The 72,089-nt window shown below is 35.2% G+C and overlaps 3 protein-coding genes across 3 annotated transcripts; all 3 read right to left on the bottom strand.

Moving 5' to 3' along the window:
* Positions 1 to 39,645: 39,645 nt before the first annotated feature.
* Positions 39,646 to 43,316, bottom strand: LOC114178611 (protein SIEVE ELEMENT OCCLUSION B-like). The gene is made up of 7 exons (XM_028064996.1): positions 43,104 to 43,316; positions 42,799 to 42,903; positions 41,822 to 42,270; positions 41,559 to 41,665; positions 41,223 to 41,365; positions 40,631 to 41,122; positions 39,646 to 40,553 (listed from the first exon to the last, which is right to left on the bottom strand). Exons 1-7 carry the CDS (start codon positions 43,314 to 43,316, stop codon positions 39,879 to 39,881), a joined length of 2,184 nt encoding a protein of 727 aa, XP_027920797.1. The 3' UTR covers positions 39,646 to 39,878.
* Positions 43,317 to 50,196: 6,880 nt separating this feature from the next.
* LOC114176822 lies at positions 50,197 to 52,870 on the bottom strand. The gene is made up of 3 exons (XM_028062002.1): positions 52,015 to 52,870; positions 50,850 to 51,074; positions 50,197 to 50,713 (listed from the first exon to the last, which is right to left on the bottom strand). Exons 1-3 carry the CDS (start codon positions 52,753 to 52,755, stop codon positions 50,690 to 50,692), a joined length of 990 nt encoding a protein of 329 aa, XP_027917803.1. The 5' UTR covers positions 52,756 to 52,870; the 3' UTR covers positions 50,197 to 50,689.
* Positions 52,871 to 69,886: 17,016 nt separating this feature from the next.
* Positions 69,887 to 70,935, bottom strand: LOC114178913 (BAG family molecular chaperone regulator 2-like). Its single transcript, XM_028065064.1, has 2 exons — positions 70,499 to 70,935; positions 69,887 to 70,366 (listed from the first exon to the last, which is right to left on the bottom strand). The coding sequence occupies exons 1-2, from the start codon at positions 70,746 to 70,748 to the stop codon at positions 70,149 to 70,151; spliced, it is 468 nt and encodes a 155-aa protein (XP_027920865.1). The 5' UTR covers positions 70,749 to 70,935; the 3' UTR covers positions 69,887 to 70,148.
* Positions 70,936 to 72,089: the final 1,154 nt, after the last annotated feature.

The following is a 72,089-nucleotide window of genomic DNA, read 5'->3' as shown; positions in this document are numbered from 1 at the left end:
GGAAACTTGGCAACACAATCTTCTTTCAAATGAGTTTCAATTTTCAAAGTCAAAAGTCATGTGTAAAGAGCACACCTTTTCAACTACTAAAGTTGTGAGCAATGAAAACAACTTTCATTTTTTTTAATTAGAATTTGTGTTCTTGATGCATGACTTTTGTTTATTAAACTAAAATCGTGAGTGAGGAGAATAAATTTCAATTTATTTGTGGAAATTATAAGTCATGTTCTGTTTGCACGACTCCCGTGTAAATGATTCAACACTAAAGTCGTGCTCTTTGGTCACAATTTTCATTTTAGAAATTTTCCACTAAAGTCATTTTATAAGAACATGAATTCTATTATGATTATATGGGATTGAGATGATGATTACATAGTCTCTAACCACTAGTATACCATTTTGTTTATCACTCCAAGAGATAATAGGGCATTGGAAAAATCTAGATCCCATTGATGAATGCGTACAAGTATGGATGCTGGAATGTGGTGTTTTAAATGAAGGTTACATTTAGCAACCGTCTTTGAGGTTGACACAATACTCATTGAACAAGATGTCAGATTTGGCAAGGTTGTCAACAACGTCAAGGAAGCATTGAAATATTGAGAGAGGGTGTATGTGTTTGCTTTGACTAAGAAGCACGCTTTGGAGTGTTCAAATTTTGCATAAGCATTTGAGTAGAAGAAAATGCGAAGGAATAACTTAGGGCTCAGTGTTATAGGGAATGAGTAGGTGAATTGGGTGCGAGAGAGATGAGCATATGTGTAAGGATCTTATTTGGAAGATACTACGGTTAGAGGTTTTTTCTATTTAAGTACTAGTCGTTAACTAAAGGAACAACTTCAATTTAAAAAAATTTAAGGAGAAGTAGTGCATCTAGAGCACAACTTTTAATTTTAAAATAATAATAATAAATGAAAGTTGCTTTCGTGGCTTACGACTTTTGTAGTAGAAGGCATGCTCTTTCCACACGACTTTTGACTTTGAAAATTTAAATTTAAAGTCATCTTTGAAGCTTATAACTTGTATACAATGAATGTTGAAGTTGTGTTAGTTGAACATAACTTACCCTAGACTTGCTAATTATTTTTAAACCTTCCCATTTTTGTAATTTGTGTACAAGACAACCCATTTAGGTAAGAAAAAACCCAATATCTTAGAATTTCTTTCAAGTATCTTGGAACGAGAAGATAATAGGTTGAATAAATAAAATCCATGATATAATATATAACATGAAACTGATATTTTGACAATATTTTGGAGTTACAACTTTTGACAACCTGAGGTGGCACATTACATGGCATTAATTTGTTTTTTTTTTAAACTGAATTTTTTATTCCATAGTGGAAGCTAAAGGGTAAGGGTTCAAACATTTTTTTTCACATATTGCAATTAGGAAGAAACTCGTCTCCCATGTCCCTTCTTTGAAACCTCTATAAGTTTTGCCCTCCTCCCACCTCTGTGTTATTTCCATCTTTAACATATTGCATTTAGGACAAACTCCTCTCTTGTGTGCCTTCAAACTATCTTGTGCCACCCACTTTGAAGTATTCTAGGTTTAGGGAAACTCTACCATTGTTTCTTCTCGTTCCATCTTGGCGTGCCTTTCAATTGAAGGTGGTATGTTGTTTACAATTCTGTCTCTTGTTCGTTGTGATCATGTTTTTATGGTGTGTTGGTTCCAATTGAAGGTGGTACGTTTTCGTTCTTTTATTGGGTTAAAGGTTTGGTGATTGATTTAGTTTTTATTGTGTGGATATGTGATATTTGGGTTTAGGGTTTTTGGGTTACCATATTTCTTCCATTTAGGATGTGTGATAGTTTTGGATAAATGATTTGGTCCATATGAGGTGAGTATGGATTTTCCCTTTGTGGTTGTAGGGTTCATTGCAATTTAGGTTTAATGAGGTTCATTATTTTGTCTATTTTTGATTTGGAAATATGGTTCATGCATTTTTTTATTCCAAATGATTTATGTGGTTTCAATTTTACAATCACAATTTGTTATTATTCCATGTTCAAAATCATGAGTAAGCATCATAGGACAACCACAAAGGTATTAGGTGGCAACTTGCATCACACATTTTGAACGAGTTCCTTGCTGGTGCACATATTTCATTACTTTGTGCTTGACTTATGTAATTAGGTTTCCTCCACACAAAAATATGAAAATTAAAATAAGGAAAAAATGTTCATATGAATGAGAACTTAAATTAAACAGATTAAGATGAAATATGGATGCAAAGATGATCTAAAGTACTCTAAAATGAAGATGAATGAGTGGAAACCATGAATGCTGCTAAAATTAGATGAAAGTATGCATAAAACCATATGGCAGTAGAAATCTAGAACATGACAACACCAATTTTATCTAGTGGAATTAGAATCTCTGCAATTTCATGTTTTGACTACAGTACGAACATACTATATGTTTTGGCATACCCCCTAGATATGGCCAAGCACACTCAATAGGAGTTGGAATCATTTGTGGAAGATGGGCCCAAGCTCCTATCATTTTAGGTCATCAATGAGTTCTTTTTAAATTAACTTTATTTTGGGCGTTCTATTATGGTTCTAGTAGTGTAAGATTTTCCTTTTGGGTCTTGGGCCAAGTAGTCTAGGTTTCTTTTGGCATTGCATTTTTGCCTAAGGTTGTAGCGTATGATTTTGAACTAGAGCAGATGGGTCTTGTCAACACCCAATTTTGTCTGGGTTATAATGTATATTTTTTATTATTATTATTTACTTTTGTTTTTTTTTATTTTTTTTCTTCTTATCTTATTTTACTTTTATTTTTTTTGTCATTTCATCTTATTTTACTTTTATTTTATTTATTTCATTTTTATTCTTATTTTATTTATTTTTATTTTATTTACATTTTTCTTCATATTTATTTTTACTCTTTATTATTTAAGAAAAAGAAAAAAAAACGGAAAACAGATTAAAAAATAATAAGAGAAAGAAGATGCAAAGATCCATTGTCTAAAATTTAACTAGGCTTAGGCCTTTTCCCATGGTGCTTGACTCCATGCATTAGCTTGATTTGCTATTAATTAGTATACAAAAATGAAAAATTGGTGTCTGTGGTGGATAGGAAATAGGGTGGCTAAGTTGCAGGAAACAATCGCCCTTTCCTCTGGCTTCTCCTCACACGACTCAAGAAATACAAGAAGGATAAGGGATTTTAAGTTGGATTTTCTTTGCATCTTCCTGGGGAGTTCATGATACACGACAGAGAGAACAAAATCAAAGGGAAAAAGAGGAGCGAGGAGGGGAGCAGAGTTCATGAAAAACTGGAATTAGATAAAAAAATTGGAGATAGCCAACTATACATCAAGGAGAAAAAAAATAGAGAAAGAAAAAAAAACAGAGAAAGGAAGTGAGTCGAGGGGAGGAAGGAATTGTCTAAGACGTGAAACCATCAACACAACTGATAGGGACTGCAAAAGGTAAGTACTCCATCTGAATGGTTGAATGTTTGTGGTGAATGTGATGCAGTTCCGTTGTGCTTGAAAACAAACACAATGTAGTTGTATATCGAGCTTTGCGTGTCATTTATTTGACTCATATTGAATCTGTTGTGTGCATTACTGCATTGAATCACAATATTGTTTTAATTGAAACCACTATCACCCTTGACAGAATCTTCACGCCTCCATCGTACCTCCAACCTTTAACAAAGTTATATCACCATCATCCTTTCCATTCCTTCATTCATTCACCTTCACCCAAACCAATCATCCTCATATTCCTACTCCTGCAGCCTGCACTTGGAACAGAACCCTTCATCATCATTCATGACCATATAACTAGCCAGAATCAACCACCAATCCTCACCCTTCTTTGCTCGTTCACTCTAATACAGTTGGTGTAAGACTTGAAAATTTTAAATAATTAAATAAATAAATTATTTAATAAATGCAGGTAGTAGGAACCTTTATGGCATTTAATGTTGGGGTTTATGATGTGGAATAATATTAGCTTTAGTGGTTAAGATTACTTAGTTATGTGAGAGAATTTGGGTTCAAGTCCTATGTATGTTAGTTGTATATTATTTTAATAGTTTATTATTTTTAATGATATGTTTGATCATGATGAGTGATTATAAAATCCTAGATTTATAAGAATTATCACGAAACATGAATTGGTTGAATTGATTGTACAATTGTTCTGTAATTGAATGATTGTGTGTTCAAACCTTGTTAAACATGAATTAGGCTTTCTTTTTGCTAAAATTAATTTTGGCATGAATGGGAAAGGTCATAAACCCTAGCCGTCAAAAGGGGAAGTCAAGAGGGCTGGAAAACCATCACAAAATAGTAATTCAATGATCATTAAGCTCTTTGTTAATGATAATTTCGTTTTAATCATTAAAGCCATTAAAATTAAGGTTGTGAGGGGAGAATAACAGTGAGTTATGATCATTAAGCTCTTTGTTAATGATAATTTCGTTTTAATCATTAAAGCCATTAAAATTAAGGTTGTGAGGGGAGAATAACAGTGAGTTAAGGGTGAGGTAGAGACCTTTGGATACATTCAATCAAATTGCACTGAAAAGAGAGAGCTAAGAGGGAATTGGGAGATATTGAACGTGGAAAAGTAAAAGGGTCAGGAAATGGGAGTTGTGTTAATCATCAAGGATCATAACTTGCAATTGGAAGCAAGGAATCTAGGTTAGGGGAGTTGTCATTTCTTGTTTTAATGATATTATATGCATTTGCGTTATATATTGATGCATGAAAGTCTTCTCATGAACCAAATTCTTTTATCGTTTAACCTCTTGATGTTTGTTGTATGTGGTTTTAGAGAGAATATATATGTGCTTGTGGTTTCCGTTGTATTGAGTTCTCTATATGACTCCATCACTACTGTGATTATTATGATTATTATTTTTTTACTTGTCGTGATGTTTATAGTTTTTCTTCTAAATGTGGAACACTTATTATTATTATTATTATTATTTTTATTATAATTATTACTATTAGTATTATTATTATTACTATTGTTATTATTATTCTTATTATTTTATTTTACTATTATTATTATTATTACTATTACTATTACTAGAGTAACACAGGCGCTATCGCGCCTGTGTGTATGCAGTTTTTAAATATACATGATATTATATTAGTAGGTGATAATATTATAATGTTATTAAGTTAAAAAAAAATATAAAGTGAAATATATCAGAACAGATAAAAAAATAACCATTGATAAACAAAGAAGAAGAGAAGAAACAGAGACGTATGATTTTATAAAAAGTTTGTAAAAGTAACGATCAATTTTTAAAAATTTAATAAATTATTATATTTAAAGGTTAAAATCGGTATTTTGAAAAGTGGACACAAAAAGGGGAATCCCCTTTATATATTGTTATAGATTATTCTTATTATTATTTTTATTTTTATTTTTATATTATTTTTTTATTTTACTATTATTTTATTATTATTGTTATTATTATTATCATTTTTTATTTTATTTGTGATTTTATTATCATTATTGTTTTACTTTATTATTTTTTTTTATTCTTTTATCTTATTAGTGTTATTATTTTATTATTATTGTTTCATTTTATTTTATTTTATTATTATTTTCACTATTATTATTTTTATTATTATTATTATCATTATTGTTGTTGTTCTTATTTTTATTATTATCATTATTACTATTTTATTGTTCGTGAGATATTTTGGGGCAATGGTTATGTGTTCTTCCTAGGTTGTATATTGTTTGGTTGTCCAGGATTGTGTTGGGTATAACACTTTATTTTGATGGTTTTATATGAATTTATAAAGGGATAGATGTGTGCTTATACTTGAATGATGCATATGAGTTATGATGTAAAATTGAGTATATGAAGTATATGAATGCGTATTTTGGTTTCTGGATAATTGAGAATTGAATTGTTAGATGCTAGGAATTGAATTAGAGTACCTAAAACTAGTAGTGCACATTATTGATGTAGCGCCTAGTGGTGCAGAGTGAACCGCCAAGTGATAGCAAGAAATAGGGAAGCCCTGTGTTGTGGCGCCTGATGGTGTTGTGGAATTGCCAAGCAGTCTACACTACTATTTCGCCTGGTGGCGCGTAAGTTGCACCAGGCGATAATGCAAGTGGCAAGGTGCGTTTATGATGTGTTGCATGGCTTGTTATGTTGGGTCTGGTCTAGGATATGCTTGACTGTATCACGAACGGGTAGGTTCGTGATTGGTGTTGGAATGCGTGATTAATATGAATGAGGAGGTTCATATTAACGATATTCTCGTGTGAGGATACAAGTCGGGAGGGTCATATGTTCCGTGCTCACACTTGAGAGTTGTTGCGAACGGGGAGGTTCGTAGCTGGATGGACCACGCGTGTTGGACTACAGGCGGGGAGGTCCGTAGAGTTGAACTACGAGCGAGGAGGTTCGAAGAGTTGGACCACGAGCGGGCAGGTTCGTGGAAGCATTGGAATCCCTAAGACCAGCTTGAGTGTGTATCTTGTATAGGGTTATGTGTTTTTCTTAACTTCGTTTTAGTGTATTGTTATGTGGACTTCGGCCGAGATGTTACATTTGGTATCAGAGCAATGATTTTCAAATGGTTTTTGGGCCTTCGGGAGTGATGAGTGCGTATTTTTGCCCTCATTTAATGTTTAATTCTGGGTATTTAATTGAATTTTTGTGCTTAAAGATTGATTTAATTGGGATTTCCTATAATTGGGTTTATTGAACATGAGATACAAAAACATGTTAAAAATAGCTTTTTAGTTGCATAAATGTTCTTTGGATATTTTGAGGTGTGTTTGTGCAGCTGCAGCTATGTTGAGCTCATGGAGGTGTGGAAATAAATTGATTAAAGCTTCATGACACCTTAAAGATAAATCCAAGAATAAGAAATTATCAAAAGCACAAAAATCCAAGCCAAGCATTGCATGAAGACGGCAAGAAAAGCTTGAAAAGTGAATAAGTTTGGCTAAACCAAGAAGAGAGGAACAAAAAAATTGGACCTTGCGGTTTTCTTTATCTTTATGATAGAAGATAATTTGGAAAAAATATATCTTTAGATATTTTATTTGATATTTTTAAATAATTATCTTATTTAATTATATCATAAAATATTGAAAGATAATAACTACCAAATCTTTTTAAATATGACAAGATCTTCTTGAATCTTTTTAGTTCCACAACAAACAAATATATCTTGAAGATATTGGATTATTTAGAAGATAATTTAAGGAGATTGCAAAGGGTTGATTTGGAAAATTTATACAAATACTAATTGGTGATAATTTATCATATATCTTTAATTAATTAATTAATTTAATTATATTAGATATTGATATTATCAACCAATTATATTTGTCAAATAGTCTATATCTCTCCAAATATTTTTTAAATATTTATCTTTATCTTTATTTTAAAAGATATTTGAGAGATTTTAGCAACAGAAAAGCCTAGTCCAATTCCTATATAAAGAGACCAAGGGAGAAGCAGAAGGACATGCTCGGGACTTCGGAGTTTTGGAACCCTTAGGGGGGCCTAATTTCGTTTCCTTTCTCTCTCTCCATTCTTTTATTTTTATTTTGTATTCCATGGATTGCTAAACTTCTTGGGTTGATTCCATTGTAATTTCTTAATTGGATTATGAGGTTAGATCAATTAATTTCTTTGTTCTTTTTATTATTGTTTAGGTTTAATTTCATCTATGTCTTTTATCTTTGAATCACGTAAAAAGTAATGATTTTAAATCTACACGCATGCTAATCATATGAGTTAAAGAGTTTTTAAATTCAATTGAAACTTTACTTTGATTTTATTTAGAAACTTTCATGTGATTGAATGAGTTTTTACCAATAATTGAAACTTTACTTTGGTTAAAGGTATTTACTCTAACTACAATTAATTGAGACTTTACTTTGATTAATTAAGTTTTTTATTTGGTGAGGAGATAAAAGAATAGACATGATTAGGCATAGTAAATTTGATTGAGACTGTACTTTAGTTGAATTTACTATGGATAATCTAAAAGTTCTCACTTTTAATTGAGACTGTACTTTGGTTAAAAGTGAGAACGCCAACAAATTAATTGAGACTTTACATTGATTAATTTGTAAATCTACAACAATAATTAATTGAGCAATAATCTTTAGATAGCCGATGATGAATCTATTTTGAAAAAGCAGTGGAATCAATCTATTTTCTTTACTATTGTTTCTATCTTATTTATCTTTTTATCTTAATCCTCCCATATTTTTATTGTTTTATTTGATTAACTCTTTTGTATAGTTTTATAAGAACTAATTTGTTAGAAATTAATTCCGTGTTCGTTGGGAGACGACTTAAGGTTGACTTAACCCTTACTATTTTGTTGACTACTTTCTTAACAATACTGAAGTTGTTATAGATAAGTAGTATTAATTTGATCGCGTCAACGACAACGTTATCAGGGAGTGAGCTTGTCGTGTTTTCGTTGCAAAACCTTGTAGGAATGGATTGATGGTCTATCAATCATATTATTGATTGTGGACTGTGTAGAGTGTTGAAACTGGAAGCATTAAGAACAAAAAATATCTTGGTAGAGTGATGAGGGTGCACACTCATGACTATATCAGAGATAGTTTCCTTTCTTAATTCTAAAGTTTTTGGTAAAAGAGAGGGAAGTTATAGGTTGAGTTTTTCTCCTATACCTTTTCCTGTTATGTTTGCACTTCTGTGGTATATGTTTGTTGTTTGTGGTGGCAAAGAAATGCAGATTCAAGGTCACACTTGACTTGCTTGCCTTGCAAGGGTTGGGTAGGACCTTTGAGGTAGCCTCTTGATTGAAGATACGAATATGCAGAAGGTTGTGTATCGGTGGACGAGTGAAGTTAAGTTTTGGATTTTGGCGAAAAGCGCCGGAGGAGTTTAGAAACATCGCGTTAAACTGAGGGATCTTCAAGAATAGGTTCTTGGGAATATCATAAGTTGTGCAAGAGGAGTTGAGTTCAAAGGTTAGATAAAGGGAAGGTATCAGTGTATGCTTATGCAACAAAGTTGAGAAGTCAAACTGGTACTACATCCTAGAATAGGTTTGAGGTCAGAGGTAGAAAGTGGTAGAACGTTGGAGGCTAAGGCTTAAAAGGTAGAGACTAGGAAGGGAGAATCTCAAGTGGGAGGTTAAGTTGAGGCAGATCTAGGGAGAGTAGCCTGACAAGGCGGTGTTCTAAGGCAAAGGGGAAGTATGTGAAACTGGGGTGTCTTTGATAGTTGGTGCTGGATCGATTGAAGCAAATAAGTAAATTCAAGGATACAAGGTGTAAATGTGGTGCTTGGGGTATGGGTTTCAGTTTTAATTGAGATTGTATACTCCTAGGTAACGCCGGTATGGGAATTGGGTTCTGGTTATCTTCAAGAGAGAGTGTAGTGAGAGGTTGGTTTGGCTAGAGTTGTGGCTAAATGTGGAGTACTCGAGTATGAGTGGTGTTTCGTGGTAATAAGAAGATCCAAACTCAGGAAGCAAACTCATAAATTCATTGGACCATATCAGATAACACGGAGGATAGGTCCAACAACCTATGAGATCGCTTTACCACCGCACTGGACGTTGGTGATGCCTTTGGTGACAATCGATGTCGTTAGAGCTAACCTTGGTTGTGCGAGTAGCATTCGCACAAGAAGAAAAGGTCTAGCGCATTGGAGAATAAGGAAGAAAGAGATGTGTTGTCGCCGGTGAAACTTTCAGTGGTGGTCGCCGGTGTCCCTGGCCTGCCGGAATAGCTGCGACGCTGATGTTGGTTGGTGCTGGTTTTGATTTCATGCGTAAGAGAGGGAATATGAGACCCTCGTGATTTCTATTTTGAGAAGAAATTGGGTTAGGGTTGCCTCCTTTTCTTTGTGCTGCCACCTTGTTTATTTGATGGGTTGTCTCCATTTCATTCGTGCACCCCCTACATGCTATTCCCACTCCCCTTGCTTTGTCATTTTTGTTTTGGGTTTTATTGCTGGCAAACACCATTGCTCTCCGCTGATTGCACCCCTGCCACACTTATTTCCCTTTTTTACTTTGCGCACTCTCACATGATAATCTCACACCCCCTTATGTCTTTGTTTATTATTTTTGGGCTTGTTTTTTTGTTTACTTCATGCACCCTCATATTTTTGTTTTCCCACTATTATCCTTTCTTTTAATTTCACAGTTTTATTTTTCTTTCTAAAAAGAGAAAAAAAAAACGAAGGATGCGCACTAATGGCGATGGCCCTGGGTGCTCCCGTAGAGATAGTTCGAGTCGCGCCTGAGAGGAGAGTGAAGGTCGCATGTCTTAAGGCTCTCGTCGTCAACATCGATTGACGTTGACGGCAAGCTTGCTGCGTGATGGCGTGGTGAAGCAAAGATGAAGGTGGTGTTTTCGTGGAGAATGACGAGAGAGAAGGTCCATGGGTAAGAGGGCCACCGACGATGATGATGCTCGTCAGAAGAGGTGTGTAGCGGTGCACCTACATGCTTCTAGTTCTCGCTCGAAGAAGTGGCTTGTTTGGCGACATTGATGAGGATTCTGGTGGCAAATGGCTTCGCCGGTGACATCTCTCGGTGGCTGAGGTTAGTGTGGTGGTGACACCTGCTATTGGAGCTCCATGGAAGCTGTCCGTGTGACATTGGAGAAGAAGGAGGTAGCTGGAATGAGGAACCCTTGTTTTGGATGCACTGAAGAAGAAAGAAGAAAAAAGAAAGAAGAAAGGAGAAAGGGTTTGGGCATGAAAGGAAAATCTCGTGTGGCACCCCTGAATTTACCCATGCACCCTTGTGTTTGTTTTCTACACACCACTACTTGTGTTTTTTATTGTTATTTTATGTCTATTTTATTGTTCTTCTTACACTCCCCATGTTACTAACCCCACACCCCTGTGTCATTTTGTGTTATTTTTTAGCTTGTTTTATTTTCTTCGCATACCTCCATATTTTGTTAACTCTACACCCCTATATTTGTTGTTTGTTTTGGGCCTGATTTATTATTATGTGTGTATCTAGATGTTTACTAGCCATGCACCTCTTATGTTATTTTGTATCTGATTGTGTTTACTCATTACACTCTTGTTGTTTACGCCTTGCACCCCTTATGTCATTGGTCCCCATTTGTTGACTACACCCCACTTTTCATAATTCACACCTCTCCTTCTATGTTCACTTTACTTTCAGGTTTTACTCATTGCAACCCACCGTTTACAGCTTACACCTTCCCATGCATCTTATTTCTTTTTTAACCAAGCTTTTATTTATTTATTTATTTAATCTCACTTTCTCTTTATACACATTTTTTTAAAAAAACCCAAAATATTTGAAAATCATAAAAATTCACAAAAATACAAAAAATAATTTTCTTTCTCTTCTAGTGTTTGTCCGACCGTTTGCGTCACGTGACACTAATTTTCAAATAATTCAAAAATAACAAAAAATATATAAAATTTTCAAAATATAAAAATATCAGCATTTCTAGCCAAAAAGTCTTTTTAAGAACTTTGTGATCCTTGATTGTCCATTGTGAATGGAGATACATAAGAGCAAGGTCATTCATTCTTAGGTTCACCACCAAAACATTTTCCAAATTGTTTCGCCATAAGAACTACGTGATCCTTGATTCTCCATTCTGCAATATGTAGGAGCAAGGTCAACCCTTGTCAGGTTCATCTCCCAAAAATCCAAAATCATTTCCAAAATAGTTTTCCATAGAGATGTCAATGTGAGCCAGAACCCGTGAGCCAACCCGGCTCACCACGGGTTCGAGCCGGGTCGGGTTGGGATTTTTTTTTTTTTTGCGATAATGGGTCAAAACGGGTTGAGCTCACTTAACCCACGGGCTATGCGGGTTCGAGCCGGGTTATGGTGAGCTGACCCACCAACCCACCTATATTTTAAAAAACCTAATTTAGTAAAATTAATTATTTAAAATTAATATTTTTCAGAATCTGAAAAAATTTACGCAATCCCTAACTCAGTTTTCACGCAGTGACGCAGCGCGTAGTTCCCTTTCTCTTTTCCTTTCCCTTTCCCTGTCGCGACGATGGTGCCATAGGTGGTGGTCGTCAGTGGTTCTTTGGCGGCGGTGGTCGACGTTGGGTGGCGGCCGTTCGGTGGTGGTCGAGCTGAGGAAAAACGGTGGTGTCCGTTTTTCAATTTCGACCCACACAGCGCAGTTCCCTTCCCTCTCAGTCGTGTCCGTCGCGGTGGTGCCCACAGGTGGTGGTCGTCGGTCGTTCTTTGGCAGCGGTGGTCGACGTTGGTGGCGGCCGTTCGGTGGTGGTCGCGTTGAGAGAAAACCCAATCCCTAACCTAATTCTGTTCTCATTTTCATTTTCGACCCACTCGCACTTCCCTTCCCTCTCACTCGTGTTTGTGGCGGTGGTGCCCAGAGGTAGTGGTCGTCGGTCGTTCTTTGGCGGCGGTGGTCGACGTTGGTACCGGCCGTTCGGTGGTGGTCGAGCCGACGCTTCTTTTGCTCGTGCTGCTCCTGTGCCTAGCCACTTTCCCTTTCGTTCCCGATGATTTTTTTTAAAAAAAAAAATCTTTTTTTTTAATTTTTATACGGGTTAGTGAGCCAACCCACTCAACCCACCAACCCGTGGTGGGTTGAGCCGGGTTGAAAAATTTCTGGCTCACCAGAAAGTGAGCCGGGTTGAGCTCAACAATTTCTAACCCGACCCGTGGTGAGCCAACCCGTGTGAGCCGGGTTGGCTCACTTTGACATGAATAGTTTTCCAAATATCTTTTAAAGAACTACATAATCCTGATTTCTTATTTTGAAGGAGAATACGTAGGACCAAGTTCAATCCTTGTCGGGCAAAAAAAAAACAAAAATATTTTTGTTTCTTTTTAATATTATTTGTCTTATTATTTTTGGGGAAAATTAACATTTTTTAAAACCACATCAACTTGCATGTTTAATTAAAGGTACCACCCTCGGGCAAGCGTTAACACTTTTCCTACGCGTAACCGACTTCCAGATCTGAAAATTTGGTTTTTCGCAGACTTCCTTCATCTTTATAGTTTTCCATAGTTTCCATAAATAACTACGGTGGTGACTCAAAATCTCTTTTTTAACTCATTTCTTTTTTGGTTCGCCGTTCCCGTCGCAATTTAAGTTGCGACAATTGTAAACAAGAACTTAAACCAAATACTTATAGTATACAAAGGACTAAAAAGAACTCTCTTGATTTCTTGATTTGGCCAATGTTTTTCTTTTTTCTCTGTACATAAACATGTTTGTTGCAAAAACCAAAGACTATAAACAAAACACATCGTAAAAACCATTTTCAATTCCAAAGAGAATGATGTAAATGTAATAATACGTAATACATTAAAATACATAATTCATAGCAATCAAATTCTACATCAAGCCCTACTACAGTTAAACCTAAACAAACACACAAGTCTAAGATACATAGTGATACCAGGTACTGCTTGATACGAATAAAATGATCGTTTAGAACTCGACGATGTAGAATCTCCTTTATCAATGGACCAAATATGTTCAAGGGTTCTTCAAGCTTCAAACACCATCGAAAAAGGTTCCTTTGATATGGGAACAATGTCTCTTTCTCTATAGACTGTTCATTTCAACAATATATTTAGTCTCACAACGATTTTGAAGTTTAACCTATAATTTCATACAAATAAACCATGAATCATACTACATTCAACAACAATATATGGAAAAAAATAGTTGAAATTAATTCAGTCAACTAATAAATCCTGACCTCAAATGACCTGTACAAAAACTATCTTTGAAAAATCAGTCACTTAAACAAAAAAGTATTGTTCAAAACAACATTCAAGTAACCAAATAAAAAATATTTATTTTCCAAAGTGAATGAGCACATCATGTACAACTAAATATATGTTTTCCTTTTATGAAAAAAGCTTATAGGCTAAAAGAATGAATACGTCACTTGATAACTGTTTCTGTTTTCATCAGGACACAAAAAGCAATGAAGTATTTAACTTAAAAAAAATGAAAGACCATTCACATCAATAAATCTAAAAGATGTGTATTTTGGGTATCAACTTCACTCAAATAATTATGACAATCTGTAAACAAAATTGTATGCAACAAAATTGTACATTTAAGATATAAAGATGACTTTTTCAAATTTCCATAGAGGGATGTTACAAACATGTATGCATTCATTCAATGTAAATAAAAAACTATGTTCTTGCACAAAAATGTTCTCTCGGGTTACCACATAACTAGAACCTAGTTGTCACTTAGGCGTGAAAACAAAGGGGGTAACTTCAGCCAAAAAACTTACAAATGCGACAAAGATGGGGTTCTTCGAAAAGTACCGACCATCGCCTGGAACACCAGCGCAAAGCACAATATCCACGAAAAGGTTTGAAACTCAATCCCAAGATAAGGTACGAGAAGTTTGAAAGAAAACAAAGAAGGGTAGACTAACCCTAATGCAACTCAACACAAGACTTCCTCCCAAGATGCAGTATGTGAACAACATTTTCAAAATAGAGAATGGTAGAGCAAGGCGCAGCACAGGATTTCCACCTTGGATTAGGATTAAGAGCAACCCTAAAGCTACAGAACTACAAAACGAGGCGCGCATGAAAGGAGTTTGTCCAAAATGTAATATGTGAAAGATGGAAATAACGTAGAGGAGAGTAGAGGAAGACAAAACCTATAAAGGTTTCAAAGAAGGGCCACAAGACAAGAGTTTCTTCCCAAATACAATATGTGAAAAGAATGTTTGAACCCACCCCTATTTAGCTTCCATCGTGGAATAAAAATTCAGTTTTAAAAAAAAAACTAAAGTTAATGCCATGTAATGTGTGTGACCTTATCTTATCAAAAGTTGCAACTCCAAAAATGTTGTCAAAATATCATTTATGTATATAATAAAAGAAACTAACTCGTTTATATAGATCCAAAAGAAACAATGGTCGTTTGATGTTGTAGGGCTATGATATGTTAACAAAGTATTTTTGACAAAGTTTTGACAAACTTTCCTATTTAGGCAAAAACATATTATTTTATTATTTTATTTTAATTAAAAAATAAAAAATTAATCAACTTTAATTCTATTTTTAGAAACTTTGTTAACTTTGTCAAAATTTTGTTTGTCAAATGATAATTTTCCTAAAGATTAAGGTCGTGTGTTCTTTTAAATAGACTTACTATTTGAAAGGAATAATAGACCATTTAAAGGATTTTTTCTGTTCCTTTAAATTGATTTGCGAGTTAGGAAGGAAGTGGAAACGCATGATTCATCCTTCATGGCATCTTCCTTTGTGCAAAGAGATTTGCGGGGTAAATTTTTTTTTTACAAAAACATCCTCATTTAAAATCACTTGTATATCATGGACACCACCACTCTTTATTATTCTATTGTTTATATTTTTCTTTCAACGAGTTCAAATCTATTCATTATACAAATGTATACTAGTTTTTTTTTCTTCTAATTTTTGTAATCAATATTTAGAAACATACTTTATTTGTAAAATGTATTTCTCGCAATCCTAATTTTAAAAGATAAAAAATATTTTCAAATTAAATATTTATTATGTCACCTTTTTTTCTTCCCGATAATCATTAATATTTAAATATTTTTTTTTTCAAAAAATAAAGAGATTATTTAAAAATAAATATTTTTTTTAAAATTAATGAATAATAATGTTAAAAAAATTAACTCATCCAATGTTCATTTCATATTTTAACATTAAAAATAATTTAATAATTTTTATTTTTTATCTATTATATCTTTTTTATGTATCATTTCAATTAAATTATTTACAAATTTTCACAAATTTCATTTTCTAATCTATTCAAAAATCATTTCTTAAGAAAAACGATAACCATTTTACTTTCTAATTCTTCTTATCTCTCATCTCTTCCCATTCTTCAAATCAATCTATTAAAAAAACACAATTGCGACCAAAAGGGTTAAGTGTGTGGCAGGTGAAAACCCACTGACTCAAAATACCACGTTAGCATATGATTGTCATAATAACCAAACAAAACACTCGTTAATTTATATATGCGATTTTCTTTCTTCACACTAATTGTGAGATCGGGTTTTGAGTGACACTGAGCAATTTGGTTATCACATTTTCGAGAAAAAAAATCATGGGAAGCGATAGAAAATCGAAACGAACTTCACCCTCCCAACGCGAAGAAGGTACTTGACTTGCCCTCGCTATGCATCATTCCACCTTCTGCAAAAACCCAAACTAATAAGTTTTGGAATTGGAACTAACTTCGATTCATGGGTTCTTTAAAATAGTGAGCAAGAAGAAAAAAATTGGATTTCGTACTTATTTATCAATGTTTTTGTGTTGACCCGTTTATCGTTATTGTTGTTTGTTAATTTTGGGGTTAATTGACAGATGAGAAGAGAAGCAAGAGGCAGAGAACAGTAGAGGACGAGGAGAAGAAGGAAAGGAAGAGGGAAAAGAAAGAGAAAAGGGAGGACAAGAAATCTCGCAAGCATTCCAAAGAAAAAGCTGATAAGAAGGGTCAGTGGGCTTTATATCTTTTATTTTTAACCTTTGCTTAACTTTGGTGGATAGAACTGTGAATGTTATAAGAGGAAAAAAAAAAACGTAGAAATGAGATTGTTAAGATGAATGTATGGTCACACAAGGAAAGACAAGATACCAAATGAAAGTATCTTATTGCTAAATGGTGGCACCTTGACATATGATGGAATGGTGAGACAGATTTTTTGCCAACTGCCATAGGCAATTTGTGAATGGAGGTATGCTAAGGCCGTTTTCTGGCCATAGTGACATGTTTTATGGCTGAATTTCAGCTTTCCGCACGTTGATAACACTGTATTTCTTGTAAAAGGAATTGGTGTTGCACCAATTGAGGAAAAATGCAGAAAATCAATTAAGATGGTATGAACAGGAATAGAGAAGCTCATTGAATGCACCAAAGAGTAGACAGCATGGCTTCTAGTCATGTCAAAGGGGGAAGGGGGGACAAAGAAGGAATTTGGGGGACGTCTTTAAGAAGAACCTTATGCTGAATAATGTCTTTAAATTTGGTCTTAAACTTAGTCGAAAAGCTTCATGTGATCCATGTGGTCAGGCTTTTCTAGTGGAACAAGGCTTTTGTTGTTGCTTAACTGTAGTGCCGGCAGGACATAGATACATGCATATTTGGGTTCTGATTATCTGGATTGGACATCAAGTTTAACCTTGGTGGGACTATTAGTTTCAAATCTTAAGTAAACGGAATATAATATAGCATTAATCTTGTATTATTGTGTAAAAAACGTTGTTTTGAAAGTGCCTTAGGCTGTGATAGTTTATTTAAGAGATTAGGACCATATCTCCAAGTTATGGAATAATTCTAGTCAGAGGAACAAAAGAAAGGAAGGGTTATCTGCAGTCAACATGATTTGGAGAGTATCGAGAGATTGTAAACCTAAGCCTGTTAGAATAGGAAGCGAGAGGCTATGGACACTAGTTTTTTATATGCTGAAACCTTCAATGCTCTAATCCAAAAGGCTATGGACACCAATATTTATTATGTATTTTGAATGTAAAATAAATTTCAGGTATCTTTCTGTTTGATGGGTCTATGGACACCAATGCTCTCACCCATTCTCCAGTTCCATAACATAACTCAGCAGATCAAATTTTAATGTAAATTCATCTGGTCATGGAAAATGAAAGTATTTCTCAATCATATGTACCATAGGTATGTGATTTCCTACTGTAATAGGGCAAAGTATAGGCATAAAACGTGACTACCTGCTAGGAAGGCAGAAAATTGGATGTAACCTAGGTAAAAAAAGTAAAATAGAGTGGAACTTTGTTGTTTAAAACATAACAGAAAGTGGATAGAAGAATTCTCCCAGGGGTTTGCCATTCATAGCGGATCTGGCCCTTTGCTAAATGCACAATCTGATTTACCGAATACCTTCCCCAATCTGATTTTCCTAGTTTCAGTAAATAACTGATGGACTAACTGACTAAAAGCTGTTCTTATTCAGTCCTCCTACTTATACATCCTAACCATACTTCCCCTTTGAGCCCTCAAGGTGGAAATAGGAAATGCTCATCCTATGAAGGCTCTTGCCGATACTCTTAGCCTTGCATCTCTCTCCTGGATGTTGATAATCTCCCTAGACCCACCTTATTGGCCCATTATTTTGCCATTGCACAACAAATTTTTTCACTACTTTATCCAATGATACCTCACGTCACAACATCAGGTATCCAAGGTTTGGCGGTTATCTCCACATAGTTGTAAGGGGGAGATTTGTTGGGTATTGGGTTTCCTTTCTATGTGGAGAAAAGGCCCAAAACTTGAGAAGCCCATGTCTCACTTAACCTAGCGAAGAAGGGTTGCAAAATAAAAAGAGAGGTAGAACAATAGAGTTAGAATCCACTAAAAACCCTAACACATTGAGAGAGAGGTAGAGGGAAACTAAGCTGCCACCATAAAATCGACACTACGGATTCGTTCACCTTGGATCGTGTTGGAAATTTTACAGCAGGTTCAGAACACATTGTTCTTCATCCTGACCGGTCAGATTGTTGATACGAGGTCTGAGTTGGGAGAAATTAATTTTGCACTGCAACAGTGATTTTATAGGTTTTTCTTCACTCTCCAAAGCCTCTTCAAAACAATCAGGTTCTCCACCGTCAGTCAAAGTTATATACTCATCATAAGAATACCTTGTAGAAGGTTGTTTCTGTCTGTTAGACCTCCTGAGTTGGACTTGAGGTGGTTCAGGTATATCACCAAGATCATATGTTCCTCTTGAGCATCATCAATTGGAACCTCTACTCCACGTCCAAACTGTTGATCGTCAACATCACAATGTTGCTCATCATCTTGAGCTTCAGTTTCAACATTATCCAGATTGTGAGCGGCAACCTCATCAGATTGTCATCAGTGAGATTATTATGTTGCTCGGGTGTGGTCTTTTCCACCTTATCAATGTCCTTAATGGTCTGGTCTTCCATGAATTATACATTACGACTTCTAACAAGCTTCTTCTCAACATGATCATAAAACTTGTAGCCAAATTCATCCTTACCATAGCCAATAAAGATGCACTGCCTTGTCTTCGCATCTAACTTGGATCTTTCATCCCTTGGAATATGAACAAATGCTTTGCAACCAAAGACATGTAAATGATCATAATTTACATTCTTGCCAAACCAAATTTTATTTGACACTTCACTGTCCAGACTCACAGTAGGAGTGAGATTGATAACGTGCACCGTCGTGTATAGTGCCTCACCCCAAAAATGCTTGGGTAATTTAGCATCTCAGAGCATACATCTCACCTTCTCAAGTAATGTTCTGTTCATCCTCTCAGCTAAACCATTCAACTGAGGAGTTTTTGGGTGAATCTTCTCATGTGCAATACCATGTTTGCAATAAGCATCAAAAGGTCCACGATACTCACCACCATTGTGAGAACGAATACATTTCAACTTCTTCCCTAACTGCCTCTCAACCAAGGCATGAACTTTCTTGAACTTATCAAGTACTTGATCCTTTCTTTGAAGTGCATAGACCCATGGCTTCATGGAACAATCATCAATAAAGGTAACACAATAAAGTACACCACTAAATGACTTTACTTTCAATGGGCCACAAACGTCAAAATGCACCAATTGTAAAAACTCTAACTTCCTTGAGGTCGAATGCTTCTTGAAGGATACTCTGGTTTGCTTGCCATCTATGCAATGAGAACATCTCTCTAATTCTGCATTTTTAGCCCTTGAAGAACATCCTTTTTAGCTAAACAATTAAGCCCTTTTTCACTTATATGACTAAGACTCCGATGCCACAAAGATGCCTCCATATCCATGGCATTTACAGTGTCTTCAGCAACCAAAGCTTTTGTCCACTATAGTTTGGTTGATTTTTCTCCTCTAGCCACAACCAAGTTACCTTTGGTGAGTTTCCACTTTCCAGAACCAAAGTGACCATCATAACCACCATCATCAACCATCTGCACAGAGATTAAATTAAAACGGACATCAGGAGCATGTTTGACTCCTTTAAGCAACAATTGCATTCCCATGTTGGTTTGCAGGCAAACATCACCAACACCAATCACTTTAGATACACCATTCCTACTTAGGTGTAACATGCAGAGTGTAGCACCACTATCAATAATTCACGTGCTCTCATCAGATACAAGATTAACGGACTCAAAATCACGAAGAAGAACAAGATCACCACCTGTAGTAGTGACACGATCATCGCCACGATCATTCTCTTTCTGCTTGCCCTTCTTGTCTACATTGTCCTTTTTCCACATAAAACAGTATTTTTGAATGTGCCATGTTTTATTACAATAATGACACTCTATATTCTTGTATCTAGACTTGGACATGCTCCTGCTTTTCTCTCTACCACCTTTCAGTTCCTTTTCTTGACTTCTCCCCCTAATTTCTGTGACAAACATATCAGATTGAGATGAAGAACCATGTGCCTTCCTTCTCATCTCTTCATTACGAGCACCACTCTTTGCCATTTAGGGCAGAGTTTGTAATTGAAACCCGAAATATCTCCCATAACTCTGGTAGAGTATTTAGTAGCCATAGTCCCAAGACTTCATCATCAAAGTTTAAACCCATTCTTGATAGTTGATCCAAGAGCCCCTGAACTCATTTAAATGATAAGAAATTGAAGAATTCTCTTTGTACCTCAAATTCATCAAGCAATTCAACAAATACAGTTTATTATTGCCCGACTCAAAAGCATACAAAGACTCAATCTTCTCCCACAAAGTTCTAGCATGTGTCTCATTAGCAATGTGATTATAAACATTATCTCAACATATTGCCGAATAAAACCACACACCTGTTGGTGCTCAAAGTCCTATTATTTATTAGACATAGAATCCGGCTTCTGTGTAGCAAATATGGGAAGATGCAACTTCTTAAAAAATTACAAGTCTTTCATATTGTCCTTCCACAAGTGATAATTTGAACCATTCAATGCAACCATCTTTGCATTTGCCTCCATCATTCAAGCAAGTAAATATAGCCTAACCAAGAGCTCTAATACCACTTTGATGGGGAAAACAACAACACAAATAATATACAAGAGAGTGCAACATATATAATTTCCCCTAACTTACAAGAATCTATGAGGAAAAACTGTCAAAGAGCAGCAATAATAAATCAGCATAATCACAAATAAAGACACTAAGATTTTTAACGTGGAAAACCCCTCAAATAAAAGGTAAATACCACGAGTCGTCCAGATCAAAGAAATAGTTCCACTATGATCAACAAGAGTACAAATAAGTCTCAATCAACTGCACAAATTAGTGTCAACATCAGTGTTGTCTAATATCGGCCATGGCACCGATATGGCAGAAACCGGTAGCGGTTTTTGGCCAGCCGCCATAACAAGGTGGGGGCGAATCGGAATTTGCATGGCGGCTCGTGGCGGCCGCTTTGCGCGTGACGGGTGGCGGTGGCGGAGCGCTCGTGGCAAAAATCTCGGACAGCAGGAGAAGAGAAGAGAAGAGAAGAGAAGAGAAGAGAAGAGAAGAGAAGAAAAGAGAAGAGAAGAAAGAAGGAGAAGAAAGAAAGAGAAGAGAAGAAAGGAGCTGTGCGGCGGCGTGTTGGTTGGAGGAAGAAGATAGTAGAAACCTAAATTCCTAAACCTAATTGGTTTGAAATTGGGCCTTGGCCCACTTCCCCCATCCAAATTTCTTCATTCCACCCATTTAATATTTAGCCACGTCCAAACGTCCAAATTTCTTCACTATTACCTCATTTCAGCCATTCAGCCACTGATTCTGTTTTTATTCTACGTGAACATGGTAATGGCCCCATCGTATGCATACTACGTACACGTCCTTTTATGCCCTCTTGTAAGCCATGAATAAAATTTCCAAAGTATTGATCATCAGGCAAACGTGGTATCTGTGCTGTCCACTGCTCAAACTCAGATATATACTCCTCGACACTTCCTTCTTGTTGAATCGATGCCAACCGCTCAAAGATATCACCCTCTCCACAACCACTATATTGTTCCAAGAGTTCGGTCTTTTATTGTTCCCACGTAAGAATGGTATTCTCATCAATCAGCGATTTGAAAAAATGTATTGTCGAGCCCTCCATATAGAGTTGTGCTAACTTCACCTTGATATGAGGATGAGTCTCATGTACCTGGAAATACATCTTAGCTCGTACTATCCACCCAGCGGGATCTTCGTCGTTGAACAACGGCAACTCCACCTTCTTTGCATTTTGTCCAAAATCATCCTGTGGATCGTTGTTTAAATCTGGGGAGGTCCTTGTGGCTGAACCACCACCGTTTGTTATTCCACTGTTTCCTGACAATAGCGCCATGAGTTTCTCATGATTAGTGTTAGATATAGTTTGATATTATTAAGATATTGTTAGATATTGATAACCACAATATCAAACAATATCTTCTATTTAATCTTTTTATTTTCAGTTACTCTTTTTACTTGTACCTCTCTCTATTATAAATAGATTACCCTATGTGTGGTTTATACACAAGGGAGATTAATCTCAATCCCTATCTTCTTTATTCTCAACATGGTATCTAGAGCTTAAGGTTTTTTTTTTCCGCTATCGCTGCCTCCACCTCTGCCGCCACCGCCGCTGCTGCCACCGGAGCCGCCGGCGCCACTGCCGGCGCCGTCGGAGTAGTCGCCGGAGCCGTCGCCGGAGACGCTGCCGGAGCCGCTGCCGGAGCCGTCGCCGGAGCCGCCGCCGAAGTCGCCACCACCGTTGTCGTCGCCGGAGTGTTAGTTCCGACCGGCGACCATACAGTTTTGATCATCCCTCACGCGCCATTCGAAGCCGCATTCGAAGCCGCGTGTCTTCCAGTTCCTCTATGGCGTCTTCCGCTGCCTCTTTCTGTTCTGAACTCTCTTCTGTTTCATCCGATATACTTGTTATGTACAACAAATTTCTCAAATGGTATAAGGATCAACAGTTTTCTAGTTCCACTGCATCTGTTGCTCACACAGGTACATCTTTTGTTGGTCTGACTCAATCTTCTTCTCCTGGTCCTTGGGTTTTTGATTCAGGAGCCACTGATCATATTACTGGTAACAAATCTTTGTTCTCTTCTTTATCCTCTACTAATCCTTTACCTTCTGTTACACTCGCTGATGGTTCTAGAGTCTCATCTCATGGTGTTGGCATTGTTAAACTTTTTCCTTCTTTAACCATTGATAATGTTCTTTATGTCCCTGGGTCTCCTTTTAACCTGTTGTCCATCAGTCGCCTAACTTGTTCTCTTGATTGTGTTGTTTCTTTTACCAACAATTCTGTCTGTTTACAGGATCGGAGTTCGAAACAGGTGATTGGCACAGGATATGAGTCTCATGGTCTTTATCATCTTCGTCCCTCTACACACATTGGTGCAGTTATGGAGTCTCCCTCTCTTATTCATGCTCAGTTTGGTCATCCAAGCCTTGCCAAGTTACAACAACTTGTCCCTGCCTTGTCCAAGTTGTCTCGTTTGGATTGTGAGTCGTGTCAATTAGGCAAGCATACTCGTACTTCTTTTCCTTGTAGTGTCACACGTGATGCTTCGTCCCCTTTTGCCTTGGTTCACTCTGACATTTGGGGTCCTAGCCGCGTTAAGTCTACTTTAGGTTTTCAATACTTTGTTACTTTCATTGATGATTACTCCAGATGCACTTGGTTATTTCTAATGAAACATCGTTCGGAATTATTTCATATCTTTCAATCTTTTTTTAATGAAATTAAAACTCAGTTTGGTGTTTCTATTAGAGTTTTGCGTAGTGATAATGGCCGTGAATATCTTTCTCATTCTTTCAAACAATTTATGGCTTCTCACGGTATTCTGCATCAAACTTCTTGTGCTTATACCCCTCAACAAAATGGTGTAGCTGAACGTAAAAATAGACATCTTATGGAAACCACTCGCACTCTTTTAATTCATGGCGAGGTTCCTGAACATTTCTGGGGTGATGCCATTCTTACTGCCTGTTATCTCATTAATCGTATGCCTTCTTCGGTTTTAAAGAATAACATACCTCACTCCATTTTATTCCCTCATGAACCTCTTCATCCCTTACCTTTAAGAGTTTTCGGGTCTACATGTTTTGTTCATAATTTTAGTCCTGGTCTTGACAAGCTTTCTCCTAGATCACATAAGTGTGTTTTCTTAGGGTTTACAAGATCACAAAGAGGATACAAATGTTTTTCTCCTTTTCTTAACCGTTATTTTGTGTCTGCAGATGTCACCTTTAATGAGTTCTCCCTTTATTTTAAGAGTCAATCTTCACCTCTGACTCCATCCAATCCTGACAACTCTTCTAATACCTTTAACGTTCCTATTGTTTGTGACCCTCTTACTGTGTTTTCTTCACCCTCGGTTCCTGCTCCACAGTCACCTGCTCCTCCACCACCTCTTCAGGTTTATAGTCGCCGTAATCGATCACAACCACCACCATGTGACTCCACTCCAGTGCCAACTACTCTGTCTCCTCCGGCCCTGACACCTGAGTCTGACCTTCCCATTGCCCTCCGAAAAGGTATGCGTTCTACCCGTAATCCCTCTCCCCATTATATTGCTTTGAGTTATCATCGCTTGTCATTACCTTTTTATACATGTCTTTCCTCTCTTTCTTCTGTGACCATTCCAAAAACTGTCCGTGACGCTTTAGCCAATCCTGGTTGGCGTCAGGCCATGGCAGATGAATTAAGTGCTCTTCATAATAGTGGAACTTGGGAACTGGTCCCGTTGCCGTCTGGGAAATCTGTTGTTGGTTGCAGGTGGGTGTTTGCTATCAAAGTTGGACCTGATGGTACTATTGATCGCCTCAAAGCTTGTCTTGTAGCCAAAGGTTATACTCAAATTTTTGGGTTGGATTATGGAGATACTTTTTCCCCCGTGGCAAAGATGGCTTCTGTTCGTTTATTTATCGCCATGGCCGCTCTTAAACAATGGCCTCTTTATCAACTGGATGTTAAGAATGTTTTCCTCAATGGTGATTTGCAAGAGGAAATTTATATGGAGCAACCTCCTGGGTTTGTTGCTCAGGGGGAGTCTTCTGGGATGGTATGTCGTCTTCGCAAATCACTATATGGCCTAAAACAATCTCCTAGGGCCTGGTTTGGAAAGTTTAGCAATGTTGTTCAACAATTTGGTATGACTCGGTGTGAAACAGATCATTCTGTTTTTTATCAACACTCGAGTGCTGGATGTGTTTACTTGATAGTATATGTTGATGACATCGTTCTTACAGGGAGTAACAACCATGGCATCTCTCAGTTGAAACAACATATCTGTCACCATTTTCAGACCAAAGATCTTGGCAAACTCAGATATTTCTTGGGTATTGAGGTGGCACAGTCCAATGATGGTATTGTTATATCTCAAAGAAAGTATGCCATGGATATTCTGGAGGAAACTGGATTGATGAGTTCAAAGTCTGTTGATACACCCATGGATCCCAATACTAAACTTCTACCAAATCAGGGGGAGCTTATATCTGATCCTGAGCAGTATAGACGATTGGTTGGGAAATTGAATTATCTTACCGTTACTCGTCCTGACATTTCCTTTGCAGTCAGTGTGGTAAGCCAATTTCTTAATTCTCCATGTGAAGATCATTGGAATGCAGTCATTCGCATCTTGAAGTATATTAAAAAATCTCCTGGAAAAGGATTGTTATATGGTTCTAATAACCATACAAGAGTTGTTTGCTATTCAGATGCTGATTGGGCAGGATCTCCTTCTGATAGAAGATCTACATCTGGGTATTGTGTCTCCATTGGTGGTAACTTGATCTCGTGGAAAAGTAAGAAACAGAGTGTTGTAGCAAGATCTAGTGCAGAAGCAGAATATAGAGCTATGGCCTCAGCTGCCTGTGAACTTGTTTGGCTCAAGCAATTGCTTCAAGAGTTACAATTTGGAGATATTACTCAAATGACACTTGTATGTGACAATCAGGCTGCCCTTCATATTAGTTCTAATCCTGTCTTTCATGAGAGGACTAAACACATTGAGATTGATTGTCATTTCGTTCGGGAAAAGGTTATGTCTGGAGACATCAAGACTGAGTTTGTTAACTCAAGTGATCAGTTAGCAGATATTTTTACGAAGTCTTTACGGGGGCCTAGAATTGATTATATTTGTAACAAGCTTGGCACATACGATTTGTATGCTCCAGCTTGAGGGGGAGTGTTAGATATAGTTTGATATTATTAAGATATTGTTAGATATTGATAACCACAATATCAAACAATATCTTCTATTTAATCTTTTTATTTTCAGTTACTCTTTTTACTTGTACCTCTCTCTATTATAAATAGATTACCCTATGTGTGGTTTATACACAAGGGAGATTAATCTCAATCCCTATCTTCTTTATTCTCAACAATTAGAATAAGCTTTGAGCTACATGACCTGCAGTGCATTCCTTAGGTCGACGACTTCTAGCTCAAGAGTTGTGCTATAGCTTCCATTTTCTTTGGTGGCATTCTTGACCCCTGGTTGTCCGCTCGTATCTGGCAGGTCAGACCAATTTGTTAGAGACTAACAATCGAAAAAGGACAAAACAATTGAGATGAAAGATTTCTGATAGTATTATTCAGAATATGTATCATAAAACAGTAAGGTTAACAAAACCTTCTGCCACAGAGCAAGCTCCTTACAAGGAATACCCACATCCTTCCTTCTCTCTTCCCTCTCTCTCTCCTCTTCTCCTCCCTTTATATTCCCTCATCTCCCCCTTTATTCGATTATGTTACATCTTTTGCCACCTCAGCACTCCTCTTCACACCCTTTGTTCTTCTCTCATACACTCTCCAAACCTTGGGCCTACTGCTAGTGTCCAGGCCCACATCCCTTGCTCTATCACAGAGGTGCTATCTCATGAACATTTGTCCTCTTGTTTTTGACTCGATGCTCCAGTAGCAACCCACCTAGGCCACACGACCAAGATGCAGTGAACAACTTAGCGAGCCATAGTGTATAACGCCCTTTGCATTTAACGCTTACACAAGATTTAATGCTCACTACCAGCACTCGCCTATACTCAGTGTAATTGCATTGGTCCTATAACACATGGATTCCACACTTTGTGATCTACTTAGCATAGAACACAACTATCGTCCAAATCATTGCAAATTGCACTTAGCAACTATCCGTACTCATCAAACACAAAACACACCCACTGACCTAAACACGTTTGCTTGCCTTAAAGCACGACCTCGTCTAACACCATACTCATCTAATTTGCAATTAGACAACTCCACCTTGACTAGTCCTCCACTAGACCACTCCATTCCTTGGTCCTTACACTAGATCCTTATTTTTAAAGTCAATTAAACAATTCAAACTCCACATAATATTGAACTTACACATTAACTAGTAATTTGTTATATTGAAATTATGTTTCTGATAAGAACAATTAGTAATATAGAACAATCAAGATTAGAAGCTAGAACTCAAGATTACAACTGAGGAAGCTTTGAGAGATCCTGACTCTTCTACCAGGTCCTTTAAGAACAACCAAAAACTGCCTATTTTCCTATAACTTTTGACTATTTATAATAGTCAGTTACATGACAGATTTAAAAAGAGAAAACAGAATTACTCTACAAAGGTTATAACTGTCATATTCAGTTATTCCTCTTTTCCCTCATGGGTTAGAAAAGATAGTTGCACCAGCCAGCTCATCCAATAATTCATCTACTGTCATATTCAGTTATTCCTCTTTTCCCTCATGGGTTAGAAAAGATAGTTGCACCAGCCAGCTCATCCAATAATTCATCTATAACTGGAATATGAAATTTATTTGGAAAGGTTACCTTGTTAAGAGCCCTGTAATCTACACAAAACCTCCATCCACCATCTTTCTTTTTCACCAAGATAATAGGGCTGGAATAAGGACTAATACTAGGTCGAATAATACCAACATTCAGCATATCACCAATAAATCTTTCAATCTCATTCTTTTGCGAGTGCGAATACTTATATGGCCTTAAGTTTGGAATGGATGGTCCCTCCTTGAGATGAATAGCATGATCTTGTTTTCGGGTAGGAGGTAATTCCTGGAACTCTTGAAAAACCTCACCATAGGATGCCAACACTTGCTCCACTTCCTTTGTACAAGCCTTGGAATCCACAACTTCATGATTCTGAACCATATTCACCAAAAATCCCTGGTCCCCTTGCTGCAATTAGTGTATCAACTTTTTAAATGAAGTTGCAGTAGATAAAGCAGGATCCCCGATCACCATGTGCTGCTGGTCCCCTCCACCAATGGAAAGTTTTAAGTTGCCAAAATCTGCCTTACCTCCCCTAAACTGGCCAACCACTCTAAGCCCAACACAATATCAGCTCCACCTATCTCAAAAATGAAAAATTCTTGTCGAATTTGTAATCCTTGGATTTCTAAGATAAAATCTGCACATTTTCCTTGACAATCTATCTTTCTACCATCTCCAACTTCCACCACTTAAGAGGGAGTGGCCATTGTCTGCAACCCTCATCTACTAATTAAATTATTTGAAATGAAATTGTGGGAAGCTCCACAATCCAACAAAACAATCACGGTCTCTCCAATTTTACCCCAAAGTTTCCAAGACTTCTTAGTAGTGAGTCCAGCCATGGTACACAAGGATAACTGTAAAACCTGTCTTGTGTCCTTCAAGGTATCTTTTGTTGTCTCTGTGTGGTGCTAGAATTCTCCCAATTCAGTTATTTCGTCTTCTGACAGTAGTAACATGTGCAATTGTTTGTTTCTACATACATGTTGAGGCCCAAACTTCTCATCTTGTCTTGCAATTCTGCATCAGATAATTTTCGAAAAGGGGCTCCTCGTTGTCGCAGGCCCCCTGAATTTCTTATAGACACCTCACTGCTCTCCCCCTTGTCCTCATTGGTAGTACTAGAAGCTACCGAGTTACTGCCTTCTCTTGAAAATGTTCTAGTGGCTGAATATGGTTTGGCCCCTGAAATGTTGCTGCCAACCCCTAGAAGTTCGCTTTTAGATGTGACTCTAATTTTCCTCCACCATTTTAGCTTTCATCATTAGTTCAGCAAGACTTTTTGGTTCATATAGCTTCACTTCAGCCTTAATACCTTCTTTTAACCCGTTCAAGAAAATGCCTACCAAATAATCTTGCTTCACGTTTTTTAAGAACCCAGCATATTATTCAAAATTTTCAATATACTCTTCAACCAAACCTGTTTGTTTTAAGCCAATCAAAATCTCAAACGGATTATCCAACATGGTCAGTTGAAACCTGTGCACCACTACAATCTTGAAAGCATCCCATGTAAGCTTGAGATTACACGTTTCCCACCATTGGAACCAAATCAAAGCCTTTCCTTCCAAAGCAATAAGAACAACCTGCATCCTTTCTTCCTCTGTTACCTCCTTTAAACGAAAATAGCGCTCCAATCTATTGGTCCATCCATAAGCATCTTCTCCTATAAAAACTGGAATATCCAGTTTTCTCCATCTTGACGAAGAAGAAGAACGTTCTCCATTTGTGACTGAAATATCATCACTATCCGATTTTCCTGTTAACGATATTTTCTCCACCACCACTGTAAGACCACGAATCATGTCTTCCAAACGTTGGAACTTGATGAGCCTCATTTTCCTGTCTGTCTCGATCTTGAACCATTTCTTGGACCATTAGTTCAACCCCATTCATGCATGACTCCATTCTGGTATGCACCATGCTCTAACGAACCCTTCCCATAGAACCCAGAAGGTGCTCTGAATACCAATTGATAGGAACAATTAGTAATACAGAACAATCAAGATTAATTCTTGATTACTTTTATTGAACAACACTGCTTGTGCCAAAAGAGTAGAAGCTAAAACTCAAGATTACAACTGAGGAAGCTTTGAGAGATCCTCACTCTCCTACCACGTCCTTTTAGAAAAACCAAAAACTGCCTTTTTCCTAAAACCTTTGACTATTTATAATAGTCAGTTACATGACAGATTTAAAAAAAGCTACAGAGGTTATAACTATCATATTCAGTTATTTCTCTTTTCCTTCCTTCTATAAACTATTCCAAACCTATCAGTTTCTTACAACTAATGTTTGAAAAATTAGAAAAGAAGGAAGAGAACTTCAAAAGAATAACATAAACATATGACTCAAACACACAAAGGTTAACTAAACTAGACACAAATGTAATCAATGAACAATGCTAGTATAGTTAAACAAAGGTAAACTAAGAACACACAAAACAACAATGGATTAGCTACGAAAATTAGAGACTAAAACATAACAAGTGACAAATTTTCGAACCAAACCACTAAGTCAAGGTATCATGCAAAATCAACTCTTTCTTCATTCATTTTATAGACTAATCTTGCTTTGATGACCAAATGATGATAGTCTAATTTGAATTAGCTTGATTGAAGACAAAAAGCTTCATCTATTTTACTTTTTTAGCTATTTTATAACACAAACATGAATTTCAAAGATGCACTGCACTAGTTACTAATTTAATCTATTCTTAACCCCATTCAAATAAGTGATACCAAAATTTTCTCCTAGTTTACAAAAGAGTTTCCCAACCACAATTAAAACTATGAAATCATGATTTGGTTGATCAAGTCGAACAAGTATTATGAACAAAGCAAAAACAATTAATTGAATTAATCAATCTTGTTAAAAGGGAGATGAAGAATTACATGAGTCGTATAGATACATCAACCTCTTAAACTAGGTGTTTGGCTGCCATGGCTTAACAATTACTCCAAACACTAAAAGAAATTAAATAGTTGACGCTTCTACAAATTTAACTTAACTTTGTGTTGACCTGTGGATATTTTTGTGATGTCTGGCCTTGAATTTAATATATTGAGTTGGACCTTTCTTTTATCGAGACCTGCTCAAAGTGTGCGTCCTAGGTCAAGCTATAGTAGTCATGGTAGAGTGTCCATGTGGCCTTGATGATGTTGAAATATTGTATCATTCTACGTGCTTCTTGTCTAAGTGCCCTCAAGGCTTGCTTAAGCAAGAGTCGTTCGCTCATGTTTTCTAAACAAGCAGCATTTGCTCAAGCGAGTTGATGCTTTGTTTAAGTGAGTGTCCTTGTGTAATCCAAGACTTGCTGGTTTCTCCTGTTCAAGTGCTCCAAGTTTTGCTTGATCAAGAATCATTCTCCTCACCCAAAACTAAAAATAAAACAAAAAAACTTAAAATCATGATAAAAAATTATTAAAATTAAAATTAAAATTAAATCTAAACCTAGTAAAAATAACATAAATTTTAAAAGGTTTCAAAATGCACCATATATGTGACAACAACGTAACATTATGTATTGACTTTTATGAGAGAACCAAACATATTGATGTAGATTTTATTTTGTAAGAGAAAAACTGGAGTGTCAACTCCATTGAAGTGATGTTTGACATATTCACCAAGTTTCTAAGAAGACCAAAGATTGATTATACTTGTACCAAGATGGGCATATACAACCTATATGTTCCGGTTTGAGGAGGAGTATTACAAATTACAGTTATTAAATAAGAAACAAATCCTATATGATCAAGAACATCTAGATTATATATGTATTAATAGGAACATTTATCTATTCATGTATATCTTTATTATTAGAAGATACTTCTCTATTTATTGTACTAATTTCTTTCTGTCAATGTAATTAAAACGATTGTAGTGTCTCAGAAAAACACGGTTTTAGCTCAATGTCTAATTGTTTCCTACAGTTTAACATGTTAGGATTAAATTAGGTATAAACTCACATGAAAATCAATTTGAATTTATATGTAATTTTTAAATCTAACATCATACTTAGGGCAATGGTTAAGCAATTTATCTGTAATTTTTAAACCTAACATTATCCGCAGGGCAACCATTAGGCAATTTAAAATGGTAAGTTTATTTCAAAATGTAACATTTAATGTTATCAATCAATACATTAACTACCATGCTTTCAAATAAAAACTTTGTGTATCATAATTTATTGACCATTGCTCTTAGGGATTTACAAAACTGAATTTATGATCGAAATGGTTTTTGATTCTCCTTTATTTTTATTCCTCTTTTCTTATTATCTCACCCTTACTTCTTCCATATTCCTTATTATTTCTAAGCCCTCCAAAGATCTTTCTCCCTGCCATGTTATGTGCGGTTTGTCCTACGTTAATATTGTATGTGTTTGAGTTGAAGTTTCCAAATTGACTTTTGAGAGAAACAACGCACGAATTATTGGTATCAGTGGCTCTACGTATTGCTGTATGTGTATGGTACTTCACTTTTCTTAAAAAATGCTTCAATTTTTAAGAAAACAAATTTTGGGTAAAATTTGTTTCTCATAGTTTGGTAATTTTCCATAAAACAATTGCTCCGTGGATGAATGGCGAGAAAACTAGAAATTTTTCTTAGAAAGATTTTCTTTCTAAATAGTTGAATGCCTACTTTTTTTAACACAAGTGAAGTGAAGATGGTCATACTCTTCCTCTCTCTTACGAATTTTCCAGTCATTATTGCTTAATATTGTGTTAGATGAGCATTAACTTTGGTGTTTGTTTTCTGGACTAGAGTTCTGGCTAATTTACTCGTCTTTTTCAAATGGGATTTTTGTCATGGCAAATTAAATCTACAGTTTGTTGTTATTTCAGGGAAGTCGAAAGATAAGCACAGAAACAAGCATAGAAAAGGTGATGCCCATGCGGTGAGTTGTATTGCCAATATTATTAGTTGTGCTACATGCACAATAATCTTGTATTAATATCAAGCTGTATCTGGGACCTCGCCCTTTCATTTTTTTCATTCATGCTTTTCTGTTCAACAGTTGTTTGTATTAAATTTTATTCTTCCACCCTCACATTTTACAGCATTGTTTTTTCTACAAACATTCATTATGTTGTTCAAGGAAGGCTTTTATTTTATTAGAAAGAAAAACAAATGCAGTAAAAAAGAAAAAGTGGTTAATGCTGCAACGTCTAACAGTCCAACAGTGTTTGTTTCCCTCATTTTAATGACTTTATTTAGTTCAGCTGTATAATTATCAAATTATTGAAAACTTTTAAGATTGACCACTCTATTCAACATATGTCCCGACATTCTATTATAAGGCAGAAACTGATATCTTATTAATTGGCTTATATTGATCAAGTTATGTGATTTTAGTTGTTAGGAGTAGGTATTGAAATTATTTATCTATTGATTCATTGGTATTTAGGGTTCATTTTGGCTACTTTGGATGTAGGAATTCCTACAATTATCAAAGGATGACTATTTTGCAAAGAATAATGAGTTCGCTGCCTGGCTAAAGGAAGAGAAGAATGTGTTTTTCTCTGATCTGTTGTCCGAGTCAGCACGTGAGTTGTTTACTGATTTTGTCAAAGCTTGGAATAAAGGAAAACTTGATTCACAGTACTATGAAGGCATTGCAAGCGGACCCCGCACATCCCATAACTGGAAGATTAAGAAGTAACTTTAGACTGAGCAGTCGTTTGGATCCAATCTATTTGGAACTTTTATTTAGCTTTTCATTCTAACCACCAAACATGATACAGAAAGTACAGATATTTTTTTTTTTTTTTTTAATTCTGTGTAAATTCTTTCTACAAAAATCTACAAGAATTAGTTTCGTTACCAGAAGGAAATTGTTTTTGATTGTATTTCATGGAGTCAATTATATGAGTACCGACACAATTCAGTGCAATAAAATAGATAAGACAATGACTATCTAAGAATATTAACTAGCATAATATATAAGATTAAAAATAATATTAAAACTGTTTACGAGAATATTTATATATTTGATCGTACATTCAAAACAAGAAATTTGTTGTATATTGAAACTAGTTCAAAAATCATTCAAGAGTATAAAACATAAACTACTTCTAAAATTGTGAACATGATTTCCAATATGACCACACTGTAGTTGATGCAAATGATCCTGTAAAATGAATTCTGATGCATGAAAATTATGTTTAAACAATTAAAATACAAGACAATATGTAAGGAAACATGTTCTAACTATTAAATATATATAAATCAGTGCAAAATTGTGAAAACGAAAACTGCTTGATAAAATGCCAAATAGAAAACCTTATTTTCAGAAGGTGTTTGACAAAATGCCTAATTGAACTAAAACTGATTTATGTAATGAAAATGTTTGGAACATATTTATTTACCTAAAACTAGATATGATATGAATGAAGAATTGTCAAACCACTCAATTGACAAAATCTCTATGAAAACCAGATTTGGCTGCACGTGAAAGTTCATCAGCGTTTTGATAGCTTGTGCAAAATTTTATTCTATTATGTAGAGATGATATATATGCAAAGGAGATGAATGAGATATATTTAAATCATTAAAAATATGCATGAGAAGTATGTAAAACTGTTAAAGCACTCGAAACTATCAAAGCTGCACCAAAAACCAGAACTGGACATCATGGACTTTAAAACATCGTAACAGGTTTTGACAGCAAATGCGATTATGTGGTCTGTTATGCAGAACTGAATTATAATCAATGTTGTGGATTAATTTATGATATGAACATGAAAACAAGTGTAAAACAGTGCTAAGTGAGCATTAACACCAAGAATTATCACGGAGAACAAGTAGAAAATGAAATACTAAAATTTAGAAAATCACTTAAACTAGAAAACCTGATTGCAGTTTAGAAAAATTAAATTTGGTTGAATGAAATTGAAAATTGCATTCAACCGAAAAGTTTTATGGTTTTGTTTTGAAAGTAACTCACGTTTGAAACTCAACGAAACAACAAATATTATCTGTGACTTTCAATACAAAGTAAACTTGGGTTTGAGCTCCCAAACTGAAAATCAAACTAACTAAGAACTAACTATGAAGTAATATGTAGTTGAATGGATAAACATGATTCTATTATAGAAACGACCACAAAAAAACTGATTGAAACTAGAATTAAGCAGCAAAAACTAAAATTCATTTCTCAAACTAAAGTAAAAAGCTGGTGGCGCTAAACTAACTAAAATAACCGTCAAACTGAAAATCTAGAAATTTGAGCCAAAACTGGAAATTAACGCTTGGAACAGGTTTCTAATGATTAAAAAGCATTTTTGAATGTAAAATCATACTAGAAACTAAATGGCAGAATGTAAATCAAGTTTGGAACTGAAAATTTAAAGAAAGCATGTAAAGAAAACAAGTAAACTATTTAAACCAAAAAACAATCTTCAATTGATGTTCACTAGGTTTCACTTTTGAACCTAAGGTTCATTTCTGATTCCTTTGTGTATAGGCGCTATGATGAGAATTGCGTTTCAGATTGAGGTGTTATTACTTGTGGAAGCATTTAAAGCGGAATGAGAAATGGATGAAGATGACTCGATGAAGTTTGAGAACGGATAAAATCATGTCACTTGGAGAAAGTTCCAAGATAACCGAGAAAGATCCGTCACATTGAATTCAAAAATTCAAAGATAAAGACCAAAGTTCTAAACAAGAACCAAGACAGAGCTCTCACTTTAAGAGAAAACCTCAGTTTTCAATTATAAAAAATCTCCATACAAGAGTCTATAAAAAAGGCTTATACTATGGGCCTCTATAGTCATAAGTCCAAACACGACGAAGGCCCAATAAAGCCTAAAATACAAAAAATACAAAAATTCCTATTCTAAAATCCAAAGCTACTCCATGATCCTTGTGAAGGTCCAAGTCATGCTTCTATCACGATCACTTTGTACTCACTAAACCTTAGCATGAATCCATAACTGAGTTTAGGTTACAAAAGTGAGAACTAGTGCTCATAAATGGAAAACTGAAATTTGACATAGAAGGAGAAAGCATTGCAAAAACATTGAATCTTGAATGTGCAATAATGTAAAAGCATAAATGTAAAGCAATAACGGTAAATTGAATTTGTAAAGCAGTACAAGAAAGGTAAAATTGCTTGAAAACAGAATTGAATTAAATGGAACCTGGTTCAGGATTACCGAGAGATGAAGTTCTTGTTGCCCACCTCACTTTGGAGTCTAAGACAACAAAGAAACTCCAGAGAGAACTGAATAACTGAAAACTAGCCTAAGCAATATTGTAGAGTAATGAAATATGTCTGTGAACTAGCCTTATATAGCTAAGCTAGGTCTGGAACATGGAAATTGGAAAAACCTCCTAGAAACAGTCAAATTTGCTGCCAATGACAAGACAACTATTCACTTAAACTAACTAAACTAACTTAACTACCATTACATGTGACTTAAGTATCCAGTAAAATCATCTAGCTGTGAATTAGTGTACAGGTCATCATAGTTCAACTTCTTCATGCAAAATCTGTCGAGTCAACTTTCAACTGGCAGCAGTAGGTTGCTCAAACAAGTCCAACCAGTCTTCATCTCTAAATGATGTGACAGCTTGGTCTAAATGCATCTTCAGATTTTCCAGGCAGGTGCAGGTCACGTAGACTTGGTTTAACTTCTTTGTCTGTGTTCACCTCTAATAATATGTCTCTTAAGCATAATTCTACTCAACTGGACTGGTTTAGCATTGCTTGAATTCTCAACGCACTAAAATTATGAAGCCAAAGTCATTCTCTCAACTGCATTGCACAAAGAAGCTAACAACACCTAACACCAGAAGTTAACAGCTCTATAATCTGTCTGGGATTTTCAAAACTAAACTGCAATTTCCATAGAACTTCAAAAATTACTTTCTTACACTCAAATTAAAGATAATTGAAATGCAATGAAAAAAAAAAATCAACTCAATTGAATAACTGTGGAAAAGGTTATGGACTAAATAATCAGCAAAGGTAAGTTGTCAGAATTTACTTTTATACTTATTAACTAAAAATCTATCTAACAAGTACAAATTAATACATTTTCACAGAAACTATGATTTTTATAAAGAAAACCAAATCTGAACTAAAAAGAAAAAATTATAACGAAACAATACCCAAAAGGAATGCTATTAACTATGAAAACATTACAAAATTGGGATTTAACATAGATTTGCTCAAATTTCTTAACATGACACTTATTAATGATTTGTTAATTGACTTAAAGAAACGAGACTAAAGGGGAACTTAGGAACGAAAAGAACAAGTTTTAAGTTTAAAGAAGGAGAAAGAGAAACTTGACCAATTCTTTGGGAAGCCACTTTAGATCCATTGGCAAGGGTATTGAAATGAGATGTTTTAGGAAAGGAGGGAGAAGAGAACAAAGAGATATTACCAGAAATATCATCATATGCACTTGAGTCAATAATCCATGGATTTTGACCCTCCACAGATTGTGAAATGCAAGTTGTTGTTCACAAACTGGAGTTGTAGATGATTGAGCTAGGCTGTTGGATTTCAACCTTAAATATTCTTGATATTCTTCATTAGTGAACTTTGGTTGGTGATAATTTATCATATATCTTTAAGTAATTAATTTATTTAATTATATCATAAATTTTCAATCAACTAAATTTGTCAAATAGCCTATATCTCTCCAAATATTTTTAAATATTCATAATCATTATAAAGATAAGTAATATTTATCTTTATCTTTATTTTAAAAGATATTTGAGATATTTTAGCAACAGAAAAGCCTAGGAGATCAAGGGAAGCAGAAAAGAAAAGCTCGGAACTTCAGAGTATAGGAACCCTTAGGGGGGGCCTAATTTCGTTCTCCTTTTCCACCCTCTCTTCTTTTATTTTTATTTTACTTTTATTCCATGGAGTGCTAAACTTCTTGGGTTGATTCTATTGTAATTTCATTATGGATTCTGAGGTTAGAATGAAATAATTTCTTTGTTTTTTTATTATTGTGGTTTTCATTTATCTATGTCTTTTGTCTTTAAATCACCTAAAAAGTAATGATTTTTACATGCTAGCTAATTAGAGAAGTGTTTAAATCAAAATGCATGCTAATCACATTAGTTCAAGGGTTTTTAATTTTAATTGAGAATGTACTTTGATTAAATTTAGAAACTTTCATGTGATTGAACGAGTTTTTGCCAATGATTGAGAATGTACTTTGATTAGAGGTGAAAAATTTAACTAAAATTAATCAAGAATGTACTTTGGTTAATTAGTTTTTTGCTTGATTTTAGAGGTAACAAAATGATTATGCATAGTAATATTTAATTGAGAATGTACTTTGGTTAAATTTACTATGACTAATCTACAAAGTTTTTACTTTTAATTGAGAATATACTTTGGTTAATTGTGAGAACGATAATAAATTAATTGACAATTTACATTGATTAATTTGCAAATGTACAACAATAATTAATTGAGCAATAATCTTTAGATAATTGATTATGAATCTTATTTTGAAAAAGCAGTAGAACTAATCTATTTTCTTTATCATTGTTTTTACAACTTTTCATCTTTCACCAATTTTATTTCTTTGTTTCTTATTTTATTTGACTAACCCCTTTTGTATAGTTTTTATAAGAACTAATTTGTTAGAAATCAATTTCGTGTTCGTTGGGAGACGACTTAGGGTTGACTTTACCCTTTCTATTTTGTTGGCTACTATCTTAACAATACTAACGTTGCTATAGTTTAGTAATATTAATTTGATCGCGTCAACGACAGCGTTATCACTCGGGATCTGACATAGGCTCCTCCTGATGGTAGAAGTTTAGTATTATGATCCATGGGTATGTCAACAGATTTTGAATTCATCAACCCAATTTCCTCTAAAATATCTAGCACATATTTCCTTTGAGATATAATAATACCATCTTTGGATTGTGTCACCTCAATACCCAAGAAGTATCTAAGTTTTCCAAGATGTTTGGTTTGAAACTCATTAAAAAGATATTGTTTCATTTGGGAAATGTTATGGTATTTACTACCTATAAGAACAATGTCATCAACATATGTTGTCAAGTAGATACATCTAGCACTCGAGTGACGATAAAAGACTGAATGATTTGCTTGACACCAAGTCATACCAAACTGTTAAACAACATTGTTGAATTTTCCAAACCAAGCACTGGGAGACTGTTTGAGACCATATAAGCATTTGCGAAAATGACATACCAACCCAGAAGAATCCACCTGAACAACAAATCCATGAGGTTGTTCCATATAAATCTCTTCTTGCAAATATCCATTGAGGGACGTATTTTTAACATCTAGTTGATAAAGATGTCATTGCTGAAGAGCAACCATAACTATAAAAAAAACAAAAAGAAGTCATCCTTGCAACTGGAGGAAAAGTATCACAATAATCCAACTTTGTTTGACAAACTTTGACAAAGTTTGCTTTTTAACACATAATAAAGTTTTTTCTTCTTTTTTCAAATCACATCAAACCTTTGTTTCATCTATTAAAGTCCTGTCACATATACGTTATCACAAATTTGTCAACAAAAGTTTGTTAAAAAATAATTTTCCATATTTTTAACGAGAGTACACATGTTGGTAGAACCATTAGTGATAGAGATTTTCTTCAAAAAGAAGTAAAGGTTTTAGTTTGTATTTGGATTGGATTTCTAAATCTAATGATAATGGTTTTCTTGTTTGTTCTACTTGTCAATCACATTAATTACATTTTCATTATTTTTATTTGTAATAATAAAAATATTTTAAAAATAAAACAAAACTACGCTGAAATAAGTAAGAAAATTTTGAAAACATTTTTTCTCAATTTCTATAAAAATATTAACAATATTTTTTGTCTGAATCATTTGTTATTTACAGTATTCTCTAAAAACAAAAACATGATGAAGATTGTATTACGAAAAGTTAAATGAAATTGTAACTTTATTGATCATCCAAAGTACTTACTTTATGCATACTCTTCTCTTAATGCAATAGCACAGTAACAACAAACTTCCGACAAACTTCCGACAAACCTCACCCCTCACACTTTATTACATTAATCTGTGATAAGAAGAAGAAACACATGTAGCAAACACACGGGTGTGGTTGAAATTTCAGAGAAACACAGGCAGCAATAGTGAGTGAAGAATGATTGATCAATTGGTGGGAGGAGTTACAGTGCTGACAAAAAAGTCCTCATCAATTTTTTCATCATGGCAGCACTGGAAGGTGGTGAGCACGTGCATGTTGCGGCGACACTCAGGGCACGTGAGCCTCTCTGGGATTCTCCCCATTGAATGAGAGAACTCAAATCTGCAGCAGGGACTAACAACGGAATGAACCTTGTCATAGTGATTCTTAAAAGCTGGTTCAAAGCCTTCCCTGTCAGCATGTTCTTTCCACACAGCATCATACTCCACCAGGGTTTGGAACCCGGTTGTGGCATGCCCATTGACCACAATGTGAGACCCTCTTGCCAGAACAATCCATCCACCCTGTTTGTCATAGCTGAGAAGCTTCTTGATTTCCTGCATCACATGGTCGTCATCATCGCTCTGCTTCAGTTGAAGCTTGGAGAAGAGCATACTCTGAAGACGGGTCCAGAAGAACCATATCATACTCTGCTCTGACCAGTATTGAGTGTTGAGTTTATCACGAATTATTATGTCGATGATTTTCTGCACTTGCTCCCTTTTGTTGCTTTTCCCAACATACACCATCTCTAAGGGTATTTGTGTAGCCATTGCAACCCTGCGGGCTTCCTTCACAAATCTTCTTACCCATTCAGGATCATCGCCCCCAAACAAGAAAATGTATTTTCCATCCTTTATCTGTGCAATCGGACATTGGCATTTGTTAATATCGATGACTGGCAAAAAGGAGAAAAATTGTGAGAATATGTGCTTACCCAGTTCAAAATTTCTTGATCAATGCCATCTACTAGCAATTCAAGCCTCCAGGTCTCTTCCTTCCATAGAGCTTCTTCTCTTGAACTTGTGAAAGGGTAGGCAGCACTTCCCCAAATCCACATCATGTGAATAGCATTGGGGCAAGAAACTCTCCCTTGTGGATCCAAAACCACGAGAATTGGCTTATTCTTGTACTTCCATTCGCTCTGGATGAACCAGATAACTGGCTTGCCTATCAAAGACGGATGATACACCGAGTACCATGACATGTTTTCTTGCAGGCTCTCAAACTGTTTTTTCTTTGCCTCTGTCCATTCCGAGTTTGGATCAACAATTGGGATCCAAACCAACTCATATCTACTCTCCATTCTCGGTGCATGAGCCTTCGATTCGTTGTAGATCTGTTCAAGAATCAGAAGCTCGTCCGTGGAGATCTCCATGCCTGAAAATAGAAGCAGCACATTCTTCCTTCTCAATGCCTCAAGGCTAACCTGTTTGTTTCCATTCATTATTCAAAGATTAGCATCACCAACGCAGCTTCTCATAATACTAATGCATATTGTAGGTAGTTACTGTGTTAGAAAATCAGACCCTTTTCTTGGTAACACCATCATATAGAGGTAGAATATCATCCTGTGCATAAATCAGAGCTTTCAGAACCTTCATGTTGTCAGTGTGGGGTTTTGAAAACAAATCTCGCAGCATATGGTAAGCTTCAGCATCCATCTTTTTCCCTACATTCAATGATGATATTAAGCTAGCTTCCTATCTAGAAAATTTTACTTACAAAACAGTAAAACCAATTGTTCACTATTTCCTATACGAAATTCTGAAAGTAGGAAATAAGCCAAAATGGATTTACACTCCCCATTGATATCTCAGTTCTATTTATGGATACATAGAGACAAGGAATTATAAGTGGCCTACCAATATGTTCGCGGCAACTATTTAGCAGCTGCCTGAGATGGTCAATTATGTTTTTGAGCTTGAAAATCAAAGTAGATAGCTCCCAAGCATCAGTGGATGTGAATATCCTGAAACAGTGATTTTGGTATATTAGTATGTGTCTGTGATATTAAACAAAACCCTTTCATAGGTATGAATCTAAGACACAAGGATTAATTTATAAAGAGAATTGAAAATGCTGACATGGATGTTCTAAGAAGCATGAAAACGATTGGAAAACATACTCATAGCCAAGAGTAGTGAGGCTAGTAATCTGAGCTGCGCAAGCCACAATACTTCTGATGGTCCAGTAGGAAGCAACTGGGATATAGTTGTTGGCAGTGGTGTAGGCTGTTATGTCTTGCGTAATATATTGAGATGGCAGATCATGGAACTCTATGACACACTTGGTCACCTCAACTATGATTCTAACTAGATCATTAAGGGTATCAAACCGTGGTTTCAGAGAGTTTGCATGTTCCATGATACTAGGTAGTTGCTTCAGAATTGCCATTGATTTGGCTAGCTGGTTCTTGTCATGAATTTGGGCCAGCAGCCAAAATTCACCATACGTTAGAGCAAAAGCAGCTAATGTCAGCACTATTTTCACATCCCACTTGAAGATTGTAAGCATGTCAAATATTCCAACTGTTGTGGAGTGTGCATCTACACCACCCAGAGTCTTGTAGGAAATCTGAAATTTCATGTTGGTTTTGATATTTTTAAGTTGTTCCATTGATGGAAAGACTTCCTTATGCCAATGTCTCAAAATATAGTGGTTTTTATTTTGGTTCCCCCAAATTTACAGGAAGTTACTTTTGCTCGCTCAAAATTTAAAAGTTAAGATTTTAGTCCTGGACATTAAATTGAGGGAGTAAAACAAGTTCTGTAAAACTGTTATTTTGTACTTAAAATTTAATTTTTAGAGACTAAAACCATATTTTACTAAATTTGGGGGATTAGAATGAACCCTTTTCAATCTGAAGGACTGAAACGGGTTTACCCCAAATTTCAGAGGCTGAAAAATTAAACCTTGATGGAAATTATGCATCTATGTTCTTCTGTCTATGACAGCCATGAGTCAAACATGAGGAAAATAAGGTTTCCATAGTATGCTGCAGTCCGTTTTACAAATTAAGAACAGAATATCAGGTCTTGTGATAGCCATATTAACATTTTTCAGTGATTGCACATAATAATGTTTAAGATATTTTTCTATCACCTCACAGGAAATCCTATCAATCTTAGCAGATAGAGCCTCTAGCGTGTTTGTTTGGCCAGGATGGTAGCTTCTGTCTTCCACATGATCAACACGAGCAAGGGCACCCTGAAACCAAGCATTAAATATATGATAACACTCAAATTTCTAAAATACATTTCAGTCCCTAAACAACGAGACAATGAAATGATTACTGTTTTTTGAATCCGAGGAACAAAAATTGAAAAGCTAAAAACATAATTGAATTCAGTGCCTTAAAACTTTGCTTGGCAGCTAGATAATCGACTTTTATTTTATTAGCATCATACCGTTGTAACACCTTCAGAACTCAAGGTAGAACGTATTAGAACATCCTCAACTATTTGAAGAAGGGGCCTGACATCATATTCAATCCCCTCAGGGTTATGCTCGGTCACTATTTTCTTCACCAAAACGCTGTCATCAGATATTGCAGCTGCAGGCATCATTCTTCCACCTTTTACAAATTGTTGCATAGCACCCAACTTGCCAATGCTATTCATTGTGGCTACGCAAAACAAAATGCAGATGAAAAACTCTAGTTTTGAGGCGAAGAAGATATAATAAGGCTTTGGTATTGCGTTTTGAAGTGCAATGTTATAAGCCTACATATAATAACACATCGAAAGGAATAACCGCGCCGGAATCAACTTCCTTTCTTTCCCCGTAATTTAGTTCTTGAGACGCTAGCGAGGAAGGAAGCTTTAAAGGCTTAAGCTTCTTTTGTCTCTTCGTCTTCACTTTAGTATATGTGATAACCTCTGCAGTGACAAGACAACATAAAGCTGTCGAATCTAAACCTTTTTAGTGTTTTAGGCAATGAAAGAAACCTCACCGTCTCTGAAATGAGTGTAATGTACATCAGGGAATTGTCCTACAATAGTATGTACTATTTTAAGGTGTAAAGTATGTACTATGGGTAAAGTATACATGGAATAATGATGTGGACGAAACATTCAATGATAAGAAGATCCCCAAGACCATGCTGCAAGTAATCGGGGTAAGTAGATGAACTAGATTTAGCTCTTTGGCATCTTTGTTTGGACTTTATTAGGCGGCAATGTTCACACAAAGAGAAACAACCGTATTCTAACCATGGTGGTAAGTAGAAAACGTGTTGAAGGCCGTGGGTATGGTATGCTTCCTTGCTTTGTTCCAGTTTTTCCTTGTAACTCAGTTCAGAATATTTTACGCCACAATCCCAAGGTAGAAATTAACCCGCAATAAATAAATAATAACTGCTTTAAATTTTCGAAAACATTTTTTTGACACCATCACTTTAACTCACTTTTGACACCGGTACACGTGTCAAACGGTTAGCACTGTAGTTAATTTTTTTTTCTTTGTAAAAGTGTGTCACATGTGGGTGGTTGGAGGAAATGTAATAAGAGGATTTTTTCACTGAACTGAAAAGTGAATCCATGGATTTGAGACGCAAAAAACAATAAACATAAAAGTGTGTAAAATCCAATGCTCTGAGAGGAAGGATGATGAAGGATTGACCCCAACCAAGGATGGAGGAACATGCTTAAGAAGACTAAGCATGTTTAGAAAGAAAGTTCACTAATCCTTCATCCCTTTCATTTGTGTTTGTTATTTTTGATTCCCTAAGTTGACTTAGTTGAATCAACTTTAGTTGACTTGTTGACCTTTGACTAGGTTTGACTTGTTGACTATAGTTGACTTGACTTAAGCCAACATGCTAATTTATGTTTATTTGCTTTATAGGTTAATTAGGAGTAAGAAATCAATGCTAGGTGGCACATGGTGATTGGGGAGCATAAATGATGTGGAGGAGAGAGTAAAGCAAAGGCATAAAGCATAAAGAAAAAGGCATAAAGCAAGTGTACCTATGTACCTTTGGTCTCCTTTGTTTTTAGCACACTATGGCCACTTTTTGGAGACATATGAGACACATTCTTTGTCTCCTTTTATGCTAGAACGAAATTAGCCTTGCACACACCATAGTTAGCTCTTTTGTCTCTCATTTTTGTAACCTTATTTGACCTAGTTTCTAGAAGCTAGGGTTAGGTTTTTGTAGAGACATCCTTAGGTATCTTTTATTTGCTTAGAGGCCCCTAAACTCTTCTATATAAGGGGTGCTCCTAGACATGTAAAAGGGTTGAACATTTTGAAGTAAAAACACTCTTGTGTCTCAACCATTTGTGAGAGTTTCCTCCCTTGGGAGTGAATACTTTTAAGCCTTATCTTGCATAGCAAGTGGCGGCACACATCCACTCATCTTCAAGGTTGTCATGGCTTCTAGCCTAGCCTTGTAGTGGCGTGCTTCTCACATTTTTACCATTTCTTTCCTTTCCATTTTATGTTTTCTTCTTCCTTTAATTGTTCTTGGTTTTCTATGGTTTATGTGCTTTCCATTTCCTTTTTGTTTTGAATCAATCCATCATCTTCTTCTCTTGAGCTTTGTGAAAGGAACCTTCACATCTAGATAGCTTGCTATCTTAATGTCCAGTGGGGATTTCACTTAGCTTTCTTAATCAACTCACACCATATTCAATAATCTTAAAAAAAGGAACAAGATAATCCTTCATCAGAGAACTTTCATCGTTTTCGTCTACCGAAGTTCGCTGGAGAATCGAACGTCGTTTGCGTGTAGTGAAGTTCGCCGGTGGATATCGTTTTCCTTCCATTTCTAGTTTGTGTGAGTTACTTTGTAAAGGTGTGGTCTTTGGTTGACAAAGCATATGTCAACAATTTCCCGATCGTTGTTATTGTGGAGGAGATTGTGGTTTTATAGTGAGTTAACCGTATGCTTTTTATTTTGGTTTGCGTCATTGTAGAGGAGAATCGTGGAGAGGAATTCGTAAAAGTGGTGCCTTTCGTATACACAGGGAAAAGAAGGTGGAAAAGAAGGTGGAGTAACATAATTTCCAGCAAGTGGTTGTTGGACGACATTGGTATGGTGAGTATTATTTTTGTCCATGGTTGTTTGTGGTTTGGTAGTGTGTAGTATATGCTTCCATTGTTGACCCGTTATGGATGTTTTTCAAAGGTGTGGGCTTTGTAAGGGAAAGCATACAAATTTGCTAGCAATGGCCAACCTAGAGTACAGAGGTTAAAGATTAAAACAATTTTGTGGCCACCTCGACCAACGATTCCACCAATGCCACAAATTTGTTCATCTGTTTCCAATCAAGTTCTCATTAGTGTGATATGTTTTTATAATGTTATTCTTTTTCATTTTGGTTTATTTGTGGGATAGTGATTGAAAAAATTCAAAGTGCAGCTATGTAGAAGTTTGTAATCAAAGATTGTTTGACATGTTTTTTATCGTGAAATATGGTCTTGAGGAACTGTGATTTATGTAAGGTGTTATAGTTTGATGTTTTTGGAATGTTGGGTGCAAAGCACTTTAAGTGGACGGTTGATTTCGTTACTTAAGTTATATTTGTACATTGTAAGTGTTATAGTGATGTTTGGTGTGATGTTTCGTTTGTGTGTAGGTGCGTTTGGTTTAGCTCCAAATGCATTGTTTTTTAAGAGTTCTTGGGATTTTGCTTATTGATTTGGTTATTGGCTATGTTTGAATATGTTGATTTGGTTATTGATTTGGTTGTTGTGTTGATTGAATATGTGAACTTATTATAATTGATGTGGTTATTTGTTCTTAAAATTTTGTGTCACTAAATACGAATTGATTTCCATTGGCCAGTGATATTTGAAGTTAGTGAATTGAAGTGTTGGAATTCATGGCTGTTAATAATGCAATTAATGAAAAGGTTGGTTGAATTTGCTATTGGTGTTTGTTGTGCGTTTGATGTACCAAGTAATGGGAATTCGTTTGTTTATACATTATTTATGTTTGTGGTGTATGATAGGCTCGGCTGCGTACTTTTTGTTATACAAAGTACATTGTCGAGATGAATGGGTTGATCTTGGACAGCCACCGTGCAAGGATTGGAGATACACCATTCAAATGGTGTTTGCATATTGATAAAGCATTACCAACACTTTTATGTTTACTTTTTTTTCCCTCTCAAACCCATGGGTTCATTTTTCAGTTCAGTGAAAAAAATCCTCTTCTTACATTTCCTCCAACCACCCACACGTGACACACTTTTACAAAGAAAAAAAAATTAACTGCAGTGCTAATCGTTTGACACTTGTACTAATGTCAAAAGTGAGTTAAAGTGGTGGTGTCAAAATAACGTTTTCGTTAAATTTTTAGTCTCAACATGGATGATCTCTCTATACTTGGCAGAGAGATTAGTAGCAATATTACATTAAAGAGAATTAATTTAAAACCAAAGCAAGATTTTTTCTTTTACCCTATGTTTTCTTTACACATAATGAAACAGAAGAAAATAGAAAGGTGAGGAAATGAAAAGTAATATATAAATATTAATTTTTACCGGTTGTTTGATAAGACAAACAAAGAATGAGAATAGTTATTTTTGTGAGATCTATTCGATCAATCAAGCACACAAAAATTTCTCTAATTCTCTTCTTATTTTGTGAGAACATCATTTTTTCTTCTTTCTTATTTATAAACTAAAATTGATTATTACTTTATCAAATGCAATTTATTTGCAACATCTCGCTTAGAGTTTTATTATCACTACATGTCTCTAATGAGTATTGTCTAGTAGATCGTAAGATGCATAATTTTTTTATACATAATAATATATTTATGATGAGTGCAAATTTAAGCACTCGATTAACTTTTGACCTTAGCTTCTTATTTGATTTTTGTGCATTAAAATATTATTTTATTTAAAATTTATTTCAAGATAGCTATATAGAGTTTGAGATATAAAAACAAATTAAAAATAATATTTCAGTTGTATAAATATTCTTTAGATATTCTGAGGTGTTTTGATTACTTGAAGCTAAGTTTAAGTTGATGGATTAACTAAGCTGTAAGAAATTAAGACAAACACTGCAAGAAAAAGAAAAAACGACATATAAGAAGTGAAAAATGAAGAAAATGAAGATATCATATCAATATAGATATGAAGATATCTTCAGTATCTTCCCAAATCTGATTAAATCTTATCACATATTTTCAAATCTCTTCAACAACAAATAATATCATAAAGATATCATAATTATATAGATATGATTTGTGGAGATTTCATCAAAAGAAAGATAATTTGATCAACAAAAATTGTAGAAATTGGGAAACACAAAGGATACATTATTAGATTAAGACCTTTTTGTTAGCCAAATTCGACCAACCTTCGTCTTCATACCCTTTCCATCTTTTTTCACGTTCAACATAAACTTGGCCAAATTTAAGCCCCTAAATGGTTCCTAAAATTAAAATATGTGTTATGGGTAAACACTAAAGTAGTTAATGGATGTGTCCATCAAAGCTTTGTGAATGAGTTATTAGTAAACGCTCAAGCAACTAGCAAATGTGTGCCCATCTAAGCTTAATAAATATGTTATGGATGAATGCTCGAGTAGTTGATGGGTGTGTGTGTCCATCCAAGCTTAATAAATATGTGTTAAGGATAAATGCTCAAGTGGCTAGGGAATGTATGTCCATTTGAGCTTAATAAATATGCGTTATAGGCAAAGGCTTAAATAATCGGCGAATGTGTGCCCATTCGAGCTTAATAAATATATGTTATGGGTAAACAATTAAGTAGTTTATGGATGTATGTCTATTTGAGCTTAGTAAATATGTGTTATAGGTAAACACTTAAGTAGTTAGCAAACATGTGTCCATCCATGCTTAATACATATGTTACTAGTAAATGCTCAAGTAGTCTGCATATAAATTGCCATCTAAGTTTAATCGTATTAGCTAGCTTATGCGTCATCATCTTAGCTTAATTGAAGCAGTTTTTGAGTATGTGTCATTCCATGTTCTTTGCAACAATTTGCCACTGAGTTTTTTAAGTTCTTGTGCTATACTCTATAGTGAATCCACTATGCAATAAGGGTCATCCCAATTTGGACCAATTTGCCTCCATGGTTATCTTGATTCATCAAATGCGTGTCAAACTAAGTCTCCTTTATAATGGCATGTTCTTGGGCATATGGATTGCAATGTTGTGTTTCTTGGTCTTTTTTGTAATTTCTTCCTTTGCCCAAGCTTCTTCTCATACCTTATCTAGGAGGTTTAGATCGACTTGTTCGTTTTCATCATTATAAACTTCAAAGTTTTGTTTTGTTAGAGGCTTTTCCAAGCTTAACAAGAATCATAGCATCTACTCCATATACGAGTTGGGAAGGTGTTTCTTTTGTCGATGATTGGGGAGTGGAATGATATTTTGATAGTATACTTGGAATCGCAATAGTCTAGAGGCCTTTGGCTTGGTCAAATTTTTTCTTCAACTAATTTAATACAACATTGTTTGCTACTTCAGTTTGACCGTTGGTTTGTGGATGCTCTATCGAAGAGACTTGATATTTTGTCCAAGATGCTCGAAAAATTGTTTTAAACCTTTGTTAATAAATTGTCGACCATTACCAATGACAATAGAATAGGGTAAATCATGCTTGCAATGTTTGCATATGACATTCTTCCAAAAGAACTATCGCATTTATTATGCAATGATAGTTGCTAAAATAATTGATCACCGCCATTCAAATTTGTAATGACCTTTAGCGAATAGGAACAGTCTGAGTATTTTCATTTCCCATGTGCTAAAGGGCTAAGAAGTAACAATTATTCCACTTTTATCATTTGCATTATTTTTTTAATAAATGTATGGTATCTTTTTTATCATTTATATTATCTATAATGTCTAAGTGATGTGTTCTTAGTGTTTGTTTTCAAACAATCTCGAACCAAATCACTTTATATATTATTATTCAGTATTGTTCAATTGCTCTTTTTTTTTCTATTCCTAGAGTTAACATTCATACAACAATTTTAAAGATTTTGAATAAAATAACATATAAGACAATAAAACGACTAAGGGTAACAATATTATTTGATAGAGGAAATTCTATTTATAGAATATGCCTCACTAAAATTTTGTTCAGAAATTTTTTTTTAAAACCAAAAGAAAAAAAAAAAGTAACATCATTCTCATCCATGATTAACACTCATGGTATAGGAAAAATGAGAAATATTGAGTATATACTAAATATATGAATCGAGTGTTTACTCCTTATATTTACAAGTTTTTATTCTCATGAATAAAAATGTATTTGTATATTAAAGAAGTTATGTTATGAACATAATCCATTACTCTATCACGAAATACTATTTATATCCTGAATATATTAGATATTGAATTATTATATTATAAGATATTATCTCTAAATTTCTTGCAGATGTAATAAAATATAATAATCAATTAATATATTACGGACATTATTTAAAAATATCTTGAAAATATTTTAAAATATTTTAAATAGGTCTTCTAATATCTCGGAAAGTAATACAAAACCCTCAAAAAGAGATACTCATTAATGTTGATTATTTTATTTGATTAAATGTCAAAATATAAGGGTTGAATCACACATCATATACTTTCACCTAGAGCCTACCCTTGGTGTGACTATGGTTCAGTTTCCAGTACCACAGTATTTTAGTCTGATGTTCCAAATATTTAATTTTGTGTGACTACGTTGGAGTCTTGAGAGCAAGCTATACACTTTTTGTTGTTGTACTTGTACAACATGCTTGACTGTTTCTAAAGCCTTAGATTGATATCAAACATTTCGTAACACTTTCTCAAACTCCTTCAATCAAAGGTCTAGAAACTGTCCCTTACATGTTGCGCCAGTACCCAAGTTGAATATACATTTTCATATTTGTACCACTGGGATTTTACATTGCATAAACTTATCTACAACATTTTCACCAAGGAACCATCCCAGACATGAAAAATTCTTCCAACGCTGTAATATCACAACACTCTTATTACCAACCGTCCCAAACCTTCCGCACTTCTCATTCCCTCTTCACAAATCGTCCCTGCAAAATGTACCCAAAAGAAATCCATTTTACAAGAGTTTAGGATTAACAAGTTTCTTACATTGCGTGCATCATGAAGTGGCATCGCAATTGAACAGAAACAATCAACAGTAAAAATGAGAGAAGGGAATAGTACCTTCATCCTGGGTCGTTTTTCAGCATTGAGTTTGCGAACCTCATAACGGATTTTCTTAGCGAAGAGTCTGCTTTGTCTCTTCTCCTTATATCTTTGAACACTTGCCTCTCTCTGCCCCAACTTCCAACCATTTTCTTCCTTCACATTCGTCTTCATAGCCCCACAATCTTCAGTTACATTCCATGTGTTCCCAACCACACCATTCCCCCAACCATCCCATGCAACCTGTTCAAAAACCAACTCATCAATTTAATTACTACAACAATTTCTCTAGTGCCTAGTTTACACCCCTTTACCAAAAACTTTACCCAAAAAAGGTACCAATACAAATCGATTCCTCGATCACTACAGAATTTAACTAAGGCACAATCTAACAATCAAATAAATAAAGAAGCTAACTCTTCAGACTCGGCCACCACATCTTACAAACAAATCAGTCACATACATAAAGAAGCCTCTTTTTTTTATTTTTATTTCAGTCAATGATGTCTCAAACTATAAACAGCGCTACATATGTATTATATTTCTAACATTATTTCTCTATATCTCCCGATCTAACCTAACATTACCCATTTTCCAACTTTTGATAAAACATTAACATAAACTAAAAATGGGGCTCATAGTTTTTTTGAATCCCAAAAATTGAAACTTCCGCCTTTTGTTCCGTTAACTATCAACTGCCCAAATTTGCAGGAGTCCAACATTTTTTTGTACACAAGAGTCTTAAATTTGAATGAATTCACCCAAATTTAAGTTTAATGAAATTGCAAAGCACAAATTAATTCTAAAGAAAGTAAAAAATATCACCAATGGCATCCATCTAATAAGAGTCCCAACTCGAAACCCATGTCTTCCGCATCTAAGATGTTCAATGTCTAATAAGAAATTGAAAAATAAAATACTTAAAATCAAATCAGAACACATTAATAAATAAAAAATATATATATACGCCTTTTAGATTTGAATAAAAAGTTCTTTCAAATCTATGTCATGATTCTGAAAAACTGTTGATACCACTTGTCTTTAAAAAAGAAAAAGAAGAAAAAAAAAATGAGAAGTAAGGGTTTTAAAAGTGAAGACAAAAATCAATCAATAAATGGGAATTTTACATAGACAAAAGATAATTATTAAGCCATAGAATATTTGAGAGTGGAGAGAAAATTACATGGGGAAGGAACGCATTATGAAGGAGGAAACCATTGAGGAAGTCAGGGACAGTGTGTGGGCCTCCCTCCCCCGCGACGTATAGGGAACCTTTATCAGACCAAGCATTCAATATCCCCTGGTGATCCAGCTTCAAGGACAACAATCCAAACGACGTTGTCGTTGTCGTTGTCCCCATCATGCAATAACTCGTCACTTCCTCCATCGTCTCCTTCTTCTCCTCCACCACCTCCGAATAGCACACCCACCGTTCCTCGCTCCCCTCCTCGCTCTCCCTCCGCCGCATCGCCTTCCTCACCAGCCAATTCCCCGCGTCCTCCGCCGGACACGTCAGCGCCGACAGCGATCCCTCTGTAGTTGCCGAGGACGGCGACATCGAATCCTCCTCTAGTAGCCCCGTCAGCGTTGCCCCGCCCTCCGCGCTGAAGAGCAGAGCCACGTTCTGCTCCTCCTGCATGTCATGGTGCTCCGGATGCAGAGGGAAGAGGTTGAGCTGCGGCTGCTGCAGGGCCTTGGGCTTGGGCTGGGAGTCCATGTTCTTGGGCTCCGATAGCTGAAGACGCAGGCTAAGGAACTTGGGCCTCCGCGTCTTGGTCCGGTTCCCGCGGCGGTGCGGCTTAAGCGACGAAGAAGACGAAGAGGAGGAGGAAGATGAGTGATAACGCTTCGTGGGTTTCCGTGTCCTCTTCATAATAGAGGTTGTTTGAATGTCTGGAGAAGAAGGACTGTTCTTGTTGCACATCACTGAATGAATGCGCACACACCAAAACACAAACACTCACTCAACGCTCTCTCTTTCTCCGTTGGAGTTTCGGTTTCTCACTCTTGGGAAGGCAAGAAAAAGTGAGCGAAAAGGTAAGGACTTTTTCCATAGGTGGGACAGGGACGAATGAAGGGATGATGTGACGTGTTTCCCGTTGACACGTGGAGCCTTCTTATTGGCCCCCGCGGTGGATTCTATTGTTATCTGGATTTCGTTTTTGGAAGAGATGAGGAGATAGATTGGGTTTGGAGCGAATTGGTGCAAGTGTTAAAAAGTAAAAAGCTTTTCTATCCTTATTGGCACTCTAGATTACACCCTCCACCACTGTTCATTAATTCCAAATTTTTCCTTATTTTTACAATCAAAAGAAGCTCTTGGAAGAGTCTCGATGGACACGTCTACATAAATGATAATGCCACACATGAAACTAAGAAACGTAAATAAAATAAAAATATTCTTAGATTTAAACATATAAAATATCATCGTTAACACTTCACATAATCTGCTTACAGGAAGAAAGTAATTTTAATATTCATGGATTATTCACATGTCTAAAATATTTACTGTTGAAAGAGTAGCTAATGATGATTAGGTGACGAGATTAGGATACGTCAAATTATATTTAAATGGGATGTTTATTAAAATATAGTTGTTGAAAAGTTTGAGTTAACATTTACAACATTTAAATTATTGTTTAATGTTGAGATGTTATAATCTCCTCCTGTTTGAACTGTTATCGCTGCCATTATTATATAGATATTAACTTGATATTGGTGGAGCTGGGTAAGAGAGAAGTCATGTGACTTGAATAATGAAGCATTTGATAAATGAATTTGTTTGCATGCAATTAGGGAGATAGAGATAAAGAGTTTACAGAGCAAGTGAGCAGGATTTGCACGAGAAAGTGCATGGAGGGTCCCACCATCACATCCTTTTCCCTTTACCTTTTGGTTTGCTTGGGTACCCAGCAGCCACCCGTGTACAAAACAACACTTGATATGTGTCACAACACCATTCACAAGTATCTTCCATTGACTTCTCTTATTATTTAATAAGCTACACAGTTTTATCATACGTAAATTTACATGCATAGATGTTTTTAATTATTTTACTATTATTGAGATGAAATAGGGATGCAGGTTTCGTTTCTCACATATATATAAGCACTAAAAGAATACTAGTTATGAAACACCACACCAAATTCATGGCAAAGAAAAGCAAAATAAAAAACCTAACTTTACGAAATGCAGGTAAATAATATTTATTACTGAGTATACCGTACAAATACATCTCCATAATCTAGGTTGGGATGTACTCACTAATAGACGGTTAGGACCAAACCATTTCTGTCCGGACAAGATCATATTCATAATATCATTAATGAATGTTGGGGCATAATTAAGCTAAAGCAAATTAGTAAAATTAATCAAGATAGATCACATGGACCAAATCGTCCATCTAGGTAAAATTTTATAATTGTAGTATAAATAGTATAATGCAAGGTAAATTAATCACGTATAGTATTTACACTTGGCTGACTTGAACGTTAGAGTGTTTTCTGAAGGCACAATCTCGTTATGGCTTGGAAAGGACAATATTTAAGGAGTTACTGACTTGTGAAAGTTTGGAGATTAGAGTACGTAATGATTATGACTAGTGAATATCTTTACAGAGTATAGTTGGTTCTACAAACAAGAACAGTTTTTGTGCCCACCGTTGGGGCCAACATATATTTTGTGAACAAAAACGTTATATGGTGTCTAGTAAGAGAAAGATGGTTGGAGCAAAGGTAGTAGGACTAGAACCTTCCTCAACTTACATAGCCACTAAGTATAGATGAAAAGGCAACAAAAGTTTGTAGAGTTCAAGAAGAAAAGTGTTAAAGAGATGGATGCTTTAAGGCAAGAGAACACTAAGCTAAGAAGGAAGATAGAGGCTAACAACAAGGAATAGAAGAAGAAAAACACTGAGAACACAACTTCAGTGCACAAATGATGTGAACCCCATTTGCACAAGGGTTGACTTAGGATCTTTAGGGTTAGAACCTTGTAGGAAACTTGGAAAATTAGTGAAAAGGTAAACATGAAAGTGACTGAAATTTCAGTTTGGATAGTAATTTAGAATCGTCGATATCTCGTGGTATAAAACTCCAATTGAGGTGATTTCAAAATGATGTGAAAGTTCACGTTCTGAACTTTAGTTTAGGATTAAGAATAACTAATTTTGGATTAGTAGAATGAGAGTTATGACCACGAGATAAATCTGAGCATAATTGAGTTTTCTTTTTGAAAATTGGGTGAAGAAGAAAGAATAAAAGGTGAATATGAAAGGTGGAAGGAAAGAATTGTTGTAACTAACTGACAAATCACAAGCAAAATGGTACTTCTTGAGGCGTGTAAAATCACTACTCTTAAGGACTTATTCGCGGTGTGTTGCGCAAGCCCCCCAGGATACAACAAGAACTTCTCGGATCTTCCGAGGATCTCAAAACTAGCAAGAAAGTACTCTTTAAAGAGTATTTAACCCAGATAGTAGAAGAAATAAATATGAGAGAGAAGAGAGCTTGAAGAATAAAGGAGAAGAATGAGAGATAGTGTGTTTTGGAGAGCACCAAAGCCACTTATTTATAGGTGTTAAGGAGTGAATGGAATGGGCTGAAATCCCATATTCCTCACCTAACGTTCAAAAGCAGATTTGCAACGTATATGGGTAGCCATGAATCATAATCATTGCAAGAATTATGGAATCAAAACTGAAGAATCTTTGCACCACAAGCAAAACTACTGCAGTGGAAAAATTAAATGTTGGAGGCAACGTTCAAAACTTTTGCAATAACCACTAGTATTATAACAATCCCCCACATATTGCAAAAGATAAGGAAAAAGAAAGAAGAGAAAAAAAAATTGGGTCTCATATAAGATGTAATGCGTCGTAGCTGGTATAGCAAGCTATATGAACCAGTCCTAGACAGATAAACTTAACAAACAGTGTAGTTGGTATAGCAAGCTATATGAACCAAATACACTTGATGTGTGTTAGTGGTTTATCAATCACAATACACCCCGACAATCCTTGTTGTTAATGATGTGTTGCACTTACTAGGCCATGCGCGTGCCCGGTATTCATGAGTGCTCTAGAGATCATGCCAAGATCTCATACAAGAGGCCCCACTTGACACTCATATAGGTAATTTCATCAAGTGTATGCTGCAAATCATACACCACTCGTAAGGGACATGAAAATCACTAAAACTTTGTTTAAACTAAAATTCTTACACCACATAGCATTTTAATTTTACAAAGTTTAACCTCTCAATAATGCAGCCTTTAGCACTTTCACGCATACCATAGGAATGGACATAATTGATTTAAAATAAATTTAGTGTTATCAAAACTAACAAGTGACTTGTTTTACCCATATGAACCTTATTCATGGGATCTCCAATCACAAAGGTTGGGTTACCATTACTTGTTTGTTTGCAAGTGGCTTAAGTCCCATTCCCCTCGATGTTTCTAAAATCATATTTCTTCCTAGGGGTTTTGTCAGGGGATCTACTAGATTCTGTTCTGACTTCACATAATCAATGGAAATAGTTCCACTCTTTAGCAACTGTTTAACTAGATTATGTCTCAATTGTATATGTCTATTCTTTCCATTATAGTTTTTGTTTTTAGCTATAGTTATTGCCGATTCGCAATCACAATGTATAGATACAAATGGGGTTGGTTTCATTCCTAGAGGAATGTTTGCTAAAAAGTTTTTCAACCACTCAGCCTCACTATCAGCCATTTCGAGAGCAACAAACTCAGATTCCATTGTTGATCTTGCAATAATTGTTTTCCTAGCTGATCTCCATGTAATCGCACCACCCCCAAGTGTGAATACATAACTACTAGTGAATTTTGTCTCATCTGAATCAGAGATCCAGTTAGCATCATTGTACCCTTTTAGTACAACAGGAAATCCACTATATTCAATGGCATAATCCATCGAACCTCTTAAGTATCTCATAAGCCTTCCAAGTTCATCCCAATACTCTTGATTAGGAAATTGAGTGTATCTACTCAGTCTACCTACTACATAAGCAATATTAGGTCTTGAAAAGCTCATTAAGTGCAATAAGCTCCCAATTATCTGGGCATACTGAGGTTGAGAAACATATTATCCTCTATTTTTCATTAATTTAGAGTTAGCATCATAAAGGGTACTCACTGGTTTAAAGTCATAATATCCAAACTTCCTAAGAAGTTTCTCAATGTATTGTTCCAGGGATAGTAATATACTATCTTCCTTCTTTACGATTCTAACACCTAAAATCACATTGGCTTCACCCATGTCTTTCATTTCAAACTTAGATCCTAGAAACAATTTAGTTCTAGAGACTATATCAATGCATGTACCAAAAATTAACATGTCATCCACATACAAACATATAATGACACATTCACCATTTTTAGATTTAAAGTACACACATTTATCAACATCATTAGGTGAAAACCCATCACAAAGTAACACATTATCTAGTTTTTCATGCCACTGTTTTGGTGCTTGTTTTAACCCATACAAAGATTTTAAAAGTTTGCATACCTTATTTTCTTGACCAGGGACAACACACCCTTCAGGTTGAGTCATATAAATTTCCTCCTCTAATTCACCATTCAGAAAAGCAGTCTTAACATCCATCTGATGTATCACTAGCTTATGAGTAGTCGCTAGAGCTAACAAAACTCGAATAGAGGAAATCCTAGTCACAGGGGCAAAGGTATCAAAATAATCTATGTTGGGTTTCTGAGTAAAAACTTTTGCTACTAACCTTGCCTTATATTTATCTATGGATCCATCAGGGTGATACTTTTTCTTAAAGATCCACTTACAACCAATGGGTTTTTCTCCTTTTGGCAAATCTACTAAGGTCCAAGTATTATTTTTCTCAATTGATTCAATTTCAGTCCTAATAGCCTTATCCCACTGTTTTGCATCAGGAGTACTAGTAGCCTCTAAAAAACTTGTTGGATCATTTTCAACTAGATAGATATAAAAGTCATCTCCAAAGGAAGTTTCCTTCCTCTATCTTTTACTTCTTTTCAAACCCTCACACATGGCATCACTATTATTATCTATAGGTTGTTTAACTCTATCACTAACCTTTAAAGGAAATCTATGTTCAAAAAATTCAACATTTTTTGTCTCCACAATAGTATTATGTTCAATCACATCACTTTTAAGAACAAGAAACCTATAGGCAAAACTATGTTCAGCATAACCCAAGAACATACAATTAGAGGTTTTGGAGCCTATTTTCCTTTTCTTAGGATCAGGTAACATTACTTTAGCTAGGCACCCCCACACTCTTAGATATTTAAGATTAGGTTGATAGCCTCTCTATAACTCATAGGGAGTTTTACCCGTTTTCTTATGAGGTATCCTATTTTGTAAAAAAACATGCAGTAAGAAGGGTTTCTCCCCAAAGGTTATCAGGTGCACTAGAACTAATAAGCATGGCATTCATCATTTCCTTAAGAGTTCTATTTTTCCTCTCAGCTACTTCATTAGACTCAGGTAGATATGGTGGGGTTACTTCATGGATAATACTTTCTTTCACACAAAAGTCATTAAACAACACATATTCACCACCTCTATCTGATCTAATCCTCTTAATTTTCTTATTCAATTGATTTTCTACTTCTGCTTCACATCAAAGGCTTCATCCTTACGTTTGATTAAGTACACTTTGGTGTATCTAGAATAATCATCTATAAAGGTTACAAAATAATTTATACCACCTCTAGACATGGTTTGTTTTAAATCAGCTAGATCAGTATGAATTAACCCTAACAATTTTGTTTGACGTTCTACAGGATAACATGTTTTCTTAGTTATTTTGGATTCTACACATACATCACATTTACCACTTTGCTTATCATGCATATTAATTAATTCTAGTCGTTGCAATTTCATAACATACGAGGAATTCACATGTCCTAATCTAGCATGCCACATATCATATGAGTCAACGATATAAGTGTAAGACCCGTGAAATTAATTAATTAAATAATTAATTAATTAATTAATACGGGTAGTGGAGGCCTTTATGGCATTAAATGTTGATGAAGGTGACGTGGAAAAGTACTAGCTCAAGTGGTTGAGAGTACTTGATTGTGTGAGAGAACTTGGGTTCAAGTCTTATATAGGCCAATTGGGTGTTGTTTAATTATTGTTGTTTTTAATAATATGATTGAACATGTTGAATGATAATAAAATTATTGAATTATATTAGTTAGCAAGAAACATGAATTAGCTTGATGGTTTAACATTGATTTGACATTGGCATGGTTGTGGGTTCAAACCTTGGTAGGACCAAAATAAACTTTCTTTTTGCCAATTTTAGTTTTGGGCATGAATGTGAAGGGGCAAGGGAAACCCTAGCTGAAGGAGCAGCCAAGAGGAGCTGAAAAACAGCCCATTATGATTCATTGAATGGTAATTACCCTTAACAACGAAATTGGAGAGTGTATGGTGAGATTGAGCGCAACAAGCGACTGAATTGGAGGAAAGCTTGAGGCAAGTCATTGGTGATCAAAGGGACAACCAATTTCTCAAACTTTAATCAAAGGAATCCAAGTTAGGGGAGCTCCTTTATGTGTGTATATGCTCTGTAAATGTTTTCATAATTATACTGCATGTATATGATGACTCTGCGTGATCAAACATCCGTTTGTTTTGTGTTTCTGGAAAAATTCCCAGAAATCGCCTAGCGACTTTGAGTGTGCTGTCAGGCGATGCATGAGTGTTAACCCAATTTTGGGTTTTGTTGAGTTGAGCCGCCTAGCGGCAAGGGCGAGCCCGCCAGGCAACACGAGCTGGAGCTGTTCTGCGTGGTTCTTTGATTTTATATGATTTGTTGGGTTTTCTAGATGGTTTATGTGTATGATATAATTCATGAAATGCGTGGAATTCTTGAATGATTTAGAATATTGGTATATGCGTATGTACATTGATGATTGAATGGCATGCGTTCACTTGCGGTAATTTTGTTAGGGTTTGGGGAGATGGTTTTAAATTCATTCTTGAAGTATAATTAGGGGGAAATTAATATTGTATGATTTTAATGTGAGTGGATGAAGAAAAGAAATATAAAAGTTGGTATGAGTTCAGGTAGTATTGATTGAATTACGAATTCAGAATATTGGGTCACATGGTTGCTGCGAAGGAAAAATCTGGGCTAGTCCAGATTGCTATGTGTCGCCCGACAGTGAGAATGTGCCGCCAAACGATGGGCGGGGCAGTAGAGTTAAGTGTTGTATTGAATAGTTGTATGCAGGTTGGGGTCTGTGAGGGTGAGGGACAAAATTATACAAAAAGATAGTAACGATAGAAACGATAGTAAAGATAGTACACTTGGGAAAAATTGGTATATGAATAGGTTGAATGATGCAAGTACTAGGTTAGATGGAATAACTTTAATTGGGTGTGAGAAACATTGTTTGGTTGAATAAACTTCTTGTGTAATACTGTTATAATTGGCACTCAAGAGCTGTGATATAGATTAACTGAAATTGGCAAACTGTAGGAGGAACTATCAGTACGGGTTCCATGGGTTGATGAATTACCAAGGGGGTTAACATGCACTAATAGGCAATTGAATGAAATCATGATTACTTACATGATATTTAAGTATATGCATGACTTGGATTGTGAAACCATGAATTGTGATGTGTTGTAATACTGTTATGGGAAATGGTTTGAGGTTATTCAAGTATTAATGTACGAAAGTCTGTGTACAACTGTAATGAGGTTATTCAATTAGATATTAAAGGCCCAAATAAATTATTAGTGGCCTTTACATTTTATAATAAAGATCATTTGCAAGATCATCACCTCTGCTATCATCTAGGGTCTAGAACTTTTAAAGTTCTCTTCATTCTCAACTTTTCCTTCTTAAGTTCATTTCTTTTTTTTTTCAGCCATTCAGATTTATTACTTTATGACTTTCTTTGTATTTTCAAATTTTGGCTTTTTTTCTATTGAAACGTTTTTTCACTTAATTGAGTCTCTGTAATGGCCTTGCAATTCTTGACATGTTGATGGAATGGTCATTGATTTTCATGTGCTTTCATATCAAGGCCCTCTCCGATGGAATGGTCATTGATTTCATATGTCTATATCAAGACCCTCTTCGATGGAATGGTCATTGGTTTTCATTTGCTTTCATATCGAGGCCCTCTGCAAAGCAATGGTCATCGATCTTTCATATCAAGGTCCTCTCCGATGGAATGGTCATTGATTTCATAAGTTTATATCAAGACCCTATTCAATGGAATGGTCATTGATTTTCATGTGCTTTCATATCGAGACCCTCTGCAAAGCAATGGTCATCGCTCTTTCGTATCAATGCCATCTCCAATGGAATGGTCATTGATTTCATATGTCCAAATCAAGACCCTCTTCAATGGAATAGTTTGATTTTAATGTGTTGTCATATCGAGGCCCTCTGCAAAGCAATGGTCATCGATCTTTCATATCAAGGCCCTCTCCGATAGAATGGTCATTGATTTCGTAGGTTTATATAAAGGCCATCTTCGACGAAATGGTCATTATTTTTCTTAATGTTTGCATTAATGTGGTTTCTTTTTTGAGCCTGGATGAAATTAATGTTTCTGTTTTTTCTTATATTTTACTTTGATGATATGAAATTGACTAATTTTTTGTATCATCTAGTAAGATCTAAGAAAAGAGGGGCAGATATCAACACCCAATTTCGTTCGGGTGAAATAACATTGTTTTTTTTTAAAAAATATATATATAAAATAAAATAAATAAATTAAATTAAATTAAATTAAATTAAAAGTAAAATAAAATAAAATAAAAAATATATATACATATTCAAAACTAAGTGTTAAGTAAATTAAAAAGAGAAAGAAAAGAAAGAGAAATAAATTGTTAAAAAATAATAATAATAATAATAAAAGTTTTTTATTTATGATTTTAAGCGTTGAGTAAAATAATTTTTGTTTTTAAAATAATATAATAATTTCGTTTTTAATTAATTGATAAAATTCAGAATTCAAATATTAAAATTTGAAAATAAAAACGTTTTCAGGAATGGAACAATTTACCTTATTCATATCTCAACTTCTACTTTAAACTCCTACTAGTGACATTTTTTTTTTAGATATATTGGATCATGGTAAAGGAAAAAGGGGATCGCTCATCATTCACAAAAAAATGATTTTTCTTCCTTCTTTTTGGGTTATACATCTCTGCTAGTAAAAACAAAATTTTGGGATTCTCTTCATTGTGTCAATAGCAACAATGGAAATGACACATGTTTTATCATAAATGGAGTGCTGAAACCAAAAGGGTATATAGGGGATATTCAACTTTCATTCAGAATCAAGAGCAATTAAGGTACATGTAGTTTATTTAACTTTGCTATGATGCCCTTGTTCCTTGAGTTAGGGATGTATTAATTGCATGAAGATTGTGGGAGCAAAATCAACTTTCTTAATCTCATTCTATAAGATGATTAATTAACCCACCATATAAAACTAAAAAGTGACGGTAAATAAGAGTTGGGGTTTAGGAATTCAAGTAAATTAGAGTTGGGGTTTAGGAATTCAAGAAAATTGAGGGTGAATGTTGCGGCAAAGGTGTTTTGCGGAAAGGAAGAAGAAGAAGTAAGGGTTAGGTCTCATGTTTAACTTGTGCTGTGTGTTTTTAGAGCATATTTAATTTTTTCTTCATGCACCACCCTTGTTTTTATTTGGATTAGAGCAGATTTAATTTTTGCTTCATGCACCACCATAATTCATTCACGCATCACCCTTGTTTTTAGGATTAGAACATATTTAATATTTGCTTCATGCACCACAACAATTCATTCACGCACCACCTCTGTTTTTATTAGGATTAGCAAGTTTAATTTTGCATCACGCACTACCACAATTCATTCACGCACCACCCCTATTTTTATTAGGATTGGCAGGTTTAATTTTGCTTCATTCACCACCACAATTCATTCACACACCACCCATGTTTTTGTTAGGATTAGCAAGTTTAATTTTGTTTCACACACCACCACAATTCATTCACGCACCACCCCTTTTTTTATTCGAATTAGCAGGTTCAGTTTTGCTTTACGCACCTCCATAATTTAAGTCCTGCAACCCTGTTTTTAATTAGGATTAGCAGATTCTTGTTTCTTCACGCACCTCCATAATTTAATTTTTGCACACCTACTTTTAATTTGGATTCTGTCTATCTATTTACTTTATACACTCCCCAATGTAATAACCCCACACCCTTTACATTAAGTTTTATTTTACTTTATGTACCTGCGTTTTCACTAAGCACACACTCCACTCCTTTAGTTTCTTGTTAGGCTAGGATGCATTTACTTTATGCACCCCACGTTTACTTTATGCACTCCACGTTTCTCCTTATGCACCACGTTTCCATTTTTTTCTTTTTTTCTTTTTTCTCATTCACCATTTTTTTTAATTAAATCTCACATTTCAATCACATCATTTTCAAAAATAATAAATGTATTTTAAAATTGAAATAAAAATTAAAGTTTTATTAAAGTGATAAAAATAAGAATAAATAAAATTTAAATTTATTTTCTTTATTTTATCTTTTAGTGTTTAATCGACCGCTCGCGTCGCACAAAACTTCTTTTTTAAAAAATAAAAGTTAAAAAATTGGTTTAATGTCTAATCTGCCGCTCGCGTCGCACGACACTTTCTTTAAAAATACAAAAATTATAAAAAATATTTTTGGTGTTTAATTTTTTCGGTGTATAATCGACCACTCGCGTCGCACAACACTTCTTTTTAAAATATAAAAGTTATAAAAGTTATTTTGGTGTCTAATCGACCGCTCGCATCATACGGCACTCCTTTTTAAAAATGTCAAAAGGCAACTTTCAAAAATTAAATTATTTAATCAAGTCTTTTTACAAAAGAATTATTTAGCCCTGATTTCTCATTTTTAATAAGAATACGTAGGACCAAGGTTTTAATCCTTGTCGGGTCCCTTTCGCTCCAAAAATAATTTTGTTCAATATTTTCTTATTTATGGGAAAAATAAATATTTAAAATAAACACATCTCTTTTGCAAATTTAATTAAAGGTATCGCCTTTGGGCGGGTGCGGTAGGGTGCTAATACCTTCCCTACGCGTAACTGACTTCCGGTCCAGCCCAATTTGCATTCTTTGCAAACACAAATTCTCTCTAGCTCACTTTCACGTGCTCACATATTCTACTCTCAAGTGTTTTCCTCACCACAACTTCACCTTCAATAAGATAAGCACCTGCAGAGCTGTCCAAAATAGTGAGTTTCCAACTTCCAAAAAGGAATAACAAAAAACGAGTCTACCACTTGAGATTAAAAGCAGAAAACAATAAAAGACTCAAATTAGAAAATTGGACACATCAATTGATAGAGTAGATGGAAAAACTGAAAGAACAATCAACAATGAAAACCAAGAAAAATAAATCAAATCAAGAAAGTTGGCACACCAAGAGAATCCTAAGGAGTATGTCTAGAATATGATTAACAAAACCAAAAATCAAAAAGAGACAACAAATAAGCTAAATCAAGAATAGAACATGTGCATACATAGTTGACATTGAAAGTAACACAAATACAATTGTGAATTATACACTTTTCTTTTCTTTTATTTGTTTTTTTAACTCAAAGCACTTGATTCAGTAATCAGTTTCTCTTTTCCAAATGTTGTTTCATCTATCAATTCTTTTCACTGATTTTTTTTTCTTTTCAATCCAAGGTCACGTAGGGTACTCTTTCTTTAGCAAAGAATTCACAACAATATGTCCAAATCAACTCAAGCATATACATATGACTATGAAAAGCAAATGATTCAACTCAAAACTATTAAAAAGACACACAAGGAAAAAATAAACAAGGCTCAACAATGTAGTAAGAATTAGCAATAGGCAACATACTCTGATTCAAAAAGACACTAGTGCATCAACATAGAGATAGGTAATTAAAAACTGTGAACAGACCCAAATGTATCTCTATGAAACTGATTTGACCAAAAACAAAACACTATAGAAATGTAGATCAATCTTCAAAACTCATAATTAAAGGCATGACTAGTGCAACAGACTTCATCCAAACAAAGAAATTTGCCAACACAAACAAGGTATATCTATGAAACTACAGAGGTATGATAAAAAGTAACACACTAGGCTGAGCACAAATCAACAAATTGTGATTCAGTAGATACAAAAATAAAAAACATATGTAGTTTCCAATGATCAACAAAGAACAATCATGATTTTCAAAATTTGGTTATGGTTCTAGTCAAGGACATTAGAAATCAATCAAACAATGGATGCACAATAACAAAGTCAACTATGCAGTGATTGAAACCAATTGGATTTCCACCTGAGCAAACTCAAAATAATCAGACTTAAACAACAGCAACAAATCTGATTGAGCAAATGCACATCTCGTAGATTAACGAGAATGAGAAAGTTGTTCATGTCATGTATCTCACGGGTAATAAAAAAAACCTGCATTGAAATGATTGCAAAAGACACTAGCACACAAACAAACACTGATGCTAACTAGAAAACAGATATAGCTAGCAATGATTCATCAAAATAGAATGCACAAGATCAAGGTGCGAAGATGACCTATGCAATCACATGACCAAGCTTAAGTTTTCACACATAAATTCTGATACAAATCAGATTTCATTATGGTATAATACTCATTAAATCTTTAGTCAGTAGCAATCCTTGTCCAGTAAATTTAATTTCAAAATAGCACAAGAGTCAAACAAAAACTCAAATTCAATTAGACAACAATTCAAGAAACTTAGCACAAATTAAACACGACAATAAGAAATATGCAATGTAGAAAATTTCTAGTGATCTATTACCAATTAAGGAACTCCACAAACTTAGAGTTAACCATCAACACATGACATAATTCATCAAAATAAAGTAAACCAACACACAAAATGTGGAACAACATTATGGAATTTAAGAACATGTAAAATAGCTACACAAAAAAACCTAAGACAAAACATGAGATAAAAAAAACTTTAAAGCTAAGTAATAAAACGAATTTAAACCTAACTATGACATGCATCGAGTAGCAGATTAAAGAACCTAGACATTTCATCAACACGTATTGATTCACGATAAATTGGAACAAAAATAAGTTAATCAATCTCAAAAAAACAAAGTTCAACACAGAATCAGTAGAGAAACAAATCAAGAAATTAAAAGAACTCAAACGGAGCATGAACAAGACTGGATTCAAGATAGAAATGAAAGAAGACACGACATAAGATGAAGAAAACTTATCTTTGAAGACCTCCAAGCTCGAAACCGGAGCTCTGAATACCACATGATGAGGATCACTTCACGGATCTCTTCAAACTCACATTCTAATAGGAGAAAACTCGACGATACTTTTTGATAATTCCTCCGAACTTCGATCCAGTAAAGAGGATCGACTAAATCTTAGTGGAAGACATGGAAATGGAGACGGTCTCACCAAGCTTCTTCAATGGAGCTTCAGATGCTCACAATCGAGACAACCCTAGGTTAGGGAATCTGAATGAAGAAGATGAACTCTGAAGAGGGAAAAGCGTTAAACGCAAAACCTCTATTGCACCCATCTCATGCAAACAACCATTGAATCACCACCTCGTTGAACCCTCAACGCTGCTAGGATTCATCAGAGCGTCCCTGCACTTTGAGATTAATAATGTTATGCTGCCAAATTTATTTGAGCCATATCTTGTCTCTTAGTGACTTGCTAGAGCATCCCATGAGGTCACTTTAACACCTCCTTCTCGAGAGTTGGCCTAACCTCCCTTAGAGCACCACAAGCAACCTTCAACCTACCATTAAACACCAAAAACCAAGAGCATACTCTCACCATCCATTGATCTCGATAACATCACTTTCAAGCTTTCGCCTAACCTAGCTTGAGGAGGAGCCTATCATTTGGTGTCAAGAGCTTTGGTTCTATAAGAGCTAAGCATCTTGTTCCTACCTATATTTTTTTTGTTCATGTGTTGTTCTTTCTTTTCTTCATTTTTTAAGTCCATAGATGCTTATTTTCATGGTTCTATCTTTTATTCTTCCTTGAACCATTAAGTTTTCACGATTAGATTTCCATACATTTATGTTGTTTGTGTGGTTGATTCTGCTGTAATTTCTTAATTGGATAATGATGTTAGATGAATAAATTTGTTTGTTTTTTTGATTGTCGTTGTGATTTATATTTATATATGTCTTTTGTCTCTTAATCAAGTAAAAGTAATGATTTTTACATTATAGCAAATTAGCACAGTGTTAAATCTACATAACATAATAATCATATCAGTTCAAGGATTTTTAATTTTAATTGAGAAGTTACTTTGATTAAAGTTAGAAACTTTAATAGGATTAAATGAGTTTTTGCTACTAATTTTCCTTACTATTATTTTTATCTATTTTTATTTTTTTTTTCAATTTAATTTCTTTCTTTCATTCATTATTTTGCTATCTAATATTTTATTTATTTTGATATTCTTATATTACTTTTATTTTATTTGATTAACCCTTTTATATAATGTTTACAAGAACTAATTTGTTAGGAATCAATTTTGTGTTCGTTGAGAGAGGACTTAGGGTTGACTTTAACTTTTCTATTTTGTTGGTTATTACCTTATGAACATTGAACTTTCTATAGTTTAGTAGTATTAATTTGATTGCATCAGTGATAGTGTTATCAATTGGGTTCTCTTTAGCAGAAACCACTCCTCTGTGTTGAGTCTCGATCAACTCCTTTCTTTTCTGTCGAAATGGCCTTAGCTCAAATTTTAGCTGCTCGCTGCCTTAACTCGTGCATGCTTGCAGGCGGCGTCACACACAAGTCATCTACAAAGGGTCCTAGCCTTAGTGTCGTGATCATGTAGTTCAAAACTACTTCGGGGTTCAGGTTCCTAATCTTTAAAGTGGCCTTACAAACCTATTGATGAAGGTTCGTAATTAAAGATTCTCTTTTGTCCAGCCTGACGTTAAGGAAGCTCAAGGAGGTAAGATGGCGGTGTCGGTTGGTGGCGAATTGCTTTGTGAAAGAAGATGTCAATGTATCAAAGCAGTCAATGGATTAAGGAGGTAGGTGAATGAACCACTCAAAAGTTAGTCATTTCAAGGTCGTTGCAAAGGTCTTGTCCATGACAACATCGTCAGTCGAGTAGAGACTTACTTGGGTGATATACACGACAACATGTTCATTAGGATCAATGTTGCAGTTGTAAGGATCCAAGGTGAGAGCTCTCCACTGTTTAGGGAGTGGGGCATCCCTGATACCATTGATGAAGGGGTGTCGACAAGCTCCTTTTGCAGCCAAATAGGTGTTGGTCACTCTTATAGTCTTGGGAGTGGTATAGTAACCACTTTCCCCTTCGTTCGTGTTGATCATTCATAGGTGTGAAGCAATCATGTGCTCCTAGACAACATTTTCAATAATCTCCTTCCCTTTTCCCTTATCTTCAACCTCCACCCTCGCTCTTAGCCTAATGTTCTCCTCCCTCGGGGCATCCATCTCCTCCACTCTCTTGTTTTTGAACTCAAACTCCTGTTGAATTTTCATTTGATTTTCTAGGATAACGACTATGTCAGCAAAGAAGGGTCCAGGTCCTGCTTCTTTCGCTCTAACCATCTTGCTTCTTGTAGACACCACATATAAAATGTTTCTTCTTCGTAGAATATATGTCGGTCTTATGGTGGACGTCAATTGTTCTTACAAAGCCAAATATATCGTGCAAAGACTCCAACAAACACTCCAAATACTCCAAGTCTTCAACTCCACGGGTACTCATCCTCCTCAAGGGTACCTGTCCTAGTCGAATAGGGGATTATGCCTGCAAAAGATATTCCAACATTTAAGTCAGTTAAATGCGTAAGAAAGTAAAAAATAATTGTAATAATGAATCTAATTAATTTACTTCATATACTGTGTTATTTATACCTTATTTATGAGTCTTTTTCCTGGATGAACCTGATCCATGCGGTTAATTTCGTTGTTTAGTCTTTAGTTAATTAATTATGTTAATGATGTCTTAATCTTGAAGTTAATCCGGTCAACGTGGTCAATGTTTGCCATGTGAGTTGTCATGACTGATATGTAGTCAGCCAGGCCATCCGAGAGTCCTTATACAGTAAGAGCCAAGTTCATTAGTGCATGGATGGTCGAGACGTAATCGAACACGTGTGGTACAATCACGAATACCGTTGTTACTTTTCTTAGGTTATCGACAATCGTTGCTTGATGTAAATAAACTAAAATCAATCATTCCTTCGAAAAATATATCAAATATCAATAGATTTTTTGGTTCTCTGGATGCAAACAGGATCACTCAACAGAACAAATAAAATGATTCTGCTAGCCAACAAGATCCAAAATTCCATTGATTTTGCTTCCCATGAAAAGAGGATCCCTTCTCTATGCTGGGGCCTCTTCTATGGCTGACCACAAAGCTTCGTCATTATTATCATCAATATTAATAGTGCTCAAAATAAGACCATACATAAATATAAATTGAAATAGTTCTGAATAGTTGTTGTATAAATTTTCATTTGCTGGCTAGGCAATTTTAATTTTAAAAAATTATTTTGGAGATTTGAAACCAACATTCGTGTCTCAAGAGATGCACTCAAGCCATCATCTCCAAAAACCCTTTCCTCTATTATTATAATAATTTATTCGTAAAATTAAACATGTATAATAATCTTACTCAATTATTTCTTACCTAATAATAAAATTAAATCAATATTATATGTAATCATTTATATATTATTAATTATATGAAAATCATAATATGTTTATTCAATTTAAGAAATTTTTATACTATAAAATTTGAATAGCATAAAACAAAAACATTCTGAATAAATTTTAAAATACCACTACTAATGAAAGTAACCCTTTTATCGACAAATTGAACTTTAAAACTCATAATCTGCCATATTTTCTGAAAAACTGTCCCAACCTTAGCAAAGCTTCCCTCTTTAGCTTTACCATTGTTAATTAATCTACTTTTTTCGGCGTGCACGCGTGGGTTCAAGAACATATATAGGACATAAACAATCATGATAAGAAAATTGTTAAATAAGAGAAGAAATGAACACTCCACATCATTCACAAAACTACGCATAATAATGACTGGCATTTCATCAACTAAAACATTTTTAATGAAGCGATGACACCAAACAAACACAAAACATAATTAGGTTCTTACACTCTAACGTAAAAGTGCGAAAACACGCGTGCCTCACTAGATTAAACTGTATTCGAGGTTAATTAACACTAATTGATATTAACGAGTTTGGTTAATTAATTAATTAGTGAAACAGAGATGGAACGACTTGGGGTCACTTAAGCCAAGCATTTTCTTCTCCTTTATTGCTGGATCCTCCAACAGAAGAACCTTGTCCTTGTCTCTAACCCCAACCATATGCAGATATTCATCGTCAGCTCTCTCTTTTCCCTTGAAGAGAAGCCTTTGCTCTCGCGGCTCAAAACTTGTGACCAATGACAGGATAATTTTCAATTCTCCTGCAAATTATTTCTATTAACGGAAGGAAATAAAATTTAACTATAGATAAAATTAAATCATTCACCTGATTGTCTAAAATAATTGGAATAATAGGTTAAAATTGAAAAAGGGGTGTTGTAGAATAGACATACCAAAAGTTGACGTGGACTCAATAGAAATTTGGTGTGAGTGTGAGACAGTTGACACCGTAATTGTGATGAATCCCTCCTCGGATGAACTTAGGTTACTCTCCCTTTTCTGAACAAGCATGCCACCAGGCCTAAGTTCCCATTGGATTTGACAAATGCCTCTGCAATCGTTTTCTGTGGGTGTTGTTGCTTTGTTCCCATTTCTAAGCTTGGACCTGCTTCTGCTGAACCTCATTGACCTCAACATAATCATCTTCTTCTTGCTTAATTTATTTCTTCCCTACTGAAGAGGTGAAAGAGTAGTAAGAGGAGCTGAAGCAGTTGGGGCAGTTATATAATACTAGAAAGCGTGCATATGGACGAAGAAAACCATGAATAAAATATAAGTTGGCCTTGTGTTACTGAAAAGCAAGACTTAATAAAACAGAAAAGCCAATGAGTTTGGAACATGTGGAAGATAATGGAGGCATTGGTTTTTCTGCTGATTTTGTGAATCACTGTGGCACATGGGTGGTGGGTACCTGAGAACACGCTAGCTTGATTAGTGGGCCAAACTCAACACATTTCAATACCTACTTGCTTCCTTGTACTTTTAAATTGAAATCGAAATTTTTGTTTTAGGAAAATGATAGTTCTAAGAACTGGGATTCCTCTAAATTATCACCCACTTCAGATATACAAGAAAAGGAGTCTCTATTACCAGAATAAATATAATAATTATCAATTTCTGAAATTTATATCTTCAATTTCTTCACAGATAATTTGCGTGTTTCTTTTTTTTTTTCTAATTAAAACTAGATAGATAATGGACATAATGAAAGCCTAAAATTTAAGATTCAATTTGAGAAAAAAAATAATGTATTGAAAACTAAATAAAAAAATCAATGATAATGAAATGAGTACTATTATCATAAAAGTTAATAACCAACTATATTATTTAATTACGTTAAAATTGATTGTTTAAATTTTGTTTACGTTTATACATTTTATATAAAGTTCAATTACCTTTTGAATGTCATTACTTATTTTATTTCATTCAGCTTAATCGCTAATAACAGATTCAATAAGTCCCCACTTTTAAAAAACATAACAATATGATTATGTTTCCATCAGTTAGTGTACTATATGTCCCATCGGTCAATCGGCCAAATCTGATTCTTAGGCCCATCGGCCAAAGTTGAAAAACTAGTACATGAAAGGCTATCGGTCGAACGGTCGAACGGCCTCACGAATAAATTGCAGGACCACCGGAGAATCGGCTCTGTCAACCAGCCACGTAGCATCGTTAAACTATAAGACCATCGGTCGAACGGATCACGAATAAACTATAAGACCATCGGTCAAACGGTTAAAGAAATAAGTCACGAGCCAACCATGTTCAGGCCCACCGGTCCATCGGTAACACCTGGTCGAGCGACACGGACCCTCGATGGCACACCGGTCGATCGGACACGTACGTGCAACACCTAACCATAACACGACAATCAATGAACCAACCCTCGGTTGATCAATCTCTACACTTGTGTAGCCCTTCGCATATGTCTGTCGGTCGGCCAGACGTACATGAATGGTTCACTTATTAAAAACAGTATAA

This window comes from Vigna unguiculata, chromosome 1 (genome assembly GCF_004118075.2).
Source record: "Vigna unguiculata cultivar IT97K-499-35 chromosome 1, ASM411807v1, whole genome shotgun sequence".
Taxonomy (NCBI): domain Eukaryota; kingdom Viridiplantae; phylum Streptophyta; class Magnoliopsida; order Fabales; family Fabaceae; genus Vigna; species Vigna unguiculata.
The sequence above is the reverse complement of the archived record's forward strand: the minus strand, read 5'-3'. Positions and strand labels throughout refer to the sequence as shown.

Coding starts and splice junctions, on each gene's coding strand:
- LOC114178611 (XM_028064996.1), bottom strand. CDS start 43,316: ATGAATAGCATTGGCAAGTTGGGTGCTATGCAACAATTTGTAAAAGGT. Junction 41,366..41,558: donor TAGTTGCCGCGAACATATTG/GTAGGCCACTTA, acceptor CATTGAATGTAG/GGAAAAAGATGGATGCTGAA. Junction 40,554..40,630: donor ATCAAGAAATTTTGAACTGG/GTAAGCACATAT, acceptor CCGATTGCACAG/ATAAAGGATGGAAAATACAT.
- LOC114176822 (XM_028062002.1), bottom strand. CDS start 52,755: ATGTGCAACAAGAACAGTCCTTCTTCTCCAGACATTCAAACAACCTCT. Junction 51,075..52,014: donor ATAATGCGTTCCTTCCCCAT/GTAATTTTCTCT, acceptor GTTTTTGAACAG/GTTGCATGGGATGGTTGGGG. Junction 50,714..50,849: donor AAAAACGACCCAGGATGAAG/GTACTATTCCCT, acceptor TACATTTTGCAG/GGACGATTTGTGAAGAGGGA.
- LOC114178913 (XM_028065064.1), bottom strand. CDS start 70,748: ATGATTATGTTGAGGTCAATGAGGTTCAGCAGAAGCAGGTCCAAGCTT. Junction 70,367..70,498: donor TGAGTCCACGTCAACTTTTG/GTATGTCTATTC, acceptor AATAATTTGCAG/GAGAATTGAAAATTATCCTG.